The sequence below is a fragment of the Ipomoea nil genome, unplaced genomic scaffold, assembly GCF_001879475.1.
Source record: "Ipomoea nil cultivar Tokyo-kokei standard unplaced genomic scaffold, Asagao_1.1 scaffold2647, whole genome shotgun sequence".
NCBI classification, from domain to species: domain Eukaryota; kingdom Viridiplantae; phylum Streptophyta; class Magnoliopsida; order Solanales; family Convolvulaceae; genus Ipomoea; species Ipomoea nil.
In genome coordinates this window covers 333,761-405,849 of record NW_017619075.1, presented here as the reverse complement: position 1 = coordinate 405,849, position 72,089 = coordinate 333,761, and the positions used below count along the sequence as shown (strand labels likewise).

The 72,089-nt window shown below is 34.4% G+C and overlaps 2 protein-coding genes and 4 non-coding genes across 10 annotated transcripts; 1 reads left to right on the top strand and 5 right to left on the bottom strand.

Annotated features, from left to right (window-relative positions):
• The first annotated feature begins 18,693 nt into the window (after window positions 1–18,693).
• Window positions 18,694–20,872, top strand: LOC109154576 (serine/threonine-protein kinase UCNL). Of its 2 annotated transcripts, XM_019302357.1 has the most exons (2): window positions 18,694–18,698; window positions 19,255–20,872. In XM_019302357.1, exon 2 carries the CDS (start codon window positions 19,315–19,317, stop codon window positions 20,470–20,472), a length of 1,158 nt encoding a protein of 385 aa, XP_019157902.1. In that variant the 5' UTR covers window positions 18,694–18,698; window positions 19,255–19,314; the 3' UTR covers window positions 20,473–20,872. The 2 variants fall into 2 exon arrangements, with proteins under 2 accessions (XP_019157902.1, XP_019157901.1); XM_019302356.1 differs by lacking the exon at window positions 18,694–18,698 and having other exon boundaries at window positions 19,249–20,872.
• Window positions 20,873–30,532: 9,660 nt separating this feature from the next.
• LOC109154336 (hemK methyltransferase family member 2) lies at window positions 30,533–34,073 on the bottom strand. 4 transcript variants are annotated; one of them, XM_019302152.1, is made up of 3 exons: window positions 33,880–34,073; window positions 32,702–33,503; window positions 30,533–31,048 (listed from the first exon to the last, which is right to left on the bottom strand). In XM_019302152.1, exon 2 carries the CDS (start codon window positions 33,490–33,492, stop codon window positions 32,719–32,721), a length of 774 nt encoding a protein of 257 aa, XP_019157697.1. In that variant the 5' UTR covers window positions 33,493–33,503; window positions 33,880–34,073; the 3' UTR covers window positions 30,533–31,048; window positions 32,702–32,718. The 4 variants fall into 4 exon arrangements, with proteins under 4 accessions (XP_019157697.1, XP_019157696.1, XP_019157698.1 ...); XM_019302151.1 differs by lacking the exon at window positions 30,533–31,048 and adding an exon at window positions 31,672–32,164; XM_019302153.1 differs by lacking the exon at window positions 30,533–31,048 and adding an exon at window positions 32,465–32,586.
• A 51-nt stretch (window positions 34,074–34,124) lies between these two features.
• Window positions 34,125–34,197, bottom strand: TRNAA-AGC. Its single transcript has one exon. It is a non-coding gene; the product is annotated as a tRNA-Ala (tRNA).
• A 24,308-nt stretch (window positions 34,198–58,505) lies between these two features.
• Window positions 58,506–58,577, bottom strand: TRNAK-UUU. The gene has a single exon. It is a non-coding gene; the product is annotated as a tRNA-Lys (tRNA).
• Window positions 58,578–58,668: 91 nt separating this feature from the next.
• Window positions 58,669–58,741, bottom strand: TRNAA-AGC. Its single transcript has one exon. It is a non-coding gene; the product is annotated as a tRNA-Ala (tRNA).
• A 6,188-nt stretch (window positions 58,742–64,929) lies between these two features.
• TRNAK-UUU lies at window positions 64,930–65,001 on the bottom strand. The gene has a single exon. It is a non-coding gene; the product is annotated as a tRNA-Lys (tRNA).
• Window positions 65,002–72,089: the final 7,088 nt, after the last annotated feature.

The following is a 72,089-nucleotide window of genomic DNA, read 5'->3' as shown; positions in this document are numbered from 1 at the left end:
GTTAGCTTGCCAAATCCTTTATATAATAAAGCTATATGGTTTGGGAAATAATTAATGTTAGAATTAATGCCACAACATCCTTTATTATATATATATAAAAAAAAAAGCACAACATTTAAAAAATAAAATAGCTATATATTATATAATCATATGAAAATATACTTTTGAAAAATAAAATAGCTATATATTATATAATCATATAAAAAATGTGTTCAATTAGAGTTTAAATTTACACATACAAAATTTGAAATTTGCTTTCCAAATGTAATTATCTTAGTTATTATTCGTATTGTGAAAATTATAATATAGATGAAATATAATTAAGAATAAATCAATGTAATTATGTAAATTCTCTCTATAAGTTTATTTGAATATGCACATAATTAGAGATTATATTAACCAAACAAAATTATAATTTTAATTGTAATTTTGTATTCTATAAAAATAATAAATACTTGACCAATGGAAGCTCAAAAATATTATTATATTAAATAATTTAAAATATTTTAGTTTTCTATTTTTTATTTATATTTATAATAACATAATTTTTTCTCGTGCATCACGCGGGTGAATTACTAGTAAGATAAAAAGTCTAAGGTAAAAGTACCTACAAGGTCCCTGTACTATAGCGTTTTGTTCAATTTAATCCTTATACTTTTATTTTGTTCAATTTAGTCCCTGTACTTTCAAAAGTGGTGCAATTAAGGATAATAGTTAACGGTGTTAATATCACCGTTAACTTAGGTTACGTGACACTTGCGATATTTATATTCCTACTTATATATTACTTTATAAATATTTAAAATTAATTATTTTTACCACCAATATATTACATTAGTATATCCAAAATAAACAATTACAATCATGTTCCAAATAAGATTTGGACAATTATACTTAGTTTTACCACTTTTTTTTAAGTAAAGGGACTAAATCGAACAAAATAAAGGTACAAGGACTAAATTGAACAAAACACTATAGTACAAGGACTTCATAGGTACTTTGACCAAAGTCTAATTAGCAAATTAAATAGTTAATTAGCAAGTTTTTTGGGGCACGTTTGAGTTTCTAATGGAATTTTTGAAATTTAGGATTTAATTATATTTTAATCTGGGTCATTCATCTTGCTTAAATCAACGTTCAGGATTACCAAAATTTTAAAAAAAGACGCGGTGGCGATTTTGTAATTTTTGCATCTAGGTCAAAATTAAGGTGAGCGGATCTGTGATTAATGTGCATGAGTTTTGTATATAAGATGCGTGAGTTTTGTGCGTAAGGTGCGTGAGGTTTGTGCTTAATGTGCGTGGGGTTGTGCTTAACGTGAGTTGTTAAAACTTAAAGTCTGTGAGTTAATACTTAAAGTGCGTGGGTTTTGTGCTTAATGTGCGTGAGGTTGTGCTTAATGTGCGTGAGATTGTGTTTAATGTGCGTGAGTTTTATACTTAATGTGCGTGAGTTTGTGCTTAATGTCAGAATTGTTGAAACTTAAAGTCTGTGAGTTAATATTTAAATTTAAAGTGGTGGGTTTTGTGCTTAATGTGCATGAGATTGTGCTTAATGTGTGTTGGATGAAGAAGCATGCAGCACGTCTAAATGACCAAAAGCGTCTACCAAAACCAAAAGCGTCTACCAAAAGTGCGTCTTCTTGTCCAACAATGTGCGTGGATTTTGTACTTAATGTGCGTGAGTTTGTGCTTAAGATCTAACAGTTAAGGTGCGTGGCTTTCTTCCAAACACGCGTTTTTTTTTTTTAATTTTCATTGATTTGAGCCGTTGATTTAGATTTGATCAACGGTTTATATCTAACCGCACAACCGCACGAGAAGCTATACCCGCACCTGAACCCTTCCCTATATATATATATATATATATATATATATATATATATATATATATATATATATATATATATATATCTAAAAACATAATAAGTGTCAATACAAGTTATGTCCTTGATTTTTGTCCCTTTTTTATATGCTAATAAATATATACATTTTGCTTTAATTGTTGTACATTCATTTGCATTGGACAAAATCACCCTTACACCGTTATAACACCGTTAGTTTTTAATATATCTACCAATCTTACCATACACCTACATCTATCATATCTTTTTCCTATTTTTAATTATCATTTTATTAAAATTATCATATAACAATTAATTTAATTATAAATTATATTTTAATTAAATATTTATATGAATGTTAAATTATATATGTGTATCATATCTAAATCTAAAAACATAATAAGTGTCAATACAAGTTATGTCCTTGATTTTTGTCCCTTTTTTATATGCTAATAAATATATACATTTTGCTTTAATTGTTGTACATTCATTTGCATTTGACAAAATCACTCTTACACCGTTATAACACCGTTAGTTTTTAATATATCTACCAATCTTACCATACACCTACATCTATCATATCTTTTTCCTATTTTTAATTATCATTTTATTAAAATTATCATATAACAATTAATTTAATTATAAATTATATTTTAATTAAATATTTATATGAATGTTAAATTATATATGTGTATCATATATATATATATATATATATATATATATATATATATATATATATATATATATATAATTTGTGTATCCATATCAATATATCATATATGTGAGTCTTAGCTTAGTATTATTTGTAAATTATTATTATATAAAAATATAATTTATTATTATTATTTTTGTTTTGATTACTATATTATTCAAAAATATGATAATTCAAAAGTATCATCACTTTAAGAAATTACAAAATATAATTTTAACTAATTTTTTAAATTTTGTTACTTACAAATATTTTAATATTGGGCATAAGTTTTCGCGCATCGCGCGTACAAAATGCTAGTATATATATATATATATATATATATATATATAGAGAGAGAGAGAGAGAGAGAGAGAGAGTTGTGTTTGGTTTGTAATCAATAAATTCGAATACAACTTGTTGACTTTTGAAATTTCATATCTATTTTTTTTTTCTTAGGATAAGTTAAGAAAGGAACACCCAAAATAACTCACTTAGTCAATTAACCATCAACTACAGGGTCGATTATCTACCAGTTGACACTCACACAATTCAATCATCTGTCAAAAAGCTCTAAATCCCCCATGCCCGAGCACCCAAAATTCATTGCCCCGTATAACAACCTCTTTTACAAGATAACTAGTAATTCACCCGCGCGATGCACGGGAAAAAAATTATGCTATTATAAATATAAATAAAAAAATAGAAAAACTAAAATATTTTAAATTATTTAATACAATACTCCGTAATATTTTTGAGCTTCCATTGGTCAAGTATTTATTATTTTTATAGAATACAAAATTATAATTAAAATTAAAATTAAAATTTTGTATGATTAATATAATCTCTAATTATATGCATATTTAAATAAACTTATAGAGAGAATTTACATAATTACATTGGTTTATTCTTAATTGTATTTCATCTATATTATAATTTTGAATTTTCACAATACGAATAATAACTAAGATAATTAAATTTGGAAAGCAATTTTCAAATTTTTTATGTGTAAATTTAAACTCTAATTGAACACATTTTTTATATGATTATATAATATATAGCTATTTTATTTTTCAAAAGTATATTTTTTATATGATTATATAATATATAGCTATTTTATTTTTTAAATGTTATGCTTTTTTTTTTCTTTTTTTTTTTATAATAAAAGATGTTGTGGCATTAATTGTAACATTAATTATTTTCCAAACCATATAGCTTTATTATATAAAGGATTATATGTTTTATTTTGCACGAAAAGTATACACTTGAATATCTCCTTAATGCCCATGAGGCCATGAGTAAAGAACTAATTAATTACTATTGTGGGTTGGGTGGCCCTTAGAAAGCCCTTAAAGGCAGGCCTTAAGGTCTCAATTGCTAAATTAGCCTCCTCTAACTCTAGCCATTTATTTATACACTAAAGTTGGTTGTGTTATCTCTTCATAAAATTGTGCCTTTCTAGTTTAGCTAAGCTAAAAGATGAGCAATAATCCGATTTTTTTAGTGCTTTACCAGCTTATATATGTGTATGTATATATATATGGACATGTCTACCCATTGAATTCATGATCAAATTACAGTGCTAAATAACTCAAACAAATTGGTACATTAAACTAATCAAATAGTTAATGACTACTTTTCCACATTGGTGGAATCATGGCCGACAAGGCATCATCAAGGTGTTTCCCACTTTATTTTTGCTTTAAAGTTGCTAACTTTGACATGGATGGGGAGAATTTTTTATTTTTTATTTTTAATGTAATTTTTAATTTCTTGGGTTTTACTTTGAACTTAAGTGGAAGGTTTTGCAAATTTCCAGTGCACCCCACCAATTAAAATGATGGCCGACAGGAACACATCCTGTGAAACCTTGAAAAGTATACCTAGGCTAGGGTTTCAAAATTCATGGTGGGGCAAATGTGTCAACCTTAGACTCTAATGAGCTCCAAAAAGAAAATGCTGTTAAATGATTTATTTTTGTCACCTAAAGTGAGAATAACAGGGGATATTAGGTGGAAGGATCCTTTTCCAAAGAACTCATTTATATATATAGGGATGCCAACATATATCTCAAAAGCCCTCCCAATTCAATCTTCCTCCACAAGACCACAAGGGAGTAAACAATTTTTTTTTATAAAAATGACTATCCCAGAAGGAGTGTCCATCAGTCCAGGTAGATAGAGTGTGCATTGCTTCATAATCAAAATTTTTAAATCAAACTCTTAATTATCATTATATCAAAAGTAATAAATAAAGGATAGCGAAAATGTAATTTTATTATTATTATTTCATACTTATATAATTATCAACGTCACGTTTTCAATATACACCAATAACAAGATATTAACAGCTCTTTGACCAATAATATGTTATTCTTAATTCCTTATATTTCTAAATTTAAAATTTTTAATCTTTTATATATAAAATTATCTATATAGTTACCATTTCTATAACTAACAATTTTTTTAATCACATCACTCATTCACACCCTCACACGGTTAAAAACAAATGAAAAGCAACATGTGCACCCAACATTTATAGATATAAATTAAAATATACAAATAACTATTTCCATGGTTGTTGATCTACTATAGTTTTAGAAATTAGAACTATCGAATCAACAACTCCAATATTTTCAAAGTTTTTTCATTAGTCCACTTTTGATTATGTTTATTTTATTGAGCATACAGTATTTGAGAAAAGAGATCAAGGTTCAAAATTTAGCAGCGGTAGTGTGGAGATTATGTCCAAAGTTGGCAGATTTTTTATGCATATCGGCATTTGGTCATGTTTGCTGAGTCACTGATTTACCTCCTTCCACATGCTCTGTCGACTGTCGGGCTGGAGCGTGGAGCCCTTAAAATTAGGATTCAACCTTTTGGGAGAAGAATAGTACACAAATAATAAATGTGCAGTTTAATTATCAATTTACATTGTTAATTAAGGTATAACAATTAAAAAAGACTATGTTCACGTGTTGTGTAACTCATCAAAAAATAATCAACTTATACACCTGATGAGTGCAATCTAATTATTAATTTAAACTTTTAAATGAGACAAAACACTTATTTCAATTCATTTCCTTGTTCCAAAAAAAAAAAAAAAAAAGTCATTTCCATCTCCAATTAATATATCATAGAAACTTTTTGGGCTAAGAAAGTTGAGATAGTGAAGGTCGACGAGGCTGCCATTACAGTTAATCACCAAGACGCCTTATTGGGTTAATTTCCATTTGCTATGAATAAATACATAAATAAATGAACGTGTTCAAGATAATATAAAGTATAACTTAATTATAACTATTTTAACAAATTCATATCTAAAATTGCAATTATTAATGTTTTAATTACATTAACTATACCTAATAATAATATGTTTAAATAAATAAGAACTAATAGCCATCAATGCTGAGAAATAATTTTTTTTTTGAATGCTATTAATCATATTAGCATGCAGTATCTGTTTATAACTACTTTCTCAACCTTCTGAAGCACAAAGTACTTTCTCAACCTTCTGAAGCACAAAGAGCTAATAGCGCCTCCACTCAGGCTTGAACTTACAACCCCCATGTAGGAGTTCAACTTGGTGCCATTGGACCACAAACTAATTTTTTAATAGGAATCAAACTCAAAAACATTTTTTTACTATAAAATTTCAATTTCTTATACATGATTAGAAAAAAGGAAAATGGCGAGTTTGGTCCCTGAGTTATAATGGTAGTGACGACTCAGTCCCAGAGTTATAACCGTATCCATTTTTAGTCCCTCAGTTATGAGCGAAGTGGCGCATTTGGTCCCCAACCGTTAAAACTGACGAAAAAAATTAAAAAATATTTAAAATTTTAGGGGTAAAGTAGGAAATTCACATTTTATTCACTTTCTTATATTGAAATCACTTTTGCAACATTATTTTCAACTTCCTAACATTCTATTTCAAGGTTCTTCAATTCCAAAAGCAATTCAATAATCTTCGTATGACTTGTTAGTAACCTGAGTCTCGCATAATGAACTTGTGACTCAGTACAAACAAGAGAACACTTGATCATTTTCTTCAAGAATGTAAAACACACCATCCTAAAAGTTTATGATTTCCCTTACTAAACATAATGGTAATCAAACCATAACTTTTGAAATACAAGAAGATATCAAATTTCTCAGGTTATTTTAATGACAAATTCACCAAGGGAGTAACTTGAGATTTTTAGTATGTAAAATTCTTTCGTAAGCTCTGTAGTAAATCGTATATCCTAACAATATATGAAAATTATATATATATATATATATATATATATATATATATATATTCTCCCTGTCTTCTTAAAACCAGAGTAATGAATGCGCAACCTAAGACTCAGTTATGAAAATTCTAAAAATATTTGTAACTTCTAAAAACGATTATTGACTAAACTCATGCATATGAAAAATTTTTACATACTAAAAATCTCAAGTTATTCCGTTGGTGAATTTCTCATAAAAGCAACCTGAGAAATTTGACATCATTTTGTATCTCAAATGTTTTGGTTTGATTACCTTTGTTGCTTAGTAAAGAAAAATGAAAATTGATAGGATAGTGTATTTCACACATCTAAAGACAATGATCAAGTGTTTCTTTGTTTGTGCTGAGTCTTAAGTTTGTTATACGAGAGATAGGTTCCTAACAAGTCATACTAAAGTTATTGAAATTCTTTTAGAATTGAACAATCTTGAAATAAGAGGCTAAGAAGTGAAAAATAATGTTGTGAAAGTGGTTTTGATATAAGAAAGAGAATAAAATGTGAATTTCCTACTTTACCACTCAAATTTTAAATATTTTTTTAATTTTTTCGTCAGTTTTAACGGTCGGGGACTAAATGCGCCAATTCGTTATAACTGAGGGACTAAAAATGGATACGGTCATAACTCAGGAACTGAGTCGGAACTTGAGTATAACTTAGGGACCAAAAATGCAATTTTCCCTTAGAAAAAATTATAAACTAGCTAGAATGTTAATTCAAAAAAAAAAAAAAGTGTCGGTTTAAATTAAAATCTTTAAAAAAAAAAAAAGAAGAATTATTAGTTCTTTCAGTCAGTTCAATATAATGGTTAGGATGAAAATTTGGTAATTGATTGAAATTAGTAATGGAATTATATGAGCATACACGTAGGAGTGGGGGAAAAGAACAATTTTTTGCTAAATACAATTCAACGAAAATGATTGATCATATCTTGGACTTGAAAATTTTCATAGAGGTTCCCACCACAAAAAATGAGGATTTGACCAACAACTATGCTAACAACGTGGTATTGGATGCTTTGAAACATGATTGAGTTCACCCACTTATTATTCCGTTGAGTCAAGGTAGATCTCGCGGTTACGTTGATCCAGCATCTTGTCAACCCCGGATTACAATGCTTTATGTTATAGTTTTGATGTTAGTATTGAACACCAAGTAACCATGTTTGAGGGTAATGAAATGGTGCCCGCACAGGCTTAACTCAATGATTTAGTAGGCAGTTTTTTTGAAAGAAGACACTAAGGTTTGAACTTCGATGGCAGCAGTGTGGGGATTGTCTAAAGTGAGCTTTGACCCTATCCGCTGAGTAATTGAATCACAGTGATTTACATCATCTCAAATGTTCTGTCTACCGGGGTAAGGGTAGTATAGGCTCTTTATTTGCACTTCATTACTGCAAGGGTTGTAATAGTTAGATTTGACTGATTCATAGAGATCAATATCTGTGCACGATGACAACACATGTAGAAGTAGAGTTCGAGTTTTATATGACCCTCTGGAAGGCTACATGATCCTCTTAATGGTGGATAATATTAGAGGGACACGGTCACATTTTGTATAGTCTTAAATTTTTTTAATTCTTATTCACTTTTATCAAAGAAGTTACTATGTTTTAAATTTTATGATCGAGTGGTACCAATCTATAACATTAGATTAAGATGTCATCGATTTTATCTCTAAGTCAAGTAATCGCATTGTTGGGTGGCGGATTATTGATTTGCATAGAGTTCTCTATTAAGGGATTTTTTTTATCGGTTGGTTGGAAGAAAAAGGGCATACTCCAAAGTTGGTTGGAATGACCAGATTTGAGTAATAATATAACGTAACAATGAAAAAAATGTACAGGAAATTGAAAAGCGAAATGTTATTAATGCATAGATAGATTATTGCTACTATATTAGAAAGGACGCTTAGGTTTATAGGATAGCAACATTCCAAAACCCATTACTCACATCATTACAACTTGCCACTGTACTCCCCCCATCAATTCTTAGCTGTATAGCCATTGATAGATGCTCAAAGGGACTCTAATTCTACATCTATCGTTTCTCTTGATAGTATATATATATATATATATATATATATATATATATATATGAAAAATGAGATATGCTTATTATATATCTTGCCAAACTTTACATAGACGAGTGGCTACCACATCACAATATGAAATGATATCATTTATGTTGGTTATTGAATTTAGAAGGACACAAAGATAGCTAAACCCTTGGACCGATTTGGAAACCTGTAGTTTTAGCAATGTCATAAACTATACGATTCGCTGATTTTCTAACATGCATGCATGATGACAAAAAATAATACTAAAACTAGAATAACATAATAAGTCAACATAATCTCTAATATAATAATAAAAAAATTATATGTAAAATAGATTCACGTCCTTATGTTAGAGGCCTTGACAAAGTCTCAAACAATCAAACTCTATAAATTAAGCCGTTGTTTCTTTAGCCAACATAAAACTTCCTTTCATTTAACGCCATAATTTCTATCAAACCAGGATGTAACTAGCATACATAGAGACCTAAGGAAGTCGTTTTTATGACAAGTTTTTCATCTTAGTTATTTTTACATTTTTTTTTTTCAAAGATCTACATCATTTTTGCTTATTCCCAATCAAATCATATATGCAAATTAAAGGGCAATTGAATGAAAAATCTTTCGATTCAAAGATATATTCAGATGCTAATTTGATGGTGTTTATAGTACAGTCCAGTTGATTTAAATGTGACCTAATTGGTGAAAATACATTACCTTGGCATTATTATATTGTGTACACCAAATCTGATATAGGACAAATGAAATCTAATCAACTGTTGCTTCATGCTGGCCGGCTTCTTTAATTTTCATGCCATGAATGTACAATCAATTAATAAATAAATACTACATCAAAAAAAAATTAATAAATAAATACAAAATTATTAACAGTAACTTATTACGATACAATCATATCCCCTTCCCTTGTGATCCAATAGTATCAAGTTGCTCCTCTATGTGAGAGGTAATGGGTTCGAGCTTTGGTGGAAGTGTAGTAGTTGTATATTTGGGTATATCCTTTTCCCTTATATCAAAAAATTTAAAAAAAAAAAAAAGAGAGAGAAAATTACACTTTTGGTCCTGTGACTATTGTGGTGTTAGTAATTTGAGTACATGACTTTAAAAACTAACACTTTAGTCCCGTAACTATGCAATTTTTAACACATTTGGTCCACCCGGCCAAATGTCGCCGGAAAGTTATAAACCATTTTTAATTAGATAATAATGAGGGCAAATCAGTCATTTAATGTCACTTTCTTCTTCTTCCTTGCATTGCTAGCTGGAATTGCCATGGATTCTGGACTTGATTCGATTGGTGTTGTATGATTCGATTCTTCCCTGGATTCCGGACTTGGCCAAAGGATTTGGGTTTGCTGGGCGTTGCGCTGTTCACTCTAAAGCGTCGTTTGCTATCATATGTTCCACGGCGACGTTGAAATTCCGCCAAAAATTCAACAATGATTTGCCGTCTTTCTGCTACTCTGTCGGGCATGCCGCTCATGGGGGGCAATGATTTGCCTTCTTTCTGCTACTTTACAAAGATGGTGAATTTTCCACCAAAATTTCATCCCTAAAAATTTGATGGTCTTAATTCAAGAACGCACAAATTGATGGTGAATTCTTCTTCCATGAACGGAGCTGAAACCAAGAATCCGTTGGCTCCGCGCTGAAATTAATTTCTGCTGCACTGAATTGCTTCAAATACTTTACTACCACGTACACGCCGAAATAATAATTTACTGTTGTGGTCGTCAAGAAATCAAAGCCGCCGAACTGGAATGACCGCCTTCGATGATAAAAGATTCTACCGGTTGGAGTTGTCGCAATAGAGGATTTGCTACCGCCGACCAAAATTTGTTGACGCCCAATTTTACATTGGTTGATTTCATTTGATTCTTTGTCGGGAATGCTGCAGATGAACTAGAACCAACCAAAAAATCAAACTTTTGGTCGTTGTTGGCAACACAGTGTGATTAACATGGCCAAGAGTTTTACAGACGGTGGCCGGTGGTACTTCATCTCCGTTCATCCCGACAGGTTCAACTTTCCAATTTTTTAAAAAACTAGAATGACAGATTTGCCCCTATTATTATCTAATTAAAAATGGTTTATAACTTTCCGGCGACATTTGGCCTGTGATTTGGCCGGGTGGACCAAATGTGTTAAAAATTGCATAGTTACAGGATTAAATTGTTAGTTTTTAAAGTCAAGTACTCAAATTAACAAGACCACAATAGTCACAGGACCAAAAATGTAATTTTCTCAAAAAAAATTAAAGATTAATTTTTTTTTAATTTTTAAATAAGGAATTTCAGTCACCGGTTGTCCGCGCCAGACAGCCGGTGGCTGAAATTCCTTTTTTTTTAAAAAAAAAAGTTTTTTAATAATTGAATAGGCAACCTACAAAAAAAACTAATCGAACAAATTTACCTGGTAGATAGACCTATTTGACACTTAATTTAGTTCGTGGTGGGAATTGAGCATTTCACAGTAATAGATAGACCTATTTGACACTTTTGCCTTGTTAATTTAGTTTTAGATTACTTTTTGTAAGAATTGATCTCATAGTTTCACATTAAAGATGGTTACAACTTACTAATTAATTTGGACGAATTCTTAACGTACATTAGTACATATTGGTGTGGGATAGATGTATGTCCTATGGTTGTGAAGGGCTAGGGCTTCTTGCTTGTCCAAAAATTGGCAATTCGACAATAGCATAGGGAAGTAGGACATGGTTGTTGGATACATGTCCTTTGGTGTTCAATGCGACACGTGATATCATGTTTGTACATCTCATCTTCTCCTTCCCTCATGAGTTGTTAAACAATCCCTTTCCTCATCCATTTTTTTTTCCTGCTTATTTCATATATAATTTCCACTATTTTCTTCTCTGCTTACTGTTCTATTACCCTCCACTACAATCTAACCATATACACTTCTAGTTCCCGCAATCCAATGTAATTTGAGATATTCTAAGTGACAGTATAATGTATCGATAACAGTTCAAAATTATTGGAGTTAGCCTATACGAGGTTGGCATTGCATGCATGTCAGATAATAAGGTTGACCCAAAAGCATTTCACCTGTCAAGAAAGGTTAGTCACATGAAGTTCGTCTAAGTTTAACTACATTAACGGTTGGAGACTTTATTATTATGTTTGGATGACCTGGAGTTAGCTACGTTAATTAGCGATTCACATGATTAATAATAGTAGTGGCCCGGTAAAATGGCCGTTAGCTGATAGTTGTTAGCTGATTGTGTTAATTAAAGGGTATAAATAGTTGATAACATTAGCTGATTGTAGAAAAGTGTTTGGTAGATTACCTGTTAGCTGATAGCTGTTTGGTATAATTTCTTTTCTCAAAAAGTTAATTGAAAAAGTTATATGGAGTAGCTTTTTGAATTTTAACATTTTGGAGTTGCAAAAAGCTAATTAACTAAACATTTATATTGATATTTTAGCTAAATCAAACAATTAATAGTGGTCAAATAAGTCAAAATTGACCTATAGGTCAATTTTGACTAAACAGGGCCAGTATGTTTGTTACTTGTTATTTGATCATCCAATATAATTGACACGGTAGTGAGCTCATCCAAAAAAATAAAAATTAAACAAAAAATAGAAGTTACTTGATTTGAATAATCTTTTATATGCTCTCGAGTGTGAAGTAAATCACACTTGACTTTTATGAATTTGCAATCTAACCTAACACAAATGCATGTCTAAGTCCATGATATTTTACAATTTATAAGTACAAATTATACTCATTATATATGGTACGAAATTAAAATATTTCAACAAATTGCTAAGGCTTATAAATTATAATTAATTAATGCAATTGTTGTGGCCTCATCATCATAAAGATTTTAAGAAGTGAAGTAGGTATATAGTAGTTGCACATGTGGGTCGTCAGAGTATCTAACAAGAATAATCATAGTGTATGTAGATCCATATATCAAACATATATTGCAGCTGGTATATATTATATATATGATCCAAAGCTTACTCAAAATCTTATCTTAAGCAATAAAAAGGGTATAATTGATGTAGACACATCAAGTACCATTAATCATAAAATCCATTATAAGTAGTGTACATAGTTTCAAAAATTCAATCTATATATATAGTGAAAGATGTTGAGTCAAATGGGTAGAGACTGTTGGAAAAATAGCATGAAAATGTCATAATAAGTGGTTATTTTGTTGTACAAATATTAGTGGGATCTACTTTTGATTTGAGTCGGGTCAAAGTGGATTCGGGTTCTTCGTGGTAAAACAAAGAGATTGATATATTGTATGCTTAAAACAGATAATGGATGAATGAGAAATTGATTCTCAAAGTAGACTCATTTGAGTTGGAAAATGGAGGGGGAAGACTTTAAAGTAGTCTTTGTCCCACATTGGTTTGGAAAGTAGGTTTGCATCACTATATATACAAGAGCCCTTTTAAAACATATTGGATTGTATAACATAGACATGCTCTTTCTTGTTTGTAGGGGTACCACTTGTAAGTACCATGGTGATTGTTCTAGTAGTATTAATTCCAATTTTAAATGACTGATTTTATTATCATTTTTAATGTCATGATTAAATGTTATTTAATCCATCAATTCCTATGTAAGTTGTGGTTGAGCAGAACATTTTACACACTGAAAATATAGTTTTCTCTGTTGGGTAATAAGGTGGAAAAATCCCAGAAAGATTATTATTCTATGGGAAAAACATAAAAAACTGGGAAGGAAAATGTGGAACAAATTGGGTAGAGGTTTGCACGAGTTTGAACAGATTGTTCATTTCCTTAAAACCTTATTTGCTACCTCCCACAAGTGCTAGGAACGTTGTGGCCTAGGTTTCCCAAGGATAAAACGTGCTACGACCTTATTTGCTACCTCCCACAAGTGCTAGGAACGTTGTGGCCTAGGTTTCCCAAGGATAAAACGTGCTACGATTCTTTGTTTAAGCACCTAAACAAAGAACCCGGCAAACAAAGCAAAGTATGAACATCGGTTGGCTAAAGAAGAGAGTAGAAGCAAGCCTCTCTTCGATCTTGTTTCTAGTTGGAATTTGATTTGCACCCCCCCCCCCTTGCATGCGCGAAAGAGCCTCTATACTATACAATTCTATAAGCTTCAAAAGAGCTCTTGTATATAAGGGGTGCAAATCCACTTTCCAAACCAATGTGGGACAAAGCTCACTTTTTCCCTTCATTTTCCAACTCAAATGGGTCTACTTTGAGAATCAATATCCCATTCACCCATTATCCATTTTGAGCGTACAATATATCAATCTCTTCGTCTCACTATGAAGAATCCGAATCCACTTTGACCCGACCCAAATCGGAAGTGGACCCCACTGATAATTGTACCACAAAATAGCCACTTAATATGCCATTTTATGTCATTTTAAGTTTTTTTTTCCCAACATTCTCCTTTCAAAACTCTGCTCAATTTCCTTCTCAAACTTACTGTGTTCATCCCATGTTCTAGTTTGTCGGACTCAATTGTTTGAGTTCTCAAATATTGAGTCCTAGCTTGTTTTATCTTGGAAAACCTAGACTACAATGCTCCTAGCACCTTTAGGATGTAGCAAAATCAAGTTTTAAGGATAGTATGAGTATCACACAACTCAAACTAACAACCTAGCCAAAAATCCTTTCGTCTTAACTTGTTATTGTTATTTCACCAGAAATTTATTTTTCGTAGTAATATTTAGTTTTTCGACGTGCTAGTTGCAAGTTAGGGTTTATGTAACAATATGGGCCTCAGATACAAGTTGTTCACTTTTACTTACAATATATACTAAAAAAAAAATGAAATACACTAAAATAAATATGTATCAAAATATAATGAATCTATTAAAAATGCACATGTATCATAGTCTACCTTATAAGGTGAGGCTGACCCAAGATGCACCATATAATTTGGAGACGTTATGCTGTGGAATCGTGCCCAGCGTGCATCATGGGCACGGTAACGGTGCCGTAGGCACCGTTATCTTCCTTTTTTTTTTTTTTTTTTTTTAAAAAAAATTTATTTTCAGACCGCTTCATTATAGGAGCATATATTCACAGCTTTGTGTTCATAATTTCATAACTGTACATTCATAATTTCATAACTGTACATTCATAATTCCGTAATTGTACATTCATAATCAATAACTGTAAATTCATAATTTTCGAAGCTCTATGTTCATAATTGTAAGTTCATAATGTCAGAGTTCTATGTTCATAATTTTATAACTGTACATTCATAATTCCATAACTGTACATTCATAATTCCATACTATATATTCATAATTCCATACCGAACATTCATAATTTTCGAAGCTCTATGTTCATAATTGTAAGTTCATAATTCCATAAATGTACATTCATAATTCTATAACTGTACATTCATAATGTCATAACTGTATATTCATAATTTCATAACGAATATGCCGTTAACGCCGTTAACGGCGTTTCGAACAATTTTTTTTTTTTTTTAGTTAAAACGGCGTTGTTTTCAGTGAAAACGACGCCGTTTTAGCGCCGTGCGCACCTTGCAAGGTGCGCACGTGCGCATAGCATAATTTGCCATATAATTTGCCAAGTGGTCACTAATTGGACTTAGACTAAAATTCAACTTGATTAATTTCATCTTACAATGTGCAATTACCCAAAAAGGAAAAAATCAAGAAAACGAGCTCAAATTAAACATCATTATATTTGCTTTCATTGCTTATAGTTGGTGAAATGTAACATGAAGGTTTGATCTACCAGAACCACCTAAAATGTGATGCAAATAATTTAGAAAGGATTTCTTAGCTTATTCATTATTGGTTTTCAAAGATTAGAATTTCATAATAATAATATCTTAATAACTATAGTTATACACCAATTAATTGCCTAATGTTTGATTATGACTCCATTAAAAGTTGAAATTATGGTTAACATAACCCATCTTAAATTAACACCAATTTTTCTCATGAACATAATGTCAGTTTCTGCAACTTTTTGAACCTTTTTCATTATTAAATAAAAAATATCCTTTGAAACTATTATTGCTTTGTAAGCTTTACTTTATAATCTTTTAATGATTATATTTGCAGACCTTCAACTACGTCTTCTGATCGCCAAAACTCACTTTTACTTTACGGTGAAATGAGTACGGTATGTTGGTATATTGATACACTACCAAAATTGTTTTATAAACTACTCTATCTATATATTTTATTCTTTTTTCTAGCTACATGAAAGTTTACAATAGTGTACACATCAATCAATTTCCCATACTGTTTTTTTTTCTTTTTAAAATTCAATTTTTATTGGTATAAAAATTTCAACCATACAATTACGAGTACAATTTATAAATATAATTTGTGTTTTATACATGTGTGGATATAACTACCAAATCACAATGTTGAAAAAATCAGACGCTAGGCGCTAGGTACTCCTAGGTCGAGGCGATTTCAGCCCTAGGCGTCTTTTAGTTGGTTGACAAACTAAATGACCAACTAAGCGTCGACTCGATCGAGTTGAGTGCCTAACTCAACCGTGTCGGGCGCCTAACTCGGCCGAGTTGCCATTCAACTTGACTGAGTGATTTTTTTTACATGCTAGACTATTCTTCTTCTATATTTTTTCAGTCATGTACTCAACTAACCATCTAACATATGCAGTTGACTAGCAATTTAACAACTCCTAACGCTAAGTGAGAAAAGTGGAGACGATATACTCGAATTAGTTGGCCGCTTAGACGCTCTAGGCACTAGGGGCCCTGGCGCCCAACTAGCGCCTATCCCCTTCTACAACATTGATCACAATACTCCTAATTTGTTGATGCGAGGCTTGAAATTGAAACCTGCCCAATGCCGCCCTTCTATGTGATAGATACCGATAGCTATGTAATAAATTCAAGAATAAGTGAATATTATGTAATATTTAAAAATTATACAATTATATTGTCGAGTTTTACATAAATTAAATTGATTGAATCCCTATGATATGATATGCGCAATGAACATTAACTCCGATGGTGGAGTATTAACTCTTTTGTCTTCAACAATTTGAGAATGTATAGAACAGATAGTACCTTGTAATAGAGTTAATAGTATTTAAAATAATAATAATAATAATAAACACATAGAAATTCAGAAACTATACACTTATATTATCAAGTGATAATATACAGATTAATCAAATCCCTATGATATATAACATAAATTTGAGTTCCACATCATATATATTTGAAAATAACCAAAAAAATAAAAACATTTCACAATGTGTTTTAAAGTCATTAATTTCTCACTTTAATATTATATTTTATACACAAACAATGATTCCAAGGAAACAAAATTATAGTGAATATCAATAATTTTACATATAATACAGTGGGTGCAACTCACATGCCACCTCAAAATACACCTAATTATTGCTCGAAAGCTAATCAAAGTATAATTTATGACATTAAAAAAGCAATTAATTAATTTTCCAACCTAAGTTGGGTTAACAAAATTAGGAATGATAGGTAAACATCATGCCAACAAGCACATATACAAGAAATCATGCATATATTAATGCAGTCGTCCCCTTAGATTATGGAATGCCCATGTGATAACCCGTACACCCAATTTTTTTTGTCCCTTGCTAATATAATTTCCCTATTATTGTATTTTGTTAATTAAATAATAATGAATTTTCTACAACATATTTAATTTCCCTCCTTAGCTTGTGAACCCTACATACCCTCGCACGTGTGTTCCCAATCCATTGTCATTCTAAAGAAAAACAGGTTCACCTCAAGCCAACTCATCCTACTAAATACCCCTAACATGCATGCCTCATCCCTTTATTTACAACTTGTATGTGCAAGCTAAGTTTAATTATACATATATACAATCTTCTCACCAATATACTATAATTTATATCATCTACTCACCTATTCTTTTCACTTTTTTTTTTTTTAATAACAAACAATACATATAACGATATAATTGTAAATTTTTGTATTAGATTTCAATTTCAATTAAAGACAACTATTTACAATAGCATTTTAATATAGTAATAATAGAAAATAATGAGAACTAATTGTATTATTTGTGAAGTAGTGTTTTGCTATATTATCATTACAATTTACAATAGTATAGTTTCGAATTCCTTTCACTAGTGTTATTTGTGTACTTGTAGCTCGTGATGATAGGTGATCAATTGAGTTCTTTTACATGTACTCACAAATCTTACTGTCTCAAATTTACTTCATGATGTGACGGGCTCTGATGAGTTATTTTCTTTATGTGGGCCCTCTTAAAGTGTCTACATCAATATTTTAAGTGTGAGAGTAAAGCTTACCCGAAGGAGAGAATAGCCGTAGGCCGTATGCAGAAGAGAGAGAATCTGTCGGTATTTAGAGTGTATTTAGAGTGTAGAGGGACAAAATTGAGAGTAGAGAATGAGAGTACATGTAGTATTTTCCTGATCAATTCGCCATTAAAATAATGCATTATTCCTCTAGCAACATCCATTCATTCTATATGTCAAGTCTCGTCTCTAGCTAGGTAATGGTTCATTTGGGTTTGTCCGAGTACGTTCAATAAAATTATACCCTATATATATATAGATGCATTTGAAGGTGCCAATCTCATTGTTACAAAAGGTACGTGGAATCACCCACCTCATTTTGAGAGGTTTATCCTATGCTATAATCAACTGAACTATCCATGCAAGCGTCAAGTATTATACCTAATACAATAATGTATTGTATCATATATTATTTGTAATAGATTCTAATAGTACATAGTCCAATAATTTATCATTATTCTAGGTATTATTGAAATGTCTTCTAATATAGTAATATTAGTATCTAGACCCTTACAATACATGATTGTAAGGAATATTATTAATTAAATGATTGTACTATACATGATTGTATCATATATTAAAAGTCATTTATTACAAATAATATTTGATACAATACACGATTATATTAGATATCATTTACCTCGATATTAATCAACACTTGCTATAAAAAGTTCCAAATATTTTTACATTCTAGGTTATTTTATACGAGACGTCTCACGGATCCTTATTTGTGAAACAGAGCCTAAAATAAGTATTACATTTTTATCTTGACCCGTTGCAATAATTAATGGTTAGAAATCAATTAATGATTACACACTGACCAATCTGATTGCTGAATTGTAGACATCTCGATTGATTGAATAGTTGGTATGGGGATTTGAATGAACTATACATTTTTGAAATACATATACTCACTTACTCGGCGCGCACACACGCACGAACGCTTGAGTGCGCACGTACACACCATTCCTATTTATACATCGCCGTCTACCTATACACTCTGTCATTCTTTCCTCTTCCTCTTTCTCCTTCTCTCTCGCTGACAAAAATGGAGTCTCCGACAGAGCTAGACCTCGACAACCTTCGGGCCATCAAAGTACTGGGCAAAGGTGCCATGGGAACTGTCTTCCTCGCCCATCATCTTTCAACTGACCCCTCCGCTCTCTCCCCTTTCGCCCTCAAGGTGGTCGACAAGTCCCTCTCCTTCGCCGCCGATGCCGACCGCCGTGCCCGCTGGGAAATCTCCGTCCTCTCCCGCTTCCGCCTCCACGATCCGCTCCACCCCTTCCTCCCCTCCCTCCTCGGCTCCTCCGAGAACGCCGACATTCTCTGCTGGGCGGTGCCGTACTGCCCCGGCGGCGACCTCAACGTCCTCCGCCACCGTCAGAACGACAGCGTCTTCTCCCCCTCCGTCATCCGCTTCTACCTCGCCGAAATCATCCTCGCCCTCCAGCATCTCCACGGGCTGGGCATTGTTTATCGTGATTTGAAGCCGGAAAATATCCTCATTCAGCAGTCCGGCCACGTCACGCTAACGGATTTCGATCTTTCTCGAAGCTTGACTCCGAAAAAGCTCGACCCGGACCCCCTCCATGTCGCCTGCTCGGAGCCTGAAACGGATTCCGATCTTTCTAGAACCTTCACCCGCTTCGTTTGTCCTAGAAAGAAGAAGAACGTTAATAACCAGAAAGGATTAAGGAAAGCAAAGAGCGCACGCGTTTCTCCGGTGAGCAGAAGGAACCCGGGATCATTCTACGAGCGCTCCAATTCCTTTGTCGGAACAGAGGAATACGTCGCGCCGGAAGTTGTGAGAGGAGACGGCCACGAATTCTCCGTCGACTGGTGGGCTCTCGGAGTGCTCTGCTACGAAATGCTGTACGGAAAGACGCCGTTCCGGGGAAAGAACAGAAAGGATACGTTCAAGAGAATCTTGATGATGCAGCCGGAGTTCATGGGAAAGCAGCCAAACGCCTTAACGGACTTGATCGGAAAGTTGCTGGAGAAGGACCCCACGCGCCGGCTGGGTTACCGGAGAGGCGCGTCAGAGATCAAGGAGCACGAGTTCTTCCGTGGGCTGAGGTGGGATTTGCTGACGGAAGTTGTACGGCCGCCGTTTCTGCCGTCGAAAGACGAGACGGAGCTGACGGAGGAAGTGAAGAAAGGCGGGATTGACATCCGGGATTACTTCGACAAATTGAAGGCTCCGTCGTCACCGTTATGGTCGCCGTCACTGGATGAGCAAAGACATAACGTTTCGCTAACGGAGTTCTAACTCACGTGTAAAGAGTGTTGGATCATTAATGTTATTTTCTATTTTTATTTTTTAAAAAAGTAGATTAATGTAAATAAAATAATTGTAGGACTTGATAAACGGCGTTATTTAAGAATTGCTGTTAGCGATTATAGAAACATAATGATTAAACAGTCATAATGTATTTTAACTGTTTTTAATTAGATTAATTAATGAAATATGGGTGTACACACGCGCCTGTGGTGGCGCGTGATAAACAATCGGCTCAGTGCGGGAGGAATAAAGTTGTTTAGAGTGAAGGCTAAAAATGAGATTTTGGTTCTCTTGATATTTACGGTTTTGGACAAAAAAATGATTAAATGAATGTATCAAATTATAATTATGTTTATTTTTGAAGAAAAGAATTTTGCTTTTCCTTAAATCTTGCTTGTAATTCTAGTGACATGAATAGTGAAATTCCTTTGATAATTGATTAAGTAACCAACATTTTCTTCCTTCATTTCCTTTGGTGGGAAGCAAATGACCAATATAATCTAAACCACTTCAATTCATAGTCATAAAATAATATATGAAGGATGATCTTGCGGGATAACTCAAGTAATGATCGACTAATCAACGTGTAGTCTTATCATTGAAGAATTTTAACCAAATCTATTATGGAAAACTCTTATATGTAATAACCTCAATAAATATTTTGCAAAATATTAAAATAGATCTTTTACAATATGATTTTTTTTTTTTTTTCATGTAGTGTTTTTCAAAACATTATATGAAATGCATATAATTGCAATCATAGAGATAATAATAAAATAGGCTGTGATTGATCATAAGACTTAATTAAAGGTATTTTTGCAAGATATTCAAGAAGAGTAATTAAAAGAGATAGATCCTTTTATTTTTTAGACTAGTTTTTGGGATAAACTCTTCATTGAGTTTGAATACCTAACATTATTGTTCTTACCCCAAAAGACTGAATCTCCAACTCTAAGGGGGCCCCACACTCCGACCCGACAGAGCATGTGCCTAACATTATTGTTCTAATAAAATATATGATGGTTTTGTTCTTTTGTTGAAGTGTTTTATAGGAGCGCATTAGGTGCAAACTGACATTAGGTGTGAATTTGTGAACATGAAACTTGAAAGTGCACCACTTAAACTACAAAATTAAAGCACATCCTATATGATATGTAAAAATTGAAGCACATACAAAAACTCTAAAAAAAATTCATATAGACCCTGTTTGGTAAAATGGTTGTTAGCTGATAGCTGTTTACTGTTAGCTGATTGTGTTAATTATAGGGTATAAATAGTTGATAACATTAGCTGATTGTAGAAAAGTGTTTGGTAAATTAGCTGTTAGCTGATAGTTGTTTGGTATAATTTCTTTTCTCAAAGAGCTAATTGAAAAAGTTGCTTGGAGTAGCTTTTTGAATTTTAGCCTTTTGGAGTTGCAAAAAGTTAATTAACCAAACATTTATATTGATATTTTAACTAAATCAAACAATTAATAGTAGTCAAATAAGCCAAAATTGGCCTATAGGCCAATTTTTTACCAAACAGGGCCATAACCTAAATATGCACAATATGATATTTTAAAATGCACTTTATAATTCTAAAAGTGAACATAAAAGAGTGCAAGTTACAAACTCTACTAATTAAAATTGTATTACTATAATTTCTAAAGTTTATTTTTTCCTTTTTAAGTTATACTTTTACCTATCACACAGTGCACTTTTATAGTTTGTGCACGTGCCACGTGCACTTTTGTGAGTTCGCACTTAAGTACATATTCTCATATAATTTTTTTTCAATTCATGTCTTTTATATATTGATGTTTAGTTAATTGATAACCCGTGTAACTTTTAATCAGTCTTAATTCGACCCAATACAATCATAAATAATAAATTAAATTTGCATACTCATCTTCCAATTCCTATGAATTCTTATAATTTGTTTGAGATGATGGTGAAAGCGACTTGAATTGGAATTGTAGTGAACGTGATATGAGCTAAAATCACCGTATTCCAAAAATCTATAGAGAATGCGACACAAATTAAAGCAAGATAGGGTGAATATGCTTTGAAGATTTGAGGAATGTGATTTGAAAGGAGGATGAATGTGGTCCGCTGGTATATATCGATGCAAATATATATATGCATGCTACACCCACTGCTTTCATTTTGGGGAATCTGTCATTCTTTTTTGTGCTGTAAACGATAAAGATGATGCAGTGAATGACTGCAGATCTAGAACAAGCTAACATAAGCTGTGAAAAGAGAATAAGTAAACTGAAAGATGGGATGGAGGGCCTAACAGTTAGGAAGATACTGTTTAATTTCATACCAAAAGCAGTTGTCTTGTCTTCCTCTTATCTGTTGCACAAAATCATATGATGATGGAAATAGTATAGCTAAGAACATCCGCAATAGTATATAATTCTTGTCGGGTTTTTTGCCAAGTGAAAGATAGGGGGAAGGCAAAAAAAAAAAAAACATTAAAACGTGCCTTGATTAGGTGCATCTCCGGCCCTCTTTCCTCTCTCCTACTATTGCTTTCTTTCACATCTCTTAAAAAAATCGTTAAAATATGAATTTAGTTCTTTTTAAGTACTGCTGACGCAAAGAGTCTATTCTCTTGGGGTTTGAACTTGTAAGCTCCAATTTGGAAGAGTCACAGAAGTATCATTGAGCTACAAATGTACTGTATGAATTTAGTTCTTAAGTACACTACAAAAGTATGTAGTTCAGAAAAATAGATTTAAGTCAAGCCTTATATTTTGACACAAACTTCTATCAATAGCAATATGAGACATATCATATATTCTTGAGATATAGGGGATGTTTGGTAAATAGATGCATGTTAGCTGGTTGGGTTACTGTGTTTGACTTGTTGATAACATTAATTTATTATAGAAAGATGTTTGGTAAAGTGACTGATAGTTAATTACATGCAAAAATAATTCTCTAAAAAAGTTGATCGAAAAAGCTATTTTTGAACAATTTTTTGAATTTTAACGTTTTGGAGCAATAAATTATTACAAAAAGCTAATTAACCAAATACTTATATTAACTGTTTAACTAAGTCAAATAGCTAATATAGTCAAATAAGTCAAAATTGACTGATAAGCTAACTATGTTAATTACCAAACATGACCTTTTTTTTCCCGCCAACATAAGCCCATTTTGTTTTTACTTTATTTAATTTAATTGTCACAACAAGATTTTTATTTTTTTCTTGCTTCCTTAATCCTTACGATTACTCCCTATTGTCTTAGCTGCGCTGCAACGTAACAATGAGGTAACCATTAAGAAAGTACAAAACCATCGAGGAAAACCTAGCATATAGACCAACAACATGAGGTTGAGGGTTGTTGTAACTCTTTTCCAAACCTCTCTTCAAACTATAATTAAAGAAGACCACTATAGCAAGCAATCAAAATATTCTTCTTTTAAAAACATAATTCCATTTATTTTTTCTGAATCTAATATAAGTATTATGAAATCACTGTTTGATTATGATTTTCATTAATACACACTTTATTGTATTTCTTGGGATTTAAATGTCCAACATTGTCACTTTCTAAAAGGGGAAGAAAGAGAAGTTGGGAATGGGACTATGCAACTTGGTTGAGCTTCTTTTCAGAAGAAGGAACAATCCATTGTAGGTTCAAAGACTGAATTGAGAAGTTTTTTCCATGAATATATATATAATTGACAAAAATGAGACGATTTTGAAAGTTGGACTAGTGAAATGGGAAAAGATCAATTGGGACTTGCGTTTGGTGTCAGAAACGCATGTCCCATATGCGTTTGAATTTTTTTTTTTTCAAAATTTTGACCACAGACGCAAGTTAGACTTGCGTCCGATGTATTTGTATACATCAGACAAAAGTCCCACTTGCATCTGATGTATAACAGGAAAGGGGAGAACTATAGGGAAGACGACGAGGAAATTGGAAGTGGCTTCGCTGGTTCCAGAGGATATAGACATTGCGAACTCATATGCAATGTAGAAATCGCCGGCGCCACATAACAATTCGTTGTTTCCCATGTGACCTTATTCTGAATGGTAAACGTCAATTTCAACCCTAAGAAACATGGGAGACGGCAATTCCGCGGCGGCGGCACTAGGGGAGGTCGATGTGGTTGATGTTGGTGTCGCTGGTGACGATGAGGCGCAGGGAGGGGAGGAGATGGAGCATAGCTTCTAGAGCAGTAAAAATACATAAGACGCAAGTCTCATTTGCGTTTGTGGTCAACATTTCGAAAAAAAAAAAAATCAAACGCATTTGGAAAAAATCATATTGTTTCATGGGAAAAGCTTCCCATTTCAGTCTTTGACCCCCCATTGTACTCCTACCACTCAATTAAACAAAGAGCAAATTAACAAAATAGTCTTTTAACTATAGTAATTTTACTATTTTAATTCTCGATTTTCAGTTTTTTATTTTTAAATAATTTTATTAACTATTACATTTATACTTTATTTTATATTACATGTGAATGATTAAAATACATACAAATTTGATGGAGAACAAACCATTTCAATTTAGTAATTTATTCTTAAACAAATTTTTAGAAGGGAGAATTCCCTATGGTAACTTCTTCGCATCTCATTACCCAATAGTTGGATATATCATTGTGTGCTTCTAATAACCAACTTTAATTTAAATGGCTTTATGTAAAGGAATTTTTAATGCTAATGGAATTTGAATGCTTATCATAACTATGCAATGATTAATATTTACTTCCAAAATATGTAGTCTAAGTATGTCAATGGTGTAAGTATTTTTCCTAATATAATATATTATAATATATTGTTAGACCATGAAAATACTTACACCATGAACAACCCATTGTAGTGATTTAATTGTTAGACAATTTAGGATATTCAATTTAGCTTTAACTAAATATCTGCCTACATTGATGGTATGTAGGTTGCTAAACAAAACAATTCTCCCACAACTCCCGTATTCAGAATACACGTAAAATCAGGTATTCGGGAGAGAAGTGATAGACAAAACACTAACTTTATTCTGCAGGTTTACGATCTAGTGACAATACCAACGACTATGGCAAGGGATATTCAGATGATCCTGAAACTTCCGCTATTACGAGGTCGTGTTCCTCGTTACTTTAGTTTATGTTAGCGACATTACTGTCTAACAAATGGTACCCTTATCCAATTGAGAATTTGGCTCTCCGTCTTGATGAGGACGGGGATAGAGATAAAATTTTGGAAACAGATCGAGATGAGGACAAATGGACAAGGATGATTTTTAAATCCCCACCAGGGACGAGAGACTACTCCCCACCCTATCATGTTCCTGACTTTATATGTGCGTGTGTGTGAGCTGATTCAAGTGAAAACATTGTCTCAAATGAGGGACAAATCGCATATGTCTATTTTGGAGATGTAATGGCTGAAAAACAAGGGGGAAAGATGAAAACATGTGGTGTTATTTTCAAAATTATTACAAATTTTGAATGTGCATTGGAAAAAGGTTGTGAATGCATCCATTGACAACTAATGGTACAGTCAAGATTTATAATAATAATGCGTACAAGTTGAGTGCATTGTTAGTTATCATATATGCATTATCAAAAAAAATTCAGTCTATGGATAAAATTTATAATAATTACAAAATATTACCACATTTTTCTCATTTTGCCCTTGTTTTTCCGTCATTAGATCTCCAAAATGGACGTACATGATTTGTCTATACTTCTCACCTGGATTAATGTTTAGATATAACGTTACCGATTATTGTTATTGTTGTTGTGGTTATGAAGTCTAAAGTTTACTATGCATTTCACGCTTTTTTATATGAATATATTAATTATAAAATGTATGTAAGTATTTTTAAATTAAAAGAACACTACCAAGTAAGGACCTTGTAGTCCAATGGTATCATATTGTTCCCCTATGTGGGAGATAATATGTTCGAGCCTTAGTGGAGGCATATGAAAAAATTCTACACATTAAAAATCTCAAGTCTCCCAGTGCATATGGTTCGAATAGCATCCACTAATATTGTAAGAATACTTTTACGAGAAGGTTTTATGGAATAGGAAAAGACCCATAGAAATATTTCAAATTGAAAACGGATCAATCGACCCGGTCTACGAATCTATTCTAACTATCAACGAATCCCTAGAATTTTAGGTGGGATGGGAGTTGTAATTCTTTCTACTTCGCAAGGTATAATGACAGACCGAGAGGCTCGACTAGAAGGAATCGGTGGAGAAATTTGGTGTTATATATGGTAAGATTTTGAATATCCAAATTGGATCCAAAACTTCCTATTTGTGCAAATTTGGGAAAAAAGGGTCGGGTTGTCTAATATCGTTCTACCTCCATTAGTTGATACTTCAAGGTAACTTACTGTACGTGGGATGAAAGAACCAAAATGAATTCATGAGGGTTTCATTAATGAATCGCTTCTGAATAGTATGTTCCTGGTTTATTTAGATAATAAAGATCTGGTTTTAAGTTATGTTTCAGGAAAGATCCGACGTAGGTTTACACGGATACCGCTATAAAATACAATAAAAATTGAAGTAAGTCGTTATGATTCAACTAGAGGGCGTATAATTTATTGACTTCGCAACAAAGATTTGAAGGATTCATTTTGAAACTTTCACATGCCTTTCGCGGGAATACAATTCGAGATGCAAAATATCAAGAAACTTTTTTTCTTCGAAGAAGTAGAAGTCAAGTCTATTTTCAATTAAGGTAAGGAATGGGAAATATGAAAATAAGAGCTTCTGTTCGTCAAATTTGTGATCTACCGATTGAAAATTGATAGGATAGTGTATTCTACACTACTAAAGTTAAGAAGGAGAATAAAATGTAAATTTTCTCCTTTACCCCTCAAATTTTAAACCTTTTTCCGTCAGTTTTAACGGTCGGCGACCAAATGCGCCACTTCATTCTTAACTGAGAGACTAAAAATTGATACGATAATAACTTAGGGACTGAATCGGAACTTGGGTATAACTTATAGACCAAAGATGCAATTTTCCCTTATTTATTTATTTATCTATCTATCTATTTATTTATTTAGCTTGTCGGCATATAATTTAAGTTAATTTGGATAATACTTCGCTCGTGAGTTTTGCTTAGGTCCCATCTTTATGTTAATTTTTCCACAATCCAAACGCTGCCCTTGTCTTGCACCCCTATAATCTTGGCTTGTAGCATTTCCTTATCATAACTCTGGTCCCCTCAATTTGCAAAAGCCAAATACGCAGGGTCCTTGCTCCCCATAAAGGGCAATAAGAAACTTCTTTATGGATCTTCACGTCTCCCTTTTTTACAAACAACCAAAATGCCCATTCCTCACAATGTTTCTGTAAGAATTTGGCTGTTTTCTCTTCTTGAGTTTGGTCCTTTTCTCTTCTTTGTCTCACTTGTGTTATCTTGCTCACCACAATGACTCCATGATGACCAAATTTTCGAATTTTTCACCTGGTGAAAGCTGCTGCCACATGCTATGCTGAGTTTGTTCTCGTGATAAATCACGTCTATGGGCTTCTACTCCCAGCTTTCTGATGAGTTATCCCTTTCCTTGCTGCAACAAATTACTGTAGTACAGACTACACAGTGAACAAGTATATATATTCATACAAGCTGTAGTCATAGTCATTGGATGCAAGATTTAAGACAAAACGAATCTTGGATTATTATTTGTTTTCACCAACAGATTTCCAACAGATTTAACCCGTCAATAATCTCTTGCCTCAATCTATTTACTGTATTAAGTTTTGTTTCTTATACAAGTAATTCCCCTTAGTACACACACCAAAGACTACAATTATGTTCTTTGTAGTATTTATTCTATTGGTTTCAAATAGCTACCTTTGAAAGTAAAATACAACATTTCAGTTGATATTAGACTATGTCGCTTAACTTGCTAGTGAGGTCCTGTATTTAGTCGTTTTTTCAGGTCCATATGAGTGAGCTACTAGAGAGTGAAGCGAGGTCCTGTACTTCATGAAGCCTCCCGCAATTTGATTGATTTATTTATTCCCTTTTTACATATGAATGAAGAAAATTTACATTTAAAGGATGGTGAACACACAATTCCTTTATCCCATTACCTTTCATGATAAAGTGGCTAAACTCAAAAAAAAAAAAAAAAAAAAAAAAAAAAAACTAGCATTGAAATCAATTCTAGGCCACCTGGTATATAATCTAGGCCTACACCGAAGCTCGAACCCTAAAACCTCGCACCATAGGAGAGCAACCAGATACCCATGGACCAATGGTGAGACGGATTCACTCTCTAGTAGCTCACAATTATCTGAGTTATTAACTTTGAACTTTTGAGTTTTAAATATTAAAAAAAATATTAATTTTTCAATTTTCAAATAAGCTTCCAATGCAAAACTAAGCCATAAATCATTTAACTATGCATGTACATATATATCATCTTTAATTTCTCCTACCAAGCATAATACTTCAATAGTTTTATCGGTAATTTCAAAATCTCGAGAACAAAACCATCATAAACAAACAATTCCAAGATTCATCAAATCTATTATTATAAACATTTTAAAAAATAAAAATCCTTAGATACCATATTACAACATAATTGTATTGTACATGTGCATAGAACATGATTGCCATTACCTCGTACATACGCATAAACAACGTTGCATGCATGTGATTTCCATCTATATTTATCAAACCAATCCGTACTCCACGACAATCAATTTTGATTTCCCCAGATTCATCCATTATTACTCTCTTTTATTATTTTTCGTTTTTGTTAATAATAATATAAGATTCTATCTTCACATTTTTTTAGTACTATTGTTGAGTCCATCATTTCTTATCCCATTAGTGTCACTTTCTCGTCATCCGGAAACAAACTCTCTTAGCTTTCACCATTTTGTCTTGTATGTAAACTTGAGTTCAAAATGAAGAGGCTTCGTGAATTTTTTGCTAACTTATAATTATATTTAAATGTCTTAATTGATCTTGTAAATACTCATTTGAAATGGTAATAAATGTGTCATTACACTACCTAATAGCTGGCAAAGATAATACCAAATAATGAACCTTTAATATATAAATAATGTAATTTCAATATATTAAAAATGAACATTCCCACAATATATTGGTGAATTTTTAGCTACCTTATAATTATACTTACATGTCTTAATCGATCTTGTGACCACTCATTTGAAATGGTAACAAATGTATCATCACACTACATAATAGTTGGCAAAGGTAATACCAAATAATGAACCTTTAATATACTCCATATAAATAATGTAACTTCAATATATTAAAAATGAACATTCCCACAGTATAATTTGCCAAAAAAAAAAAAAAAGTTCTCTATAGATTAAAATAGTGTACCTATGGAATACATGAAGGGAAAATTTTGAAGATTTCATATAATATTTTTTAATACTTTTCTAAAAAAAAAATAAATAAATAAATCCTACATTTCAATTTAATGAGAAAATTGGTCACATTCTATTGGATCAAACTTATGGGATTTAAAGAATAATTAAAAAAAGATATGTGAAGGTATGAATATGAAATCAATAGACGAGAAGAGAAAAAAAAAATCGTGTTTCTATTGAGATAGTAAATCATAGATTCATAGGGAATCATGTTTCTATTGAGATGGTAAATCATAGGTCCAAAATTACGCACAAATCCTTAGGTTGTCCTTAACGATGAAAGGAGGCCTCCTGCAATTACAGTGTATTGCAAGCTTACTATTTTAGACTATATTTATCCCTGTAATACTCTATCACTTTTAAAAGTAAATCTCACTTTTACATCATCAAATTTGTAAATTCTTTATTATTTTCTCTACATATTTGCAATACTCTTTCATTTTCAAACGTGATATCACTTTCATATTACATTATTATAAACACAATAATAAAGTAATACTCGCAGGCTTGGTAAATTTGCAAGGATGAAGACAACCTTAATGGCTTAATGTGTAAAGAAACATTTCTCTTCACTCCTACCTATTAATTACTTAATCAAACTTTGTAATCATTCATTCACTCATTCTCCTCACTCCCCAACAGTTTCAATATATATTCAGTTTGTCGGCTTTATTTAAGTTAAATTTGGATGATACTTTGCTCGTGACTTTTGCTTAGGTTCAATCTCTAGCTGTTTTTTTCCACAATCCAAACGCAACCTATGATGTTGGGCTGTACCATTTCCTTATCATAAGCTCTGGTCCCATCAATTTGCAAAAGCCAAATACATAGGGTCCTTGCCCCCCATAAAAGGCAATAAGAAACTTCTTCATGGCTCTTCACATCTCCCATTTCTACAAACAACCAAAATGACCATTCATCACAATATTTTCTCTTAGGATTTGGCTGTTTTCTCTTCTTGTGTTTGGTCCTTTTCTTTTCCATCCACCCTTGGTCTCACTCCTGTTAATGCTTATCTATCTTGCTCACCACAATGCCTCCATGATGGCCATATTTCACGAATTTCTCACCTGCTGAAAGCTCCTGCCACATGCCATGCTGCGTTTGTTCTCGTGACAAATCACATTCATGGGCTTCTTCTACCCCCCTGGCTTTCAGATGAGTTATCCCTTTCCTTGCTGCAAGAAATTACAATAGTACAGACTACATGGTGAGCAAGTATAATTCACACAAGCACTTGTCATAGTCATTGGATGCAAGACTAATGGATCTCAGTACTGCACTATGCTTACTTCCCAGTAGGTCATGCTTAACCACAGAGTTCTTTAGTTATCTGGTTGTCATATCCTTCTTAAAACCAATTGGTGATAAGCAGGTGGACATTAACAATTTAACCTCATTCCTCCATGGCAAGCCACAGTACCACGGTTCAGTGGCAGGATGCTGAACTCAGCCCTTCAAGCCACAGTCGCAACAAAGATTTAGGACAAAATGAACCATTACAAGTGGCTTCTATATGGCATAAATGATATAGCCTTTTCTCTGTTAGTCATAATAAAGGCAAAATTATAATCTGTGCATAATGACATAAGTTCAGGTAAATTTTGAGTATAACTTGCCAGAGAAAGAGAAAGTAAGTTGAGCTGAATATGTGCTGCAAAGTGCAAGGCGTAAACTTAAAACAATCCATGCACTTCTTTCTCAAACCACTTCCTACTTGGAACAAAATAAAAATAACTATCTGCTAAGCATTGCTATGAGTAGTAGCACAAGTTTAACCACAAAAATTTAAAATAGCTCCTTAACATCAAGTAACCACATAATTTCAGCTTTCTAATAGAGTTCTAACTTTTAAACTCCTTAGTGACAGAAAATCACATCCTCAGTAAAATATCGAGTTACTTAAAAGGTTAGCTAATAGCTAATAACAATAACTCGGACCTTGCTAGACTCCATTCAATTTTAAAAATCATAAATTTGCAAAAGACAGACACAATAGAGAGATCACAGTGTTAAATTTGCTTTGGGCTCAGCTTATCTAATAATGACACGTAGTCTAATTCTCTAGTGGCGGTGGGACCAACCAAGACGGATTTCGTCGGAACCAACCTCAGGTGTCTCGTATATAAGATCACTGCTACTTTTAGGAGCGCTCTTTTCATACAACTATTGGAAGTATTTGAAACCAGTGTCCATCACATTATGTCTCTATATTATTCAGCTCTTCAAAGTGTTGGAAGAACATAGTTTAATACTTTTCACCTATGTTTTCCATTTTCCCATCTTGCATACTCCTACTAAGCAGAAAATTCAAAAAAAAAAAAAAAAAAAAAAAAAAAATATATATATATATATATATATATATAAGGTAACAATAGAATGATCTCATATTTCCTATATGCTACAACCTTTTATTTCCCAGACTTCTGAGAGAATTTTCTTTTCCAATATTAAACTCTTGGGTTGTTATAAAGTAAATACATTCTTTTCACATGTCATATAATTATTTATCCTACTCTATGCATCATCTCATGTCAACCCTATAGTGAAAGTGAAAATGACAAAATGGCAGACTAAAGTTCCATTCCTTTAAGTAAATTGTACTCATGCAAGATAGAAACACGGTTGCATTTTCTGAAAGAGGCATCAATGAAAAAAGGCGAGATAGAACCATCAATCCTGCTTAACTGACCAGATTCTAAAACTAAAACCAAGCCTGAATAGTATCAAAATTCGAAAGAAACATTCTTACAAACTTATGCCACATGTCGATGTACAGGTTAGAGAGAAACTTAACCATCATTAATCAAAAGAGAAGTTTTTTAATCTACCTTAAAACCATTGCTTGTTAGAGTGCATTGCAGCTGCTAGTTCCACTACATGACAGTTCAGAAAATTGAAAAGGCACTGGTTCATTGACGTTTTCTTGACCATACTTCACCATTAAACTATATTCTTTTGCCTCCAACTGGCTACTAGCATCTCGCCAAAATTTGATTATATGAAGGCTCTCCTCTTCGGTGGATCTCTGAAGAATAACTCTTGACGCATAACCCTTCTTTCTCATTTGAAGGCATATTTCTGATGGGTTATTAGCAGCAAGTGTGAGCAGATACAACCAGCCCCTCTCGGACAGAAGCTCGTTAGCAACAGGCAAAATCTTATCGATCACAGTTCGACCATTTTCCCCACCAGCCCAAGCTGCGGTGATTCCTTCACGACCAACCTCCTCTTCAGGCGTTGGAACATAAGGCGGGTTCACAACCATCACATCCACTAACCCAGCCATTCGTGCCTCCATTCCCGACGCAATATCAGTATTAACCAGCTCGACATCAACACCATGCGCTGCCGCTGTCTCACGAGTCACCATAACTGCATGAGGATTGATGTCCGTTGCAATATAATGGGCCTCGGGCACTTCATGCCCAAGCATGAGTGCTAGGGAAGTAATAATGTATCCGCTACCACATCCAACTTCCATACAAAATGTGGGTCGGTGAACTAACAAGTTAGTCCGATCAGCCAGTAATGCATCTACTAATGCAAATGAATCATCACACGGTTCATATACTTCACGATGTGAACTGACAAGACTAATCTTGGCAATTCTGGAAAACATTTATTCAACTTCTGCACAAGTACATCAAAGATTACAAATTTACAAGGCATTGAGTGATAGGGACACAAATATATAGAAACAGATTGCAATCTATACAATTCATAGATACTGACTGCTCCAAACATCCCAATTAATTCATTCACATTTCACAGACATTCATTCCCTGATAGGCAACGCAAACTAGGTATATTGTATTAGTAATTTAACATTGCCAACTAAAAATTGCATCCAAATTCATCAAGTTTTTTTTTTTTTTTTTTTTTTCAAATTTAAGTAATTGAATCCGAAAGACTACCAAAAAAAAAAAGTCATTTCTGAAGTGGAAAACTTTGACAGAAACAACCAGCAAAACTTGAAAATGGAAGAAGAAGGAGAAGAAGAACGTACCTGTAGTATCTAACCCGACCCGGCACTATTTTGAATAAAAAGGAGCAATGGGCATGACAGAATTCACCAAGGCTGCCTGCGATGTAGCGCGGAACAATCGATATCGGAGAAACAGAGAATAGGGTCAAGAACTCGAGGGTGAGGGAAAGTCTAATTGCGATTTTGGGTTTTAGGGCAGAAGGGTTGTTTTAATTTTTCCGCGTATCATAGAAGGGTGGCAGACAAAACATTTGAAACCATGAAAATGGAGATGCGGGGTATCGATCCCCGTACCTCTCGCATGCTAAGCGAGCGCTCTACCATCTGAGCTACATCCCCCTTGTCTTTAAATTTTAAGTTTTAACTATTAACTTTGCTCAATTAGGTTTATAAAACCATGCAACAAGAGCTTTCAAACTTCTTCCAAGGATGGCCAATGCCAGTAATAACTCTACACTATTACTTGCCGATCAATTAGGTTTGGACTATGGCCCTGATGATTACAAGGCCGTTTTTTTTTTTTTTTTTTTTTTTTAATTGTTGTCAAGTTGTCATGATATATAAGTTCAACAACGATTCTTGATGAATCGATCATTGATTTTCGTCCTCCTAAGTTGGGTATCCATTGTCATTAGAATGATTTTTTAAGTGCAACATGCACACAAACAACCGTTGTTATTGAGTACAAGTCTTGTATAAGAGTGACAATCATTCACTTGCCTCTTAACGTGGCTTAGCTTGAGAGAATTTTGTCATGATTTGATTATCATCTATATATTCAATGTTTTAAGTTATAAACAATACAAGGTCACCACCCTCTCCCCTGATTATGATCCACTTGCATTATTAGCATGGGAGGACAACGAGATAGTGATGGTTGAGCTTTGCATCAAGAATAAAAACATTATTATTGGACAAAAGTACGTTTTCAACACTAGACATATGTAACTTTTTTTTGAAAGCTAATGGTTCTATTACATTGTAGTATCTGTTCATATACTTTCTCAACCTACTGAAACACAAAGAACCAATAACGCCTCCACTGAGGCTCGAACTCATAATCTTTCAAATGGAAGTCCAACCCGGATACCATTAGACCACATAGTCCTGGTCTAGACATATGTAACTAATTAAACATTAATGTAATTTTGATTTGGAACAACACACATGCTTTGAATTGTACGTTTAATTAAAATACACAACATGGAAAGGCTTCCTAACTTATGATAAGGTGGATCTTGGTCACGAACATACCCTCTCCAGGGTCTAGGATCTCCATATTCCTCCTCTTGATCCTCATAGTGTGTTTGTCTTCATGGTGGCCTCCTCGGTTGATCCTCCTCTCCTGTAGGAGGAAGACCCTGAAAGTCTTCATAGTCTCTTTGTTGTGATTGGTCCCGAGGCCAAGAGTTTTCCCTCCTTGGTGCTTCGGGCGGATTTTCTTCGTGGTGTTCAACCTTCGATGGTGAAGCAATCTCTTATTCTACTTCTTCTTGTTGCGAGTGTGCATACAACCTAGCCTTCAACCACAAAAACAAGAGAGTATTTGCAACTAGAAGTAGTTGCTAGTAAGATAAGAGTGTAGTGATAACCAAGTCAAGTACACCAAAATAAAATAAATAAATAAATAAATAAAACAAAAAAAAAAACAAAACAAAACAAAACAAACAAAAAAAAAACACAAAAGTAAAAGATGAACTAGACTCCCTAACTTGAACAATTGCTCATGTTAACCAAAAGAGTTAAACTATTCAACACAATGTTACTCACCGACAACATCGTCATTTGAAAGTTGAGTTTAGTGGTGATGGAGTGAAGTGTGAGAGAGGAACCTCACACGGGATATCTTCTCAAGTGGTCGATAGAAAGGGAGTGAATAGTAGGTGGTTAAGCACGAAAGTGTAGAGTGGTTTGAAGCTAGTTTGAATGGTGCAAATAAGAATCATTATTCCAAAAGGCTGAACCCCAACCCTAAGGGCCCCCCACACCCCGGCCCGACAGAGCATTTTGGGAGGATGTAAATCATGGTGACTCAACTGAACATGAACCATAGAGGCTAGACCAATTGAGAGCAAAATAAAATGCAAGTAACAAACTAATATAACAAAGTATCAAACAAATGGAAATGTAGTAGGGATGGCAATGGGTCGGGGATGGCTACATCCATCACCCGACTCACCTTATATTTTCTCCGTCCACCCCCACCTCCAACCCGCATCGGGTGGACTTTTTCAAAATCCACCCCATCCCCATCGGGTGCGAGTGCCCACTACGGGTACCCACCACTTATAATCTTATTATTTTTTAAAAAATAATAATATTTAAATTATTTACACATAATAAAATAATAAAATTTATAAAATTTATTAGTTATACTAAAACATAAAATAATAGAAATATTTAAATATAATAACTAAATTTTTAATTTTTAAAAATAAACTTAGTAGTTTAAATATAAAAATAGTAAAAATTTACATGAAGTTATAGAAACTCTTATAAATAACAACATGGTAGGTCGGGTGTGGTTCTAGGCGGGTTTTGTACATAGAACCCGAATCCAACCCGATCCACCGCGAGTTTATTTTTTTAAGATCCACACCCGACCCACCACCCATTACCACCCAAAAAATCCGATCCACGCGGGGTGGATTCAGGTGGATATCCACGGGGCGGATTGAAATTGTCATCCCTAAAATGTAGGGACTTGGACCTAGCCACTTTTGTATAGATGCTATAATGTATCTGATGATAGAGATCATGTAATGCCTCAACAAGGGAACTACAAAAACACTAATAATGGCCAATGTCACTCTCGTAGACATTGGACTCTCAATTAGCTTTAAGCTCTATTCTCATGGTGACTTAAACTAATTAAAGCAATTTATCAAACACATTGCGTTTACGTCTCGTTCTAGCTCCCTTTACCCAAAGCAAAGTTGGACTAGTGAGAGGTGTGAATATAATATTGTTCTATTCTCATAGTGACAGCACCTTATCCATATACCTTTTGCATATATAATTGAGCCCAAATTATGAAAGAGTCCATATAAATCACTAAGCTCACAGTTAGAACCAACATTGAGTCATTACACTATCTCATATTGCAATTCAATTCACATAGCGTCTATAACAAAATCGCTCAATCCAAATCTCTAGATGAATCTAGCTACTCATACTTGGAATTGAAACAAATTAAAAGCATGAATTGAATTGAAGCCAATGCAAGAACAATTGAATTAAAGAAATTGTTTCCTTTGATGTTCATAATTCTTTTGGTTTGCTGCAGGACCTAGGTGGGCTGATCGAAACTCCAATTGTTGTCGAAGATGTACCAAGACACAGGCGGGGTCCGAACACCAAACCGCAAAAGAATTACACTAAAGGGAAGAAAATGCCCAGCAAATATGCAGAATCAAACAAAGGTGGTGGAGGAATGCCTTCTACAGATGAATACAGTTTCAGAGATGAGGTCTTTGTGTTTGGGAATTTTTTGGATCCCAACCTTTCAGAGAGGGTCCCGGAGTCGGCTAAGGTAACACGTGAGGAAGGCGGTGATAATTCTTCCTTGGCCTGCCCTATGTCTCAATGATTTTTCTATCCTGGTCTTTTGGAACTTAGAGGCTCAAGTCGCCTTTTTCCGGAAGCCAAAGCTTTTATCCTCCCTGGAACTCATTCTGATCATCATCCCCTTAAATTTGTAAGTCAGGCCGGGAACCCTCTACGCCGTGAAGTGAGACCTTTTTGGTTTGAGGGTGCTTGGCTTTCGTGGGATGATTATAAAAAAAATTTGGCGAAAAGTGTGGAACAATAGTCACGTGGATTTTGTTAGCGCCATTGAGGAGGTGGCCTGGCTACCCAAAGCAAAATTTGGAATAAAGAAATTTTTGGTAACATTTTTTTTCCCGGAAAACCAATTTACAAGCCAGAATTAAAGGAATACAAGAATCTACCTTCTACAACTCCTCAAGAGGGCTTCAGGTGTAGGAAAAGAAGCTTAGCTTGTTGCTGAGTTGAACGAGGTTCTAAGGCAGGAAGAAATGTTAGTTGTGGTTTCAGAAATCTAGGGAAACGTGGATTAGTGATGGTGACAGGAACACCACCTTTTACCATAGATCTACTCTTATTAGAAGAAACCGTGCAAGAATTCGAGCTCTGAAATTGGATGGTGAGTGGTGTTCTGATTTTTAAAAAATCACTGACCACATCTCTAACTTCTTTAATTTATTAATCTTTTTGGCAGGAAGGTTACTACGGGCCGGGAGGGCAACAAGAAGACGCTTTTAGTGGGCCTACTTTGAATGATGCCCAAGTTCGGGCTCTATCGCGAGGGATTGAGATGGACAAAGTTAAGAGGACGATTTTTGAAATGAAAAATTTTGGTAGCCTAGGCCCGGATGGTATTCAAGCCGACTTCTACCGAACTTTTTGGGAAGAAGTCAAGCTTCCCATCACTGAGTTTGTCAAAGATTCAATCAGGCATGGTAAGGTCCCTACTAAAGTCCTAGAGGTGTTCATTACCCTCATTCCAAAAAAGGAAAGCCCAGAAACGGCTAATGACTTTAGGCCCATTACCCTCTTGAATCTCAGTTATAAAATCATCCCAAAGGTGATTATTAATCAGATGAGACCCATTATGAACACTCTAATTAGGCCCTATCAGAATAGTTTCCTCCCGGGGAGGTCTATGACTGAAAATATTATTTTAACTCAAGAGATCGTTCACCACATGCGTCTCAAAAAAGGTAAAAAAAAAAAAAAAAAAAAGGGCTTATGGCGGTCAAACTGGATCTTCACAAAGCCTATGATAGCATAGACTGGGGCTTCCTGGAATCCACACTGGTGGCATTTAGGTTCCCCCATAACTTTATTCAGCTGATCATGTTCTCGATTAGAAACAGTTCCATTTCTCTTCTTTGGAATGGTGAGAAGCTCCCCCCTTTTCAACCTGGAAGGGGGCTCAGACAAGGTGACCCCATTGCCCCCTACCTCTTCATTCTGGTTATGGGGAGACTATCATGGGCTATTCAGGTGGAGGTTAGAAATAAGAATTGGATGCCAATCATCATCTCTCGCTGGGGAACAAGCGTCTCGCACCTCTTTTTCGCTAAAAACCTCATGCTCTTCGCCGAGGCGTCAGAATCTCAGGGGAGTGTTATTATGGATTGTCTCCGTAGGTTCTCGACCCAATCTGGTCTTATTATTAATACCTCAAATTCTAACATTTTTTGTAGGCCCAATACGAGTACGGGGATCAAAAAAGGCATTAAGAGGTTGACGGGAATCTCGGTGCCGGATAGCCTAGGCAACTACTTGGGCATACCGATCCTTCACAAGCAGGTTTCTAGACAGACTTTCAGTTACATCCTAGAGGGAATGAAACGAAAATTGGCAAATTGGAAGGGAACCACGCTGAGTCTTGCAGGACGCCGGACTCTGGTCCAATCAGTGTTCTCCTCTATGCCAGTTTATACGAAGGTCTTTAAACTCCTACCTGGAACAAGCAATGAGATAGACAAAATATGTCGAGGGTTCCGATGGGGGGATACTGAACAGAAAAAGAAAACCCACATGGTAATTGGTAAGTTGAAAAGAAATCTGCAAACCAAAGGAAGCCGGTGGTCTGGGACTCAGGCGGTGCTCAGATTTCAATGACGCCCTCTTGGCAAAGCTTGCATGGCAAATTAACACTAACAATGATAAACTTTGGGTAAAAATCATGAAGGAGAAATACGTCAAGGATAGAAACTTCTTTACCACCCCGATTCCCATTAATGTTTCATGCGGATGGAGAAGTGTGATGCGAAGCAGCATGGTGGTGGAACTAGGCGCTGCCTGGAGAGTGGGTAGTGACTCCTCTTTGAACTTCTGGTCTGATTGTGGGTGGGGGATAAACCTCTAGCCCTCATGGAAAATATTCTCATCCATGACTCCCTCGTGGAGGCCAATGTGAGTGACTTCATTCTCTCCAGCTGGTCGTGGGATCTCAACAAGTTATGTTCAGTCCTGTCGCAAGAAGCTGTTGATGTAGTTCGTGATGTGCCGATCGCCTCTTGTGACCAAGTGAAAGATGTTCTCTGCTGGCCTAACTCTCCCATAGGTTCCTTTTCTGTTCGTTGTGCATTTCATTACATTGCAGGTTCAGAAGAGGATGACCTAGATAGCAACTGGGTATGGAAGCTAAGAGTGATCGAAAGATGCCGGCTTTTTCTGTCTTACGAAATGGAAGCTGATGACGAACATGAAACGCTGGAGAAGGAGATTAACAGATGATCCGACGTGCAATCTTTGTGGAGATGGTGAGGAAACGATCCTTCATGCGCTGATGGGCTGCAATTTCGCCAAGGAGTGCTGGAAAAAGAACCTACCATCCGATTGGATTCCAATTAAATCCAGTCATTCTGCTCATTGATTGGTTAAAGAAAAACTATCTCTCTAAGGAGTGGATTAACGGCTGTTCACGGGGTAACTGTAACACCCCACTTTTTCTAAATCTTAATTACAATTCTAAACCACATTTAACATAAACTAAGCAGCGGATAAACAACTTAATAAGATAACTAATGGGAATGTCACCGCCACAACCACCACTCCGTGGTGATTGCACAGGCTGTGGTAGAACTAGAAACAAAGATTAAATATCTAACATCCATAAATTTAACCGAAAGTCATAATGGGGAAAAAGACATCCCGAAGTCTACATCACCAAACCCCATCAACAACATAAGTCTAAATTCTGATAAATAACATCATAATCAAAACATTAAGAGTTTAGATTTCTGTAACTACTAGACTAGTCTAACTTGTTCACTTCTCAACGCTGGGCCCACCTGAAAGGGGTTTTACAAACAACACATAAACAAATAGGAAAAACACCCGTTAGCACGAAGCTAAGTATAACAACACTCAACCCTGTAAAGTACTATAGACTATACTTTGGGAAAACATTTGATCACATTCATAAACAACAATCTCATCACCAAAGCAATTTAGATACATTTCAGCCTTTCTATATGCTTACAACCTATAGTATCAACAGGCATGCTTCAATACAAATGACTCAACAACATAGATATTCCAACACATAAACATCACAACAACATTATCAGAACGAACTCATGCTTACAAGTAATTTCGTAATAATAAACCAAACGAAAGTTATCCTCATGCTTTCAAGCTCTTGTCGTGCGATTAGGTTATACAATACTTCAAAATGCAACCAAACAATCATGCTCGATATACAAAATTGATTCATCATTCTCATTATGTAATCTCATGCAATACTCTACTCAAATGCAATCTCGTGCAATACTATACTCAAATGCGATCTCGTGCAATACTATAAATATATTCATACACTCGTTTGTAAAATAGAATACTTTATGTGGAGGTCTCATTGAGTCATAAATGACTTGCTTTCTTTCTTTCTTTTCTTAGAGTCGCAATGACTCACTCTTTCTCTTTAAATGGACGAGGTAGGAACTTCACCATAGTGTGAATGAACCTATCCGGGCACGACGTCTAGCCGACCTAATACTCTGCTCGTCCACCGAACCACTCTCTTTGTTCTATGCTCAAACTCTGTGGAATCAGGTATCGAAATATCAGCGTGTACACACCCTGACCAGGATTCCAAACCTGGCGAGCAGTTTCCAACCTCGTAACGTGGGAATACACCGCGTTACATATACTGGGACTGCAATGTCCATAATAATCATCCGAGAAGACATTGTCCAAACGGGGTCCTCCAAAACCTCACCGATATAGATAATATATAAATATATCTCTCATGCATGCAACCTCTCAACAACTTCTCAATGTATCAAGACAATGATATACCACATGCTCATAAATTTTTGAAAATAATACTTAGGCTCACGTTAGCCACTTATGCACTTTCAAAACATGATATACTCGAAATTCAAAATACTATACAACATGCTTCAACTCTATATATATATATATATATCACATAGATGTCTCAAGAACACAATATCATGCTCGGTTTGCAATATATCAAACTCTATATATATCTACCATCAAAATATACTTCAATTTCATTGAACATACAACACATTCTACTCATACTTTTCTAATAATTCTTAATCACTTAATGATCATGCTTCTCTATTTATCACGCAAATAGCATCAAAGATCAAATAGGCAATCTAAGTCTGATACAACTCACTTGCACATTACTGTAAACAATGTTGTTGGTCCCGATAGGCTGGTAAAAAGTCTAGAGGGGAGGTGCTGGGGGGGGGGGTGAATAGACTTTTTAAGCTTTTTCACAATAAATAACTCTTTGGTAATTTCAACTCTAAATAACAAGTAAATAGAGAAGTATTTAACTTGAAGTGCACAGCGGAATAAATATGTGTAAAGAGTTATGCCCAATCAATAAATTGAATCACATGCACATGTTAGATATCCTCAGATGATGTGTAAGGATGACATGAATATCTTGAATATTTAAAGGAGATGGTGCACTCAATATTTAATAATATTATTCAAGATTGTAAATAAGACTTCGTGTCACGTTATCCGTATGATGAATGTCACATGCAACACGTCAAACTTGCTTAGAATAATTCAGTTGTTAAGCATAGAAAGTTTGAGTTACATGCATACGTGAAAACACACTAAACCCGAAAGATTAAGATTGACAGTGAATAGTAAACGGGTTAGTCAAATACTTAAATAGATAACGCGAATTATGTAAGTGCGTTATGTAAATGAGAGAGGCAATTTATAGTGGTTCGGAAGTGGCGTAATCTTCCTAGTCCACTTTACTCCATTCACTTCTAGGAGTAATTCACTATTTTTCACACACAGTTACAATAGTGAATAAGCGCTACACAAGCACTTCTTCCGGATGTCTTGCACACAGCTACACCCAACTCCGAGTGTCTCGCACACATCTACACTCAACTCCGAGTATTTCGCACACAGCTATACTCAAACGCCAACTAAGTGTTTTGCACACAACTACACTTAGCAACTACGAGCGTTTTGCACACAACTACACTTAACAACTACGAGTGTTTTGCACACAGCTACACTCACTAGAGTATTTTGCACACATCTATACTCTTTTTACAATTACAAATACAAAGGTAATTGTATCTCTCTCCAACTAATTTTGAGACTATTCAAACTAAGTCTCTTTTCTAGATATCTCAAAGAATATTTTAGCACTTGCACTTGTTTATCTGCTTCTATTGTGTGTCTCGTGTCCTCTCTTGTGTCTTCAAGTCTTCATGGACTTTTATAGATAATCAAATATATCCGTTGGAGTGGGATAATTTGATATTTGAAATTTGAATCTTGTAGCCTGATATTGTTGACAATAGTAGGTCTTCAATTTGATTTGATTGTCAACTTGCCTGACAAGATAATATTTTTATTTCAACTTGATTTTCAAGTTGTTTCTAAAATATTATTATCCTTGTCCATTTTGAATTTCCAACGTCTCTTTGCAATAAATCCTTCTGATACAATTTATTTCTAGGATAAGATCTTTATCCATGCCTTCATAAATTTTCCACCGTTCTAATCATATCTTCAGGCAATTTGGATTCTTGTGACATATGAGATGAACCATAATAAATTCTTTCGAATTTATCTATTTTCTGCTCATCTTGCTTCTTTGTCACATCTTGCTCCTTTGAGACGCATTGTGCTTAAAATCAGATCTTGCTTGTTTGACTTGGCACATCTTGCTTCTTTGACTTGACACATTGTGCTCTGATTTGGCCACATTGTGTTTTTTTTTTTTTTCACATCTTGCTTCTTTGACTTTAACACATTGTGCTTGTTTGACTTGAGGGATCGTGCTTCTTTTTGAGACATTGTGTTTCATTCTGAGTTCCGGCTTATATAAAAAATAAATCCTTGGGGGGAATCAATCTCGAGTGCGATCATTGTATGTAAGGACTTCTACCATCACCGTTAAGCTCATTCGGCTTTTCTTTGTAACGCCATTGTTTAATACTTCTTTCCCATATGAATACTTGTAGGACCAAAATTAATTCTTCAAATTAATTTTGTTCTTCATGTGGTAGTTTTTCCTTTGCATACTGACTTGATATTCTGAATTATGATGCTTGCACTAAAGACCTAAATTCTAAGGGGATCTAAAGTACATTTGACTCATAAAAACTTTATTACAAAAATATTCCTATCAATTTCCCCCTTTTTGATGACGCCAAAACCTATACTCAGTTATTTGGCTTGTCTTTTAAAATAAGTTATTTTTCAAAAGATTTTATTAAACTTGACATAGCCATGATGAGTTTAACAATTGATTTTGACTCTAGGAAAGATATTTTTAGCAAGAATTTTCTATTCTCATTTTTGGACTTTAATATTAATGAATTTTGCAAATTTTCCAATTATGCGATTTATACAAGTTAAGCTAAAAATTTACCTTTCAAGACAAATTAAAAAAGATAAAATACTATAAGCATCATAATCAGATAATTAATCAAAATATCATAGCAAATAGTTCATGATCATACTTAGGAGTTTGTAGATCAACCAAAACATTGTAACATCAATTACAAATTACTTGATTATCTTGTTCCTCCTTTCTTCTAACACATGATTGATATGCTTCTTGATTTCATTGAAATTATCACTAATAGCATAATCTTTGCATACCTGCCCAATCACATAGTAATTGAAAGCTTCAATGATGTTGTCTCCGGGCAGTATACTTTCTTCATACCAAATTATGCATTCTTCTCGACTCTTGTCTCCTTGTAGTTCAGCATCATTCACTTTGATGTAGTCTAAAAGCACCATGATCATTAAGGACCTTGCATAGCTCTTGATTCTTCTGAAGTTTTCATTTGAAATCCACATATTTTGGTCACTTGGACCACTCTTCTTCATCCCTTTTGGTAGATCATTTAGATTTACCAATCTTGGCATTTCAACTCTGCCATCTCTTGGTGTGGACTCCAAATAGAGAACTGCTTTGTTGTATCAATTAATTTGCTCATGATTTCCTCCTACACAAACAATATCACGAAATGATCTTTTAGTGGTATTAGCACTGCTTGATCCTCCTGGACTGCTTGCATCACCACCAAACCAGTATTCTAGTCCTTCTTTTCGTGCAATATTGCTTCTGCCAGATCTGCCTCCTCTACTGCTGCTTGCACCAATATTTTTGGTAGCCATGACAGTCATGATGGCTTCTAACATTCCTTCCAAATGACTGAATCTCTCTTCCCCCTTTTTGGCGTAATCAATCAACTCATGAACAGATGCTCTTAGGGAAGAAACAGACTCGGTAATAATGTCATAGAAACCACGAAGACATCCAACTTTGGTGTTGATGGAGTCAATATCAGTGTGGACATCCCTGATTTGATTCTCTTGTTGATGAACTACTTTGAGAATTCCTTTGCTTTGATTCACGAAGACCACTTCACTGGTCTGCTTATCATTCTTGAGGGCTTGAGAAAGTTGAAGAAAAAATTCATTGATGACTCCTTTGACATTGGCATTCAAACCACCAATCTGTCTCTCCAAGGATTGGTGTGTGTCAATCAAACTTTATTGACTCTTTTGATTATCAACAAATGATTCTTCAAACTTTCCAGTATGAGTGTTGACAACATGATCCACATGAGTATAAATTCCTTGGATCAAACCTTCCATTCTGTCCACTAAACTGAAAACAACATTTTCCAGTTTCTTCAAGTTGTCATCCGAGACAGTAGCTTCATGATCTTGTTCATGGACAGTGGGTTGAGATCTTACTCTTTCTTGAGCTGAGTTGTCACCAAGCAGCTAAAATTGTCCTTGTTCCTGCCTTGCTCTTTATGGGGTAAGATGTTCTAGCACAAATGTGTCACCTTGACCACTCTTAAAGTGTTGAGATTGTCCTTCTTCAGTGTGCTGACTGCCTTGCATGGCTTGAATTTCAAATTGTACATGGCTCACCTCAGTCTGATTCAAAACACTCACATTATATAGATCAATATCAAGAAAATTTGGACTCACAATATTGTTTCCTTGATCAGTAAACTGACCAAAAAATTCAGCTTGAGAGCCACTTGCCAGTTCCGGGTTTGTGATATGTTGAGACATTTCAATCACTCGATCAATATCATCATTATTTAAAAAATCATCTCCGGTTGGCAAATTTTCTTGCACTTCATTGACTTGAATATGCTCTGCCATCTTTGCTTTCAGTTTGGCTAAGAATGTGGCATTAATAATTGAAATTCTTGTGGCTTGAGAAACAATATGACAATCAATCCAATTTAAAGCAAAAATTTCCTCATTCCCCATACTAGGTCCACGTGACATCAACTCTTGATATGTATCAAGTCTCCAATCTCTCCAATTCAATACTCTTTGGTATTAACTCACCAAAACTGAGTCTAACCCATCAAATTGACATATGATCTCACTTTGAACTTCCTCCATGGATTATACCCGAGAGGTTGGGTTGTTGGGGACATTATTTTGGTTGGAATTTTGATTAAGACTTGATGTGTGAGTTTGGCTTAGGTTGTGGTCGTGGCTAGATGTATGAGTGTGGTTTGGAGGATCATTGGCTTGGGGTACGGGTTGAGATTTTCATTGATGATCTTTTGCACTAGTCTTTTTCTGGCTGGTAGTGCTTGGGATTTTCTTTTTCTTTTGTTGGACTCATCTAATACCTCAAAATCTTTGTAAAGAATTTTATTGTTTCCAAATGATTTTCTTACTCTCATGGTTAACTCTTTTTGTTTCAAAGTCTCTCCAATCAGTAAGCCAAAGCCTAAAACACGGCTAAACTTCTCATTCTTAATCTTTGCACCCTTAACAAAATGACATATTCTGCTCATCACCAACTTACTCCAATTTGCCCTAACACCAGTCATAATATATAGCATGCAAATAGCCAATTCTTTTTGGAGATATGTCTTCCATACTGTTTATTTTGCACAAAATACACTTATATATCACATTTATCAACATTTGATATTCCGGCTTCAAATCAGTTTTGTCTCCAGAGAGATTAGGTTCAATAGATACCTTCTCGTTTCTAATCACTGCCCAGACCTCAGTGCGGTCATATACATGCATGTCTAAATCTAGCAAAGGTAGTTCCGGGGTAGACATGACCAGTCCAAAGGTTGAGTATAACTCATTTTCTCCAATGGAGATGGGAGTTCCATTAACAGTGGACTCAATGGTCCAACCATTCACCTTGGCATTGACATAGAAATCGGCTACATCCTCATCATAATATCCAAAGTAGGAATAAGAACATAACCTCATTAGACCACTATTTTGAATTGCATGGATGATCCTTTGGGCAAGCTCCGAATTCTTGGCATTTTTGAGAAATCCAGTAGGGTCGAAGCTTCCTCCTGCTTTGACATTGGTGGCCAACATGGTGAGATAAATCTACAAGGGTTGTTCTCCATTGACTTGTGAACTTGATTGTCCGATTGTTTCCATTGTATAGTCGAAGGTTGATGGAGATTGAGAGATGCAAAAATTTGAAGAGAGTTCGGCTATGGAAGATGAACAGTTTCGGAAGTGTTTGGAAAGGTTGTAAAGTGGGGAAGATGATGGCTTTTGACTTTTTGACCGGTTGAGTAGAAGGGGTGTTTTACGAAGAGGTCCTTCAATTTTGTTTTAGGACTTCTAAGTGTTGAGGGGTATTTTTGGAATTCCACTAGTTGACATAACTAATTGTCAGTCTAGGTTTTATATTCTCCATTCGGTTTGTCTGCTTTGTGGTGCCAAATTTAGAAATATAAAATCAATTTTGACCTGCCACAAAAAAATAGTACTAAGTCTATTCCAATAACAATAATAATAATAATAATAATAATAATAATAATAATATTGACCAAAAAAAATATTAAATAAGTAGACAACTAAATAAATGGGATGGAGTAAATGCTTACAACTACCATAACTAGATGCTCTTATTTAAGCTAATAGGCAATCATCACAACCATCTTGTCACACATAAATAAGTTAGATATTGCATATAAGAAAAAAAAATCTTAAGAATTTATATATACACGGCTAAAGAGAAAGGCAATTATGCATGTTTGAAAAAAAAATAAATAAAAAATAAAGAGTATTTAAGACAAGTTATCCTAGATACTAGGAGGTGACAATTTGGTCCATGTTGGACACATAGGCAAATACGAAAAAAAAATGTGACCGCAAAATAACATTAATATATAAGATAATTTAATTCGAATCGAAAAATTGAGCTTATAATTAAATGAGATTTCATGACTTAGCTCAGTTCGATCATGCCCATCTTGTGCCTCAATTTTGCAAACCTTGATTCGCACAAGGGCTTTGTGAGAATATCAACTGTTTGATTTTCCGTTGGAATATATTCTATTCTCAGATCCTTCTTTTCGATGTGATCACGGATAAAATGATGTCTCACGTCAATGTGCTTAGTTCTTGAATGTAGCACGGGATTTTGAGTGATTGCAATAGCACTTGTATTATCACAAAATATGCTAACATCTTCGCAATTTACACCGTAATCTTTCAATTGCTGCTTCATCCAGAGAATTTGTGTGCAACAACTTCCAGATGCTATATATTCAGCTCGACAGTGCTTGTAGCTATGGAGTTTTGCTTTTTGCTAAACCATGATACCAATCTTCCCCCTAAGAACTGGCATGTCCCTGAGGTACTTTTTCGATCGATTTTACACCCTGCAAAATCTGCGTCTGAAAAACCAGTTAGTGCAAAATTACCTTCTTTGGGATACCATATTCCCACATTGATTGTTCCCTTTAGGTATCGAATGATTTTCTTGGTGGCAAGAAAATGACTTTCTTTTGGATTTGATTGGAATTAGCACATACACCCACTGAGTAGGATATATCCGATCGACTTGCAGTGAGATATAGTAGAGATCCAATCATTCCTCGATATTTCGTTTCATCAACGTCCTTGCCTTCATCATCTTTATCCAATCTTAAGGATGTGCTCATCGGGATCTTGATTGAAGATTTTCCATCTTGACCAAATTTCTTTATGAGGTCTTTTGTGTATTTGTGCAAAGATGGTCTTTTGACTCGTTCAGGAGAAGAGGTGAAGGTAGCGGGCAACAAAACTTCAAGAGGCCAAGACAGAGCTTTAGGAGTGGGCCGACCTCCCCTCCGACTCAAGGGACGGCTAAGATGGACAATGGCGAGAAGGGAAAGTCTTTTGGATGCAGGAGATGTGGTAGGAACCACATTGGAAAGGACTGCTAAGGGAATCTGTTGTTTTGTTTCAAGTGTGGGAAGAGGGGTCACAAAGCCTTCGAGTGCCATCTTTAGTCAGATCAAGGAGCTCCACAGTCTAGTGCGAGGCACGCACCATCGGGACAGACAGGGAATGGGTTTAACCGTGGTTCCGGGAATGCGTGTGCGAGAGGAGCAAGGTCTCAAGGCAAGGTGTTCGTGATGAGCCGATCGCAGGCCGAAGCTGAGGGTTTGACCGAGGATGAAGCAGCAGGTAACGTTCTCGACCCAACCTTTTTATCTTTGAGTTGTACCCTTTTTCGTGTCCCTTCTTTGCACCTTTCTTTTTGGGTAGAAATTAATTAGGAGAATTAGTTGTTTCGTTAAAGTCGTTAAACCTTAGTCTAAAAATCCAAGAGTTAAAAGACTTAAGTTTTAAATGTACCCTAAAGTCTCTTTCTTTACCTATAAACCTAGACTTAGTTAATTTTTGGAAAATCCTTAAGTGTATGAGCTCAAAATCATAAGAAACCTTATTCGTAGTTAGGAAGTTTTAAACTCGAGTGTCAAAGTTTTCCAACCTAACCATTAAACCATCTAAGCTAGTTATGATTCTTAAACTTTATTCCTCTTTAATTCCTCTTAACCTATTCCTTCCAACCCAAACTAAAATCCCCAAATTAAAAATCCCTTTTCTCCACCTTTTCCCAAAAACCCTCCTCTCTCTCTCTCTCTCTTCTCCTTCCCTCCTACCCGTAGCAGTCGAAGAATCCCCCCCCCCCTCCCCCATGCCCGTCGTTGCTCCTCTGCCTGTCGACCTATTGCCGCCGTCCGTCGCTACCAGCCACGCCGAAGATCGCCGCCCTCGCCGCTACTTCGCCGGAAAAAGCAGGCCGGAAAACCAGAAAAAGAAAAGGAGAAAAAGAAAAATAAAAAGGAGTTTTGGGTCTATCTCACCTTGGATTTCTTGCACCATGCCTAGAAGGTCAAGAACCATAAAGATGGTGGAATTGGGGGATGCCCATTACTCAATTTTGGAAGGTAAAGTCTTTGAACCCGAATCCTTTTCAAGTTCCATTTTGGATGTGCTTAGATTTCAAGATTTGTTAGATGGGTTTTTGTTGATTAAAAGTGAGACATACCCGGACTTAGTAAAGGAACTTTACCGTCACATGAATGTAAACAAGGATGGAGGAAAATTGGAAATCACCTCTAAGGTGAGGGGTGTTAAGATTTCTTTGAATGAGAACCGATTGGCTAAACTCTTGAACTTGACCACTACTGGGGTCTCGGAGTATTGTAGAGATGCTTGGGTTAGTACTGAAGAGTTGGGTTACCATAAAAGAAGTGGCTCATCGGGGCCTGTTTTGGTTTTGGGTCAAACCTGAATTGATATTTGGACTACATCAATTCATTCAGTTTAATATCTTCATCATATTTGGACTTCTTCTAATTAAATTATCCAATTGATTTTTTTATTATTAAGTCTATTATTAAATTATTATTCAACTTTGAATAATTATTCAGTTTTAATTTTTCAGTTGAATTTTAATTTAATAATGTTTTTCAGTTTAAATTGTATTAAGTGTTGCAAGTTAATTGTGGAGTATTTGTGAGTAATATGCATAATCTGAGCATGCTATTTATCTCTTTATTGCAATAATTATTTGACTGTTATAATTATGCCTTATAATAATTATGTGAGTAAAAAAGCATGTTCATTAAGTAAAATTTAAAGCCTTTTAGGTCTGAATTATATGCTCATTATGCATGATTACGTAGGTGAACACGGTCGTCTCAGGAGGGTGGCCGTGGACGAGGACGGTGTAACACTCCAAAATTTTAAAAACTTTTAAGACTATGTAACAAAGGTAAATGATCATAAATCCCAAAATGCTTATAAGAATACGGAGTGTTATGCCACACCCGAGCTAGAGAACTCAGGTGCACAGGCTAAATTCTAAAACCTCAATCAGTATCAATACAAAGTCATGGCACGCAGGCCGAATGGGAAAACTATCTAGTCTACGCCCCAAGCTTCTAGCGCGCTACAGTGATCTACTCGTCTGTGCCTGAAAGCCAAATATATCTGTTCAGCGAGAGATGCTGGTAACCTACTCCAACGCGTTGAAATACAATACATATATATATATATATATATATATATATATATATATATATATATATATATATATATACAAAAAACCATTTCGAAGCATGAAGATATATCCTAAGAGACTCTAGCTTTCAAAACAGGGAATAGACTCAACAGATAGGGCTTAGCACAGACAACGGACCTAATCAAGCATAAACAATTCACAAGCATAGGGAAACAGGCAAGGCATATAAAGGTAAGAATAGTTAGTATCCATAACCCAACATATACAATTCCCGGCATAAATCCCAAAGTCACCTCCCGAGACACTCATAACAACAACTCATCCATATCTCATCACATAGCACACTTTGTTGGCGCCACATGACCAATCGCATGCACATACATGAGGGTCAGCGCATATAGCTCTGACACGGCCCCGCAGCACCCTGCCCCGTATTGCAACACGGAGGGGTTGATCGCAACCGACCGATGAACCGCAGCTCATCATAGTTTGATCGCAACCAAACAGTGGACCGCAGCCCAAGAGTATGTCATCTGACCGCAGCCAGGAAATATGAACCGCAGCTCATGTAAAAACGTTTGATCGCAACCAAACGGTGGACCGCAGCCCAAGAGTGTAAATCTGACCGCAGCCAGCTTCTGAACCGCAGCCAGCTTCTGAACCGCAGCTCAGGAAATACCAATCCGATCACAACCGAATTGGGGTATCATGCACACATAACACATAGCAAGCACATGCAACCCACATTAACACATTGGGAAGGGGGAGAAAACGTATAACAAAACCTATTCGTGATCCTTCACATACTAAGAATAATCCTAAGGGGTTCATACTTCTTTCACCTAGGTCAACGGGATACCAATTCAACTAGCATGCAATATATAAGACTCATACAACCTACGAACGGTACCCGAAATATCAAACTAGACATAGGCACGATAGACAGAGTCCGTTGGGACACCACGGGGGTCGGGGGGAACATCAAACGGGGAAGCCAAAATCCCGAGTTGGGGTATTTTCCAGCGGGTAGGCGGTGGGTGAGGGTTCACCCGCCGGCGGCAGCCTTTTCGGGCAGTGGGTGCCCGGCGGGCAGCTGCCCGCCCGCCGACTGCCCGCTGCCAGCGACGCCATCTTTAGCCGCGGGTAGGTGGTGGGTCCCCTACCCCCCACTGACTCTTTCATCACCAAAAACGCCCCGGGAACCTTTGTGGAACCCGGAACCATGCTTAGACACCTTTAAACACAATTGACAACAATACGTAGACAATTAACGGATCAAAGCGAGGAACATACGACACATAACCTATCATGCTTTTCTAAACATAATTAACACCCAAACATGCGATTTCCCACCCAATACACCAAGAATAATATCATACGATACAACCTAGGGTTCTAATCACTTTTAAATCAACAAGGACACAATGCATCTTCTAATATCAAGATTCGGTAAGAATATCACATAAACATAAAGAACATCCTACAATCATCAAGAACACCATATAATCATCAAGAACGTCATATAATCATCAAGAACACCATAATTATCAAGAACCTCTCATCATCAAGATCACCCATGGAATCATCACATCAATCATCAATAATAGTATCACAAATCATCAATACACAATAATATGGGGAAATCCTAAGAGGGGAATCATAGCTATGAAAATAGGTTTTGTTGAGACATGGGTTACCTTTTAGCCTTAATTAATTCCTTGGCTATGAAGGGTCTTTCTTGAAGCTTTCTTCTTTCTTGATTTCTCCTAGGGGAATTCTTGGAACTTCTTGTGTGGTAAGGGATTATTGTGGTGGGGGTTCTAGGTGCCTCTTAAGTCCCCTATTTATATACCTAGGAGTCCTAATTAGGAACTAATATTATAGGCTTGCTAATTCTATTCCTTTTAGGGCTAGGGGTTGGGCTTTAGGGGTGAGGGCCCATGGACTATGGTGGGCCTTTTCTTAGTTAATTATTGTAATTTAATTCTTTCTTTTGGGCAATTGGTTAAATGATTAATCGGTTTTAGGGGTCGTAACACGGGGTGTTACAGACGGCAACATCGCGGGCAGCGTGGTCGTGCAGTCCGTTGCCAGCTTTGTGACGCGCCGGGGCACACTGGCGTCACCTGATACCGGAGGTTTGTTCGATAAAATGAACAGCTGGGATTTGTTTTGCGAAGAGAGTGGGTTTGGAATTATTCTTTCCTTATTATTGCACACACTACAAATAGATTGTAACAATACATGGTGTAATATACAACATTAGAATTATTAAAAAAAATTGCCCAAACCAAAATGATCGTCTGGGTATATAAGTTAAAAGTTAACTAATAACTCTGGAATTGCAAAAGAGTTTAAAGTTTTGAACATTCTCGTCATTCTAATGAATAATTGAGAACCTAGGTGCAAAGGACATTTTTTTTTTTTTTTTGTGTCCCGTCCTTATAAATAGTTGAGGCACTATCAAAAGTATAAGCGCAATTTTTAAAACAAATACGGAGTACTACAAAATATATTATTTTTATTTCAAATAAGTATGAACAGCTGAATGCAAAAATAAAATCACAATTCCTACCGTAAAATATATGTTTTTATTTCAAATAAGTATGAACGGTGAAATTAAGCCTTCTAAAAACTTGTCCTGTGCTGTTACCCATCTTGCACGCCCCAAAATCCTACCATGCCATAGTACAATCTACCACCACCATGCTCATACTTGATGATTTGAAGTATAATATATCAATAAAAATTAAATAATTGTGTAAGACTAGTGATATGTGTTAGGAATATAGCGGAATAATGCGGAAGCGAAGAATCGAAAATTGAGAATTATAGAAGTTAAATAATAGGGAAAAATATAAATGAAGAAATTTATATAAATGACAAAATAAGAAGTTTCTAAATTGGGATAAGATATAATAAATATATATATTAATCTCAAAAGAGATTACAAAGAAATGTATATATATTTCTATGAGCACTACGTGAGACAAAAGAAATAAATGGATTAGAATGAACTCAAAATTGATGCGTTTACATTACAAAAGAAATAGCATATTTATACAGTAAAGGGAGAGACAAATGCGTCAATTACAAAGAATGAGAGCAAAGATAGGATAATGTGCAAAGGAACGTGAACATGCAGCACGCGATGCGGATGATTGAGGATGAAGTAGTATCCACAGATTTGAGCCACTACACACATTATGTTATTTCCTAACAATCTCCACCTTGGATCAAATCCACTGTGGGTATTAAAAACTGGAACAATCAACTAAACTCAAAGAACGGCTTGAACTTAGCAATAGGAATAGCTTCAGAATATCAGGATGGATCACCATCAACTTCCTATGTGACTGAAAGAGCATAAGCAATCAAGTTGTTTTCATCATCACTAGCATACCTAGCAGGTTTTTTAATTGTCATCCTAGGACGATCCATAGCAATGGAATACTCTCGTTGTGGCTCGACGAGAGGTGCGGTGCTAGTAGATGCATCATCTTTAGTATTACCATTAGTAGTAGTAACACTATCAATAGGGCTGAATTCAAACTCCACCTTCTCACCAGTACTCTGCGTCTCACCTGTACCGGGAACTTTTCCAGAAGAAAGTATTTCATTTTCATCAAAAGTGATATCTCGACTCAGAATGATTTTCTGAGAATCAGGAGACCATAGACGATACCCTTTTGACTCAGAGGCATAACCAAGGAAAATGCATTTGACAGCTCGAGGGTTTGATTTACCCGTACTGGAATGAGCATAAGCAGGACATCCAAAAACTCTTAAGATAGAGTAGTCAACAGGATTACCTGACCAAAATTCTTCTGGAATTTTGAAATCAAGGGATGAATGTGGAGATCTATTTACCAAATAGAAAGCAATAGAAACGGCCTCGGCCCAAAAATCACGCAGTTTCCATAACCCAGCATTAGAGAGCATACAACGAGCTCTTTCCAATAGAGTCCTGTTCAAACGTTCGGCAACACCATTCTGCTGGGGTTTACCAGGCAAGGTCTTGTGCCTGGCGATTCCATTTGCCGCACAAAAGTCATTGAAATTTGACTCACAGAACTCCAAGCCATTGTCTGTCCTGAGCTTCTTGACTTTTTTACCTGTCTGAGTCTAAACAAGTAATTTCCACTTCTTGAAAATAGAAAATGCCTGATTTTTATGTTTCAGGAAATAGACCCAGACTTTACGAGAAAAGTCATCAATAATAGACATAAAATATCTACAGCTTCCCATACTCTGGAATTTAGTCGGTCCCCATAAATCGGAATGTACGTATTCCAATACATCTTTGGTACGGTGTGTAGCAATAGAGAAACTAACCTTCTTTTGTTTCCCAAAAACACAATGCTCACAAAATTGTAATTTACCCGTACCTGAACCACCAAGGAGGCCTTTCTTGCTCAGGATATGCATGTCTTTCTTACTCATATGCCCCAGACGAATATGTCATAGTTGAGTGAGATCCGCATCAGACATCGGTGAGGATACCGCTACTGATCGAACCTGTCACAGTACTGCCATGCAAGACGTACAAGCTTCCAGAACGAGAAGCTTTCATGAGAAAAAGAGAGCCTTTTAAGACCTTCAGAACTCCACCTTCAGCTATGTATTTGCACCCCAGAGATTCTAAAGTGCCCAATGATATCAGGTTGCGTTTCAAATCAGGAATATACCGAACATTGGTAAGAGTCCTGACAACGTTATCATGAGTTTTAATCTGCACACTTCCAATTCCACTAACCTTGCATTGGGTATCATTACCCAGCAAAACAACATCACCATCAACCGGTTCCAAGGAGACGAACTAGTCTTTGTGAGGACACATGTGGAATGTACAACCAGAGTCCAGATTCCACTCGGTTTCGCTCCGTTTGCTACCGGAGCTAACAGATAACATAACATCGCCTTCTGAATCACTTTCAACAACACTAGCTTCAGCGGACTTCTTTTCTCTCTCTTGCTTGTTTTTCAACTTGAAGCATTCAGTCACATCATGACCATGCTTCTTGCAGTACTTATAGGATTTGTTGGACTTACATCCTTTGGACTTGGATCTATATTTTTTATTGCTACTCCCTGATTCAAGTGAACGACCCCTTACGGTCAAGCCTTCACCTTTGTCCTCAGACTTAATTTCAAAGTCAAACATTTCTTTGGACAATAGGTTTGACTTAACATTGTCGAAAGTAAGGGTATCACTACTATTACCATACAGCATAATTTCTTTGAAATGCTTGTATGATTTAGGGAGAGAGACAAGCAATAAAACAGCGCGATCCTCATCTTCAATTATGACATCAATACTTTCCAAGTCCAATAAAATAGAATTGAATTCATCCAAGTGAGATTTAATAGAAGTACCTTCCGTCATACGGATTGTGTACAGACGCTCCTTCATGCGCAGCGTGTTCGCCAGAGTTTTGGCCATATAAAGCGTATCCAGCTTGGACCATAAATCTGACGCAGTCGTCTCACTTACCACCTCACGTAGAACCTCTTTAGACAGGCACAAAAGTATGGTTGAACGTGCCTTGTCATCCAAATCTTCCCAATCTTCATCTGTCATTGTAGCCGGTTTCTTCTTCTTCCCAGCTAGCGCTTTCTTCAAATTGTTCTGGGTTAGAACGGCTTCCATCTGAACCTTCCAGATAGAAAAGCTAATTTTCCCGTCGAAAATCTTGATATCGAACTTGGTACACGTTGACATCTTTGAAAATAATTCTCAATTAAATCGCTCTGAAACCACTTGTTAGGAATATAGCGGAATAATGCAGAAGCGAAGAATCGAAAATTGAGAATTATAGAAGTTAAATAATAGAGAAAAATATAAATGAAGAAATTTATATAATTGACAAAATAAGAAGTTGCTAAATTGGGATAAGATATAATAAATATATATATATATATATATATATATATATATATTTATATATATTAATCTCAAAAGAGATTACAAAGAAATATATATATATATATATATATATATATATATATATATATATATATATATTTCTATGAGCACTACGTGAGACAAAAGAAATAAATGGATTAGAATGAACTCAAAATTGATGCGTTTACATTACAAAAGAAATAGCCTATTTATACACTAAAGGGAGAGACAAATGCGTCAATTACAAAGAATGAGAGCAAAGATAGGATAATGTGCAAAGGAACGTGAACATGCAGCACGCGATGCAGATGATTGAGGATGAAGTAGTATCCACAGATTTGAGCCACTACACACATTATGTTATTTCCTAACAATGTGTCTGTATTGTCTAGTTTCTATATATATTTAAGACATGTTATGAACATATAACAAAGTGAATGACATCAAATATTTTTAATTTGATTCGTGATTAGAATTTAAATATTTTTAATTTAATCTTGTCACTTGTAATTTATCGTTAACTTATCGCTTATCACAACTTAAAAATTAAAGACGAGCTAAGTAATTAGTCAGTTGTTATATTATAGACCGCGGTGCATAATCGATTATGCACCGCGGCCCATATACGGCGCCGTTTCTTTAAGTAAAGAAACGGCCCGCCGTTAGAGTTAACGGAGTCCGTTTGTTTGGTGTATTAAACACCAACTGACACTACAGTATATCCAAACCGACACTGCAGTTATATCAAAATGATACTATAGTTATAGTGAAATGAAACTGCAGTGTATATAAACTGAAACTGAATAACATTTCACATATTTGAGTGTATATTGTACAATGAAGCTGTAATTATATCAAAATGATCATGTAATTGTGTTTTAATAAAACTATAGTGTATATAAAATAAAATTAAATAACATTTTCACATATTTGAGTCTATAAAATATCGAATGAAACTATAGTTATATCGAAATGAAACTGTAGTTGTGTTCAACTGAAACTGCAGTGTATACAAAATGACACTGAATAACAGAGTTAATTTTTGTAAAAGAGTGCGAAACGGCGGAAATAAACACTGTTAATTTTCATTTAAAAAAAAAAAGACGCGCGGTGCATAATATAATTTGCCGTAATTAGTACTTTGTGTAATTTCATTGTTGGAGGTTATGGTTCATTTTAAGGTCCACCAATCTACAACTGGTTTCATGCTTTTGGGCTATCACGTTTAATCCAAATCAAATTTATACATAATAATCCCTCAAATAATTAAACAGGAGGCAGATTGGTTAATTAGCCGAAGGCTAATAAATATTATCTCTAATCATTTTTTTTCCTTTCCTTTTTGGACTAAGCCTAAGCATGTTATGGGACAGGCCATGCATAATAATGTACGAAACCTTTGAAAACCGCCGTCTGTGGGGATCGAACCCACGACCACGTGGTTAAAAGCCACGCGCTCTACCACTGAGCTAAGACGGCAACTGGGATTAAATCGCTTATAATTACACTTAAGCCCTGAATTACCAAAAATTTGATAGTCGGGAAGAAATAAGAATTTCAAAAGCCAAAGTGGAGATGCGGGGTATCGATCCCCGTACCTCTCGCATGCTAAGCGAGCGCTCTACCATCTGAGCTACATCCCCATTTTGTTTATTAGTTATATAAGTTATGTTATAGCAGTAGGAGATGAAGTATACCAAAATAAATGTTTACAGACAATCATGTGATAGAGCTCAACTTGGTTTACAAAACCATGCAACAAGAGCTTTCAGACTTCTTTCAAGAATGGGCAATGCTATTAATAACACTGCACTTTTTGCTTGCAGACAAGTTAGGTTAATTAAGACTCTATATAACACTGATGATTGGAAGGTCGTTGTTGTTTCCTTATTGTTGTCAAGTTACCATGGCACATAAGTTGAAAAATGATTCCTTGATTTTTCTCCTTCTAATTTTTATTTCAAATAAGTATGAACGGTGTAAATATTAAGCGCTCTAAAAACTTGAGGCTCTGTGCTGTTGCCCATCTTGCACACCCCAAAATTCGGTCATGCCTTGGTGCAATCTACCAAAATCATTATTGTGTGGACCATGGTCTACGCAAGCTGTGTGGACCATATTTTGTATACTATAAAATAATGTACATTTAGTTTACAAATAATGTACTTTTAGTTTATTAAAAATGTACTTTCTTTTATGGTCCATACAACACTATGTGGACCATAGTGCGTACAATAATTTGCCAATCTCCCCATGCTCATATTTGATAATTTGAAGTATAATATATATATCAATAAAAATTAAATAATTGTGTAACTCTAGTGATATGTGTCTGTATTGTCTAGTTTCTATACATATATAAGGCATGTTATGAACATATAACAAAGTGAATGACATCAAATATTTTTAATTTGATTCGCGATTTGAATTCGAATATTTCGATTTGAATTCGAATTATTCAAATACAAATCTGAATTAGAATACATATTTCGTTACGAATCAGAATGTATTTGATTCGACTAATATTCGAATATATATATATATATATATATATATATATATATATATATATCTCTTCTTCTATCTTCTATACTATAATAAAGCAGAGCCAAAAGTAGGGGGTGGCAATTCAATGGGCAGAAGTATTTTTACAAAATGCAAGCATTTTAATTTTAAATTTTTTTTATATCTTTGAAACTGATATTTAAATATCTTGAAACTTGAAAGGTTGCTTGAAAACTCTTTGTATACTTAAACTATTATTACAAGCCATCAATACATGTGTTAATACAAAATTAATTTAAATGAGAGACAGTCTCACCATTAAAATGTTCCTAGAAAATTGTTCAATCTCCTAAGAATATTAATAACGAGTCATTAATGCTTAATGCATATACAGAATACTGATACAGATATACACATATGCAGACTCAAAAATATTGTATAAATAGTGCACTAGTCCGGCATTGTACTTCACAAACGAAACCTTCTGAAAGAAAAAGCTCTGCGAAATCAAATTGAAATGTCTTCCCAATATCTCCTTGCTTCACAGGTAGGGATGGCAATGGGTTGGGTGTGGGTCGGGGATGGCTACATCCATCACCCGACCCACCTTATATTTTCTCCACCCATCCCTACCCCCAACCCGCATCGGGTGGACTTTTTCAAAACCCATCCCCACCCCCATCGGGTGCGGATGCCCACTACGGGTACCCACCACTTATAATCTTGTTATTTTTTTTCAAAAAATAATATTTAAATTACCTACACATAATAAAATAATAAAATTCATTAGTTATATAAAACATAAAATAATAGAAATATTTAACTATAATAATTAAATTGTTATTTTTAAAAATAAACTTAGTAGTTTAGATATAAAAATAGTAAAAATTTACATGAAATTATAAAAACTTTTATAAATAACTACATGGTGGGTTGGGTGGGGGTCTAGACGGGTTTTGTACCTAGAACCCGAATCCAACCCGACCCGTCGCGGGTTTACTTTTTTAAGACCCACCCCCGATCCATCATCCACTATCACCCAAAGAAACCCGACCCATGCGGGGTGGATTTGGGTGGATATCCGCGGGGCGGATTGAAATTGCCATCCCTATTCACAGGTTAGCCCTATCCACACCAGGAGAGCAATCAGGGTGCGTTTGGTCTGACTTTATTGGATGCCATCAAATTCTTTGTTGTCAAAATACAATCAGGTAATTTATATAAAACTGTTAACACATTAATAGATTAATTGTTCATCATTATTGATTTCTTCCTAATTTTCTGCTCCTGTGATTACATTATTTCTGCTACTAGGAAAATGTTGATGTTCCTACAGTGTCAAAAAATTAATATAATAGTATCTTAATAAAAAAATTTATGCTATTTAAATTTTAATTTTAATTTTTATTACATTTAATCTTAATTTATTGGAGAATTTGAAAAAAAAAAAATTAAGTTAGGCATTTTGAATTCGAATATTCTTGAGTCGAATCGAATATATTCGAATAATGTAGTCGAATCGAATACGAATAAAATTTCATATTCAAAACTTTATCGAATACGAATATGAATAGTTTTCAAAATAGTCGAATTTGAATCGAATAGTGAGATATTTGGCTCGATTCGGTTTGTTTACATCCCTAATGATGACAATAAAGGGCATGGATAGGCTTATTAAGCAAAATTTTGAGTTTCTGAACATATAGCGTCAAAGATTAATGTTCAAACTACTTCAAAGTGACAAATTGAAGGAAATTTACCCCCCACCCCAAAAAAATAAAGGGATAAAGGTCAAATAGGCCCTTCAACTATAGGTCAAAGTGTGATTAGCACCCTAAACTAAGAAAAGCTTCAAACAGACACTTCATCTCTTCACTTTTATGCAATTTAGTCAATAATTTCTTAAAGTTGCACAATTAGTTTATTTTGTAGGTAAACTTGAATTTAAAAAAAAATAATAATAATAAACTTTAAAATAAAAATAAAAAAAGATTGTCCACTTCTCCCCAAATTAAACTTTAGGAGGCTAATTACACTTTAACTTATAGTTGAAGGCCTATTATTTGACCCTTACCCCAAAAATAAAACATAATTGTTTCGGCTACTTGTGGATTTATTCAGAAAAAAAAAAAAAACATTACAACAAACCTAGTGCGGTAATAATAATGCTCCATAAGTATATATTATCAGTTTGTTTAGTACATTTTTCTGTTTTCTAATTTTTTGTTCCTTTTCTCTAAAGTTTATCATTTTTCTTTTTCCATTAGAAAAATGATAGAAAAAAATATGCATGTTTATCAGTATATATTTTTATATTATCTTTTAAATGAGAAGATATGGAGTTATTTGAAACTCACTTATTTTTCTTTCATTTTAGCATACAAATATTGATCATGAAATGTGACAATAATAAGTGGTGTAATTATTTATGCACATTGGACTATGTCAATTTGAATATTCAAAATTTTGAGTGTTATTAGTTTTTTTTTTTTTAATTGGTATGATATGAATAATGCCTCATGATGACAATGGGTAAAATAATATTCGTTACCGAAACTTTAAGAGAATGAATTTAGATAGTTGATAATTGAGTTTAAAATGAGTTCGGGTAGTCGCAAAATTCTCATGCCTAATACTCGATTTTGTGTGTGTATGAGCATGCAAGTGCATTCAATAGGTTTCAAGTGATTTTGAGTACTATGTGGATAGATACATATAGTAGTGTCAAACGGGTGTGGAATGAGTACGAGTAATGTTTATTAATGTTCATGTATAAAAGTACGTACCTATTTTTTATGTGTGTGTGTGTGTGTGATACTAAGATAAATAGTCAGATATAAGTAGTGACAGAGTAGGTAAGTGGTGGTAGATGTATATTATTGATAGGTAATTGGGTAGAAGATATAAGTGGACAGATAAGTAAAGTTTGTATGTAATAATAATAGTGATTATAAATGAAGTTATGTATAATTTTGTATTTGGAAAATAATTTTCTTTTCTCCACCTTTCTCATTTCTCTTTGAACTCAATTGTCATCACCAATACAAAATTAAGGAAATAAATCTAAATAATAAGGTTGTGTGTGTATATTTATTTATTTAAATATATTAGGGCAAGGAGCGCGTTCCTCATCCGCGTCCTCACCCCCAATGGGGATTACAGAGTAATCTCCATCCCCGTCCCCATTGAGGCAGAGAATTGGATTTCCCATCGTGTTCGAGGACCATGACCATCCCTAGCTAGTTGAGTTTCTGAACTATTTATCATATATTGAGTTTTTATTACGATAAATGATATTTAAAAAATAAAAGTATTGAGAAGTGAGAAATCATTCATTCTCTTATGATTGTATATTGTTTGTAGGGAAAGGATACTCATTGAGATTCCAATAATAACTTAGGGCATCACCCAATCCCACCCATAATAGTTTTCTTGATGAGGTTTTTGGTGTGGTTTTTGAAAAAGGAAACTTAGGTGGAGAAGAGAGGGCGTGATGGAAAAAAAAAAAAAAAAAAAGCTCTCCCTATAAGAACCTTGATTTTGTTAGTTTAATTATGAATAAATTAATTAAAGCATGATTAGATTATTGATTCCAACCTAACTGGAGATCCTTAATTATTCCACCCCAACCACGTATACATTACTAAAATCCATGCATGATTGGCATGTCTCCTCGTGTCCAATTTTTGGGGATGCGGTCATATATTAGATTGAAGATGACAATCACAATGGTGATAATTAAGTATATAATGATTAGTGATATGGATATTTTTTTTATTGATGATAATATTATATTGTGTGTGACCAACTTTATGTACAAGTTTTAATAAATCCACCTATAAGATCAAATACAGAATAAAGATAGTGGTGGATTTCCCTCGTCACCAACATGGAGTACCTCGGACCAAGTTGATCAGACTGTTAACTTAGTAAGCACAATGTTACAAATTTGACTCATGTGGAAGCAGTATATTAGTTTTCTTAATTTGAGTCGGTCAGCTATAATATCGAACATGTCAGCTATAACAACCTAAGTTGATTTATCTTTTTGCAGTCATTTACCGACTACTCAACTAGGATCACAAGGTGGTGTTATCCAATATATACCATTGGATAATAGTTACGGGTTTTTCGTTCCTAAAAAAATATGGAATAAAGATTCTCATTAAATTATTTGCTAATGTAGGTAATAAGATCAATCGTTATGTTGTGCATCCGTATGCACCATGCATGGTGCATACGGATGCCAAAACGACGTCGTTTTATTAAAAAACGCGCGTCTCCCCTTTAAAAAAAATTTAGGTTCGATTCCCAGCAACTACATTATATTGTTCATTCATTCTGGAATTTTAGTTCATAGATTATGGAATTATAGTTCATTGATTATGGAATTATAGTTCATTGATTATGGAATTGTAGTTCATCGATTCTGAAATTTTAGTTTATAGATTATGGAATTTTAGTTCATTCATTCTGGAATTTTTTGTTCATAGATTAGATTATGGAATTATAGTTCATCGATTATGGAATTTTAGTTCATATGTTGTTGCTGGGAATCGAACCTGATTTTTTTTTTTTTAAGGGGAGACGCGCGTTTTATTAAAACGACGTCGTTTTTGCATCTGTATGCACCATTATGCACAGCATAATTTGGCAAATTATGCTGTGCATCCGTATGCACCAAGCATGGTGCATACGGATGCAAAAACGACGTTGTTTTATAAAAACGCGCGTCTCCCCTTAAAAAAAAAAAAATTAGGTTCGAAACTATAATTCCATAATCGATGAACTATAATTCCATAATCGATGAACTATAATTCCATAATCGATGAACTATAATTCCATAATCTAATCTATGAACTAAAATTTTCAGAATGAATGAACTAAAATTCCAGAATCTATGAACTAAAATTTCATAATCGATGAACTATAATTCCAGAATCGATGAACTATAGTTCCATAATCGATGAACTATAATTCCATAATCCATGAACTAAAATTCCATTATGAATGAACAAAATAATGTTGTTACTAGGAATCGAACCTGAATTTTTTTTAAAAGGGGAGACGCGCGTATTTAATAAAACGACGTCGTTTTTGCATTTGTATGCACCATGCATGGTGCATACAGATGCACAGCATAACTATTCGCATAATTTGCCTAATAAGATATATGTGACGCCGTAGGATTTGTTTGGAAAAAGCCCAAGCATGTTATTGGTTTAGGTGTTGTGTGGTTCGGCCCAGTACTATAAACAATTAATTTTGCTTAAGAACAGCCATCGAATTATTTTTCCGTTTGCCGAGGTCGGAAACCTTAAAAATCCGCCGTCTGTGGGGATCGAACCCACGACCACGTGGTTAAAAGCCACGCGCTCTACCACTGAGCTAAGACGGCTGGTTAATATATAATTTCAAAGTTTGCATTATATTCTGCTAATATTTTTCAATACCATACTCTCCTGTGATTAGAAAATTTGATTAACTATATGAACCGACTCCGGGAGAAATTATTTGGGCGTACCTTTTAACGTAAAATTGTTACTATATTATACCGCAAATTATATTGTAAATCACTAATAGATATTCATTTTTAATATACTAAAATGAACTTATATGTTAGTGGTTCACTTTGTAATGAAATATATCTTTAATTGATTTTTAATAGTTTTTGTACATTGGTATATTTATTTTTAATATACTAAAATAAATTTATATGTTAGTGGTTCAATTTGCAATAAAATATATCTTTAATTGATCTTTACTAGTTTTTGTGCATTGGTATCGAAATATTAAACGATGATGATAGCAAATTAGCAAGATAGTCCAAGCTTTAGTATGTTCTAACTTCATGGCGAACGCAATTAATGCAAAATACTCATTCATTGCACAAATATTTATGATTGATATTGTACTCTCTTTTTTTGTTCGTGTACTCAAAATTTTTACTGTTAGACACAGTGACTAATCTAATCGTTAAATTGTAGGCACCTCTTTTTTTTCTTTTAGTGGGACAACTGAACTGGAGATTTAAGACTACTCCATACCCAAAGCTAAGGATCGAGTCATTCACCTTTGCTTAAAGATATTGTACTATAGTTATAAGGTTTCCTGACTTAGAGATTGCCTCATATAGTGATGTCATCACCATCATCTCTTGATATTCTATTTGTTGCTAAGGAATCAATAGATAATGATATCACATGGTTGAAAGGTAGTAGGGCTAGATATTTCTGCCATTATTGATGAGTGAATAGAAATTACAAAGATTGTAGAAATTTCTAACAACAAATTTGAGCAAGAAAGTAGGGTTGAAATTTTAAACATGATTGTCAAGCTTTGTATAGATATCAAGAATTAGATTTTACATTACTACACTTTTAGAATAAATTGTCACTCTTACACCAAAAATTGTTTACAAAAAAGTCCAAAATGAGACATCACATTATACAAAAATTTATGTTACAAGGTAAACCACTGTACAAGTTGTCATATCTCCATTTGGCACTCAACCAAACTGTATTATTTACATGTGGCTATACTTATTTTCGCATTTACACTTTGAGGATAAGGTACTTTTTGAAGGGTAAAGAGTGATACGTACCTCATGTGAATATATATAATCAAATACCCGGTATAAGAATTATTGTGTTACTAAATTTAAATAACATTATATAATAGGAGTTACAATATTTATAAAATTAAAAAAAAAACATTAGAATATGAATTATTATATTATTAGAATTAGTATATAACATTAAAGTTTGTTAGTATTATGAAATAAAATGTCATAAATAATAACAATTGGATTAATAATATAGTCTTTTTCAATATTTTATATCCCCTTACATCTTTATTTTATCTAATTTCTCTGTATAATTCTTTACATCTTGTCTCATTTAATATTCTATCTCCCTCCTGTTCTTTCTTTTCATTCTCTTCATGGTACGGGTACTTGAATTACTTGATACGAGATCATATCATCTATTACATATTGAATAAATAGATCAAAATCTATACACCATTATTATTTTTCCATGAATAATCAAATGGCGAGATATATAAAATAATAAATTAGGGACGGTAGATGTATTGATGAACACTGTACCATCTACCAATAACCAAATGCCTACACATCCATCACTACAGCACAACATTTGTCAGTTTGTGAATACATTAGGGGGCCAAATCTTGTTTCCAAACAAATGTGGGACAAAATCCTCTATTTTCCTTCATTTCCCAACTCAAATGGGTTTACTTTGAGAATCAATATCTCATTCACCTATTATTCGTTTTGAGCGTACAATATATCAATCTCTTCGTCTCACTATGAAGAACCCGAATCCACTTTGACTCGACCCAAATCGGAAGTGGACCCCGCTGATAATTGTACCACAAAATAGTCAATTAATATGCCATTTTATGTTATTTTAAGCTAATTTTTCCAATATAAACATTAATTTCTTTTCTTAAATACTGTATATTAAATCAATGAACTAAGCCGTGAGGGCTACATTAACCGGAGATTAGATTAGGGAGTGATTCCAATCTAATTGGAGATCCTTATTCCTCTCCAACTGCCTGCGTACTACAGTACAAAATCCTTTGTTGTCATGTCCCCTCCTACTCTGCAAATTCCGCAATATCTGCAAATATAATCGCCTTCAATTCGCACCCGTGTCATAATAATGATAAACAATAAACAATAAATATTCGTATTAGTCCATGGACAGCACACTTCTCATATATTAAAGAATTAATTTAGCACACATGACTTAGCGTAGTGATTCATCGCTTTACTTGATGTCACGATTGAAGGGGATAATGTAAAATTTGAATTCCACCAGAAACATGAACGAAAAAAGGCCCTGACTTTACTTCTGCATGGCTCTAGAGACGGGATCTTGTGATTTAATACAAAGAAAGGGAGATACCACATATCCAATCTACGCCTACACCTAAGCTCGAACCCTAGACCTCCCACGTAAGAGAGCAACCGAATACCAGTGACATACTAAATGTGCGGCCATTATGAACAAGAATTATCTTGCTCACCTACCATATAATATAACTCAAAAAGAATTATTTGAAACGCATTAAATAATTTACTTCTTTTACCAAAGCTCAAACAAAGACATGTAAGATCTCTCGAGATTGGAATGCAATCCCTTAAGATTTGAAATGAATAAACTTTAAGCAATCTTATTGCGGTAGGTAGTAGCACGTTCCATGCAAGGTTGAAAGTGAGGGGTGGGCATATTGGGAGAGGAAAAATGTTAGCCTACTCATAAATTTGTATTACATGGTCAGCTTTCATCGAAATGACCAAATTTGTTTATCATCGTCTTCTTCTATTCCAAGATACCCTTCCAAATTTATTTGCCATCCTGCGATTACAGCTTTGAGCTTTCGCAGCTTCAAGATTTATCTGCCAAAGAAAGGAACAAAACATATTCCAAGATTTGAAGTGAGTGGAAGGTGAAGCTTCAAAGGTTTCTTCTTTATTTTGCTTTCATTTCATCACTACAACTGTATCCCATCAAGCTCAAGAGTGCACTGCACACCATTTGTGTTAAGCTTAAAGGGAAAGAAAGATGCTATCTTTCCTTGTTTTCTTTGTATTTTAATTATTCGATATGGTGATTAAAAATTTAAAATAATAGGCTATATATGGAAGGGATCAAGTGCAAAGATAGCTTTCACTGCGGTTGTACGGTGAACACAAAATGACGCACCTTAAGAACACAAACCACGCACCTAAAGTTTTAAAATAACCGGCTAGTGTTGCAAAAATCGGGCCTAGGCGCCGAATAATCGGTGGGCGCTAGGCGGTGGGCCACCTAGGCACCCACCTAGGCGCTCTAGGCGGTCCCCAGGCGCCTAGAGGGTGCCTAGCGATTTTTTCAACATTGAAAATAATGCACCTTAAATTTCAACAATTGATGCACCTTAAGCATACAAATCACACTCCTTAAGAAAATAAGAAGGAAAATAATGCATCTTAAGAAAGAAAACCACGCACCTTAATCACACAAATAAAGCACATTAAAAACACAAACAATTCATCTAAAGTTTTAAAATGACAAACAACGCACCTTAAAAAAGAAAACCACGCACCTAAAACTTTAGGTTGATGCCCTTAAGTTTAATTCAACACTGATGCACCTTATGCACACAAACCTCACCCCTTAAGAAGGAAAATCATGCACCAAAAGCAACCGCAACTGAGAAGACCTACCGCACGCGAAGATGTATGCCCTTATATATATACACGTACGTATGTATGTATGTATGGGGAAGGGTTCAGGTGCGAAGATGGCTTCCCGTGCGGTTGATGCACCTTAAGCATTAAAATGGTGCACCTAAAATACACAAATCACGCACTTTAAGCACACAAACAAAACACATTAAGAACACAAATAACTCACCTTAAGTACACAAACCAGGCACCTTAAACAAACAACAAAGCACCTTAATAACACAAACCACGCACCTAAGGTTTAAAAATGGCTCACCTTAAGTTTCACACAACTGACGCACCTTAAGCATACAAATCACGCACATTAAGAAAGAAAACAACGCACCTTAAGAAAGAAAACCACGCACATTAAGTTTCAACAACTAGTCACATTAAGAACAAAATCCATGCGCCTTAAGCACAAAATCCACGCACATTAAGCACAAAACTCACGCACCTTAAAAAGAAAACTCACGCACCTTAAATTTAAAAAACTACTCACATTAAACACAAACCCACGCACCATAAATTTGACCTAGATGCAAAAATTACCAAATTGTCACCGCATTTTTTTTAAAAATGTTGGTAATCCTGAACGTTGATTTAAGCAAAATCAATAGCTTAGATTTAACCGCTCAACCGCACCTGGGCGCACCAACCACATTTGAACCTAATATTTTATACACACACACACACACACACACACACTCGGATCGATTGCATGCATACTTAGGGTGTGTTTGGTTCATAAGGTTACTCACTAGGAATGGAAATCATAATCATAGTTATTAGTGTTTGGTAGACAACTTTTTAAAACATAACTATTAGATTTTATTTTGTGCGTGTTCATATTGCTGCTTTGGATGTCATTATATTATGATCAATTGCCTTGATTTTTTTTTTTTTTTTGTATTTTTAAAACATTTATTCCCATTATAAGGTCATATATAACCAAGGGCGGAGCCAGGATTTTGGAGAGCGGGGGGCCAATCACAATTTGAAGAGATAATAATAAAACATATTAATATTTATTTAACATCTAAAATTTGAGATGTCTTCCAGAATTCAATGGCTCAATACTTGTAAATGAATTTACTTGAGATGTTGAATTTCAGAATTCTTTCTTTTAAAGAAAAAATCAATTCTTTGTGTCTTTTTCATTTCAACTCAAACTTCCGATGTTCACAGTGTTTTTTTTTTTTTTTTGACAAATCAATTGAATTAACTAAAACGAAAAAAAATAAAAATAAATAGATAAAGATTAAAGTAGTAGAAATTTAAAGATTTTGGTAGCAAAATGACAATTTATTATTACAATTACAATGTATTTCATTTGTAAATTTTTTTTAAAAAAAAAAAAAAAAGACAAAGGTTAAATAGTAGACATTTAAAGATTTTGATAGTAAAATGACAATTTATTATTATAATAAACACAATTGATCAATTATTTGTGTTTTTTCATTTCAACTCAAACTTCTGATATTCACAGTGTTAATTTTTTATTTTTTATTTTTACAAATCAATTGAATTAACTAAAACTGAAAAAAAAAATAAATAAATAGACATAGATTAAAATAGTAGAAATTTTAAAATTTTGGTAGCAAAATGACAATTTATTATTATAATAAACACAATTGCAATGTATTTTATTTGCAAATTTAAAAAAAAAAAAGATAAAAAGGTTAAAGTAGTAAAAATTTAAAGATATTAGTAGTAAAATGACAATTTATTATTATAATAAACACAATTGCAATGTATTTCATTTGCAAATTAAAAAGACAAAGATTAAAGTAGCAGAAATTTAAAGATTTTTGTAGCAAAATAATAATTTATTATTATAATAAACACAACTGCAATGTATTTCATTTACAAATTAAAAAACTAACTAGATAACAAATTAGCAATCCACAAAGTTATCCTAGAAGATTGCTTGGAGGGGGGCAAAATAACAAATATTTAGTGAGGGGGCAAAAAAAAAATCCTACAATACTAATTATAAAAAAGAAAAAAAAATGGTTGGGGGGGGAGGGGGGGAGGGGGGGGGGGGGAGGCCCCTACAAGTTGAATGTGGCTCCGCCACTGTATATAACCAAACATCAATATTAGTAATCATTCAAATTTCATCGACTACCAAACATGCAAAATACTTTCACCAAAATCCATTACTATTTTCCAAGTATTTGACTCTCATTCCAACCAATTCATTACTATTTTCCAAGTATTTGATTTTTATTCTAATTCTGATTCTCATGTGCTAACCAAACACACCCTTAATTTAACTTTGGATATTTTTTAAGTACATCAAATAATTAAATGTATTTAATTTTTTTTAATAAAGTTTAGTGCTATTAGAGCATCACCAACTGTGATTGGATAAATTTGTCAAGTTTTTCACCAAGTAGAAAAGAGAGGGAAGAGAAAAAAGACAAAAGAAATAATTTTTTTTTTAAAGAAAGAAAAGAAAACAACAACAACAACAAAAAACCACTAAATTTTGGCTTCAAACATGTCCCCAGCATGCAGAGTAGCTGGGCTCACTTGCAAAGACTTTTCTTTTCTTTTCTCTCTCCCTCTTGCGATCTTGAAAATAAGGTGAAGCCTTGAGACATTGGTGGAGTCTTAGTTTTCAATTCATGTAGTTGTGAGAATAAAATAAAAAAAAAAAATTGAACTTTTTTATTTATTTTAATTTTACTATCTTTACTCTTAAAAAGTTGATGATTAGTGGAATGAGTAATCACTGAATTTTGAACCCCCTAGATGTAGGGATGATTTATTTGAATTGTGTAACCAAATACTTACATTCATTGCATTTTACGCTAGCTTGTGCTTTAGTTGTTGTTTGAACTATAGTCTACTATCTATTGTAACAATTCAACACTTGTTACAATATTAATCCTTAACTTCTAATTAAAAACGGATTAGTGTTGAAAAATTGAAATTTATTAATTTAAATAAAGTCGAGTTGTATAATTTCATCATACACCTTGGATGGAAATGTGTAAGATATATAAGAACGGGAGAACATGTATCAATGTATATGGAGTACACAATATAATACTTGGATACTTGGAATACATGCACTATGGTAAAAGTGTCTTGAGAGAAGTTATACACACTACCTATGAGTACAAGCAAGTAGAAACAACAAAGGGATGAAATGTCTCTCTCTCCAACCAATTAGAATTACAAAATATTATTTAAATTGTACTCAAGCATTTGTTGTCCACTGTGTTAACAAGCACCAT

Bases quoted from the DNA above. Each gene is read 5' to 3' on its own strand.
- LOC109154576 (XM_019302356.1), top strand. From the start codon at position 19,249: ATGGAGTCTCCGACAGAGCTAGACCTCGACAACCTTCGGGCCATCAAA.
- LOC109154336 (XM_019302152.1), bottom strand. From the start codon at position 33,492: ATGTTTTCCAGAATTGCCAAGATTAGTCTTGTCAGTTCACATCGTGAA.